General features: G+C 50.3%; 3 protein-coding genes, 1 long non-coding RNA gene and 2 pseudogenes across 5 annotated transcripts in view; all 6 read right to left on the bottom strand.

Moving 5' to 3' along the window:
• TPM4 (tropomyosin 4) overlaps positions 1-2,249 on the bottom strand; it is a 35,083-nt gene extending 32,834 nt beyond the window's left edge. For both annotated transcript variants that reach the window (XM_025368788.1, XM_025368789.1), the window contains exon 1: positions 2,018-2,249. In XM_025368788.1, coding sequence (XP_025224573.1) covers positions 2,018-2,131 — 114 coding nt within the window. In that variant the 5' untranslated portion in view covers positions 2,132-2,249. The remainder of the gene's footprint in view (positions 1-2,017) is intronic.
• Positions 2,250-3,254: 1,005 nt separating this feature from the next.
• LOC112612206 lies at positions 3,255-3,883 on the bottom strand. Its single transcript, XR_003116831.1, has 3 exons — positions 3,815-3,883; positions 3,535-3,702; positions 3,255-3,457 (listed from the first exon to the last, which is right to left on the bottom strand). It is a non-coding gene; the product is annotated as an uncharacterized LOC112612206 (long non-coding RNA).
• A 31,317-nt stretch (positions 3,884-35,200) lies between these two features.
• On the bottom strand, positions 35,201-42,097 carry LOC112612947 (annotated as a pseudogene).
• Positions 42,098-43,868: 1,771 nt separating this feature from the next.
• Positions 43,869-49,342, bottom strand: LOC112613280. The gene is made up of 5 exons (XM_025368635.1): positions 49,205-49,342; positions 48,572-48,646; positions 47,822-48,047; positions 46,688-46,934; positions 43,869-44,320 (listed from the first exon to the last, which is right to left on the bottom strand). Exons 3-5 carry the CDS (start codon positions 47,846-47,848, stop codon positions 44,211-44,213), a joined length of 384 nt encoding a protein of 127 aa, XP_025224420.1. The 5' UTR covers positions 47,849-48,047; positions 48,572-48,646; positions 49,205-49,342; the 3' UTR covers positions 43,869-44,210.
• Positions 49,343-51,124: 1,782 nt separating this feature from the next.
• Positions 51,125-54,136, bottom strand: LOC112612945 (annotated as a pseudogene).
• An 11,368-nt stretch (positions 54,137-65,504) lies between these two features.
• On the bottom strand, positions 65,505-66,455 carry LOC112613514 (olfactory receptor 10H3-like). The gene has a single exon (XM_025369107.1). The coding sequence runs from the start codon at positions 66,453-66,455 to the stop codon at positions 65,505-65,507; it is 951 nt and encodes a 316-aa protein (XP_025224892.1).
• Between the last annotated feature and the right edge of the window lie 4,289 nt (positions 66,456-70,744).

Genomic DNA, 70,744 nt, shown 5'->3' with positions numbered 1-70,744 from the left:
CACACACTCATCCACACACACACAGCCCAATAGAAACACACACACATCCACACACACACACCAATAGAAACACACACTCATCCACACACACCTTGACAGAAACACACACTCATCCACACACACACCAATAGAAACACACACTCATCCACACACAATAGAAACACACACTCATCCACACACACAGTAGAAACACACACTCATCCACACACACACCAAGAGAAACACACACTCATCCACACACACAATAGAAACACACACTCATCCACACACCAATAGAAACACACACTCATCCACACACACACCAAGAGAAACACACACTCATCCACACACACACACCAATAGAAACACACACTCATCCACACACACACCAATAGAAACACACACTCATCCACACACCAATAGAAACACACACTCATCCACACACACACACCAATAGAAACACACACTCATCCATATGCACCTCAATAGAAATACACACATGCACACATGCCAACAACAGAAACACACTCATCCACACACATACACACCCATAGAAACACACACTCATCCACACACCCCAACAGAAACACACACTCATCCATACACATCCCCACACACACCAACAGAAACACACACTCATCTAAACATGCACACACACCCCAACAGAAATACAGTCACCAACACACAAACAGAAACACACATCCAAACGTGCACGTGCACACACAGACACGCCAGCAGAAACCCATCGCCCTGACACACATATGCCAACACAAACATAGCCACATCAACATGTACTTTCAATCACTGTCATGCCAGCATTTGCACAAGCACACACACAGTCAGCCTCTCCCACTACCCTCACAGACCCCCACCATCTACACGCAGACTCACAAACACACCCACACTCTTTCACACCTCCTTTCCAACAGCCGCTTGCAGCGTCCCACACACTCACAGCTCTCCTAGTACACACTCGTTCTCACAGTCACCTTTACCCCTCTGCACTCTCTTCAGCTGAAACATATGCACATGTACAGACAGACACATAAAACAGACACATACAACACATGTGCACACACAGAAATGCTCAAACACACACAGACACACGGAGAACTCACACACACACAAATATGTGTAGACACACAGACGCGCAGAAATGCTTAAACACAGAGACACGCAGACGCACAGACACACGCTCAGACATACACAAATACATGTACACACAGACACATACAAATGCCCAAACATGCGGATACACACACAGACACAGAAATGCTCACACACTCACAGAGAATTGCTCAAACACACACAAATGGCCGGGTGCGGTGGCTCATGCCTGTAGTCCCAGCACTTTGGGAGGCAGACGCCGGTGGATCACCTGAGGTCAGGAGTCGGAGACCAGTCGGGCCAACACGGTGATATCCGTCTCTACTAAAAATACAAAATTAGCCAGGTGTGGTGGTGGGTGCCTGTAATCCCAGCTACTCATGAAGCTGAGTCAGGAGAATCGTTTGAACCCAGGAGGTGGAGGTTGCAGTGAGCCGAGATTGGGCCACTGCACTCCAGCCTGGGCGACAGAGCGAGACTCCGTCTCACACACACACACGTACATACACGTGTACACACACGCAAACACACGTACACACACGCAAGTACACACACGCTCAAACACACGCAAATACACACACACAGCATGTCCCCAACCACCCTCTCTATTACACAACCTCCCAGCTCAAACAACACCTCTACCTCTCTCATGAACGTTTTCACTCTCTTCCTCCCCACACCACCTCTCTGTCAAACTCACTTTGTTCGCACTGGCCCTGCTGGGGAAGGGTTCGATCGTCACCCCCCTTTCAGCACAGGACCCCATCCAAGGAAGGCAATGGTCTCCTCTCGCTCTTCCTCGGCCAAAGCATCAGCTCACTGTCCTCCCCACCGGCAGGTGTCTGCGACCCCCACCTGGGCTCCAGACCCCGGCCTTCCGCACAGAGAGGACGCCCAGCAGCCCAGCGCGACCCAGCGGAGGGCACCTCACCTGCTTGCACTTGTCCTCGGCGGCTTTCTTATCCGCCTCGGCCTGCTCCGCGCGGTCGATGGCATTCTCCTTGTCCAACTTCAGCATCTGCATTTTCTTCTTGATGGCCTCCATGGCTGGGCTCTGGCGCAGGGGGCGTGGGGAGCGCGGCTAGCTCTGTGGGGGCTGCGGCACGCGGGAGCTGCGGCTGCGGGGCCGAGTGAGCCTGGCAGGGTGGAGGAGAGGGCCTTATAGCCTTCCAGGGTGCCCCCGCCCTCCTGCCGGGCGAGTCTTGGAGGAGGCCCAAGCCCAGGCCGGCCGGGCCAGCCGCCACTCGCTTGCTCAGGAGGACTTGGCCAGCTCACCGTGCTCCCGGCAGCCCTCGCCTTATTTGGACCTAGGATTTTCTTAAAGGAAGAAAAAAAAAGATCCTAGCCGTTTCCATTTTTAACCTGGTGACACAGGTCCCGCGTGGGTGTGTGGGCACGGCACAGGCCCAGGAGAAGCTGCCCGGGCAGGACCTAGGGTGGGGGCTGCTCTGGGCTGCCTCAGTTTCCCCATCCGTCGTTGGGAGGAATGAAGAGGGCTGTGGGTGGGTGCGGAGTCCTGGCGCTGCGATGTGGGGAGGCTCCTGTCTTTTCTGCCTTGGTCTTGTCTGTGGCCCCCAGAGTACCTGGTCCCTAAAAAATGGGAAAATACTTGTTAAGTAAAATGAGCAATTCTCCCTACACACACACGCTTTTCTCTGCCTAGGAAATGTTAGGAAACGTCTATTTATCTTTCAAGGCCCAGATCCAATGGTCTCTCCTTCAGGAAGCCGTCCTGGATTCCTAGACAGACTTTTGGACTTCCAGCCCAGCATCAAGCCTCCTCCTCCCCTTTGGGTCCTGCCTCTCCAGTATCAGGGATTAGACCTGCACCCCATTTCCTGCCACCACCCCCAGGGAGCCTTCCTGGATTTCTCCCACCTCTTTCTGCTGTGCCTCTGTCTCTCTTTTGGTGACTGTCCCTGTGTCTCTCTCAGCTCCCCACTTAAGACTCTGCCCCCAACTCTCTCCATACAGGACCCCTGTACCCTAGTTTTCTCACCTCCAGGCCTTTGTGCCGTCTGTCTCCTTGGCCCTACTGTGCCTCCTTTCTCTCCTCCAGCAATCTGGGGCAGGATTCGCTGACTCCAGAAAGCTTTTTCCTTCCTTAGAGAGTAGAGCTAAAAGAATAAAACAAAAAGAAAGTTTTTTTTTTTTTTTTTTTTTTTTTTAAGAGAAAGTTTAATTTATTGGCTCATTCATTCAGGCACTGCATTCCTCTCATGTGCTGTGCCCTAGCAGTGCACACACATGTAACAGTAACAGCATGTGGGAGCTGTTACTGTTATTATTTGAGCATCATTTATGAGATGTGACCTGCTTTGGGGCAGGCCTGGGGCTGGGTCTCGTCTGTGGTTTTCTGAGCACCTGGCCCCTAGAAGATGGGAAAGTATTTGTTAAAATGAACACACACACACACACAGGCACACACACACACGCACATACACACACTTCTCTGCCCAGGAACTTCTGTTTATCCTTCAACGCCCAGATCCAATGACTCCTCCTCAAGGAAGCCTTCCTGGATTCCTAGACAGACTCCTGGACTCCCAGCCAGCATCAAGACTCCTGTGTGGGATGAAGTGGAGGTAGGGAGGCCTCCTCGTTTTCTGCCCAAGGCTATAGAGGAAACAGGATCGTGGGAGAGATGGGTAGTGGTCAGTGCCACTGGGGACTGTAGGTTCAGGCCAAGAGTGTCCAGCTCCCGTCTGCCCCCTCCCAGCTGCCTCACTGTCCATTAAGCCAGCTTCCTTCTCTTTGTCATGGTGAGAACTTCAACCCTGTTGGTGCAGGGGCTGAAAAGGTAGCACATAGAACATTCTAGAACTTCTTTCATGCACTGAAGACGTTGACTTCTCCCTGTGTTCTGGAATTAAGGGAGTCCTTAATTAAGGGAGCCCAGACCCCTCCCCAACTCCATTTTTCATCCTTCCCCCTTATACAACCCCTCCCCCATGCTACACAGGCAGTTTCCTCCTGTGACAAAAGCAGACCAGAATAATTGCATCTCAAGGGACGTCAGTCACGATGAAAGGATCCTGGGTGGATAATGAAGAAATGCCATTCATGGACTAAGCTCAGCAGATGACTCACAGATCCCACTTCACTCTCCCTGAGCCCTAAACCGGGGACTGTTTTTATTCCCTTCGTTTGTTTTTTGGAGACAGAGTCTTGCTCTGTTGCCCGAGCTGGAGTGCACTGGCATGATCTTGACTCACTGCAACCTCTGCCTCCCGAGTTCAAGTGATTCTCCTGTCTCAGCCTCCCGAGTAGCTGGGACTACAGGTGCCTGCCACCACGTCTGGCTAAATTTTTGTATTTTTAGCAGAGACGGGGTTTTGCTATGTTGGCCAGGCTGGACTCCAACTCCCGACGTCAAATGATCCACCCACCTCTGCCTCCCAAAGTGCTGGGATTACAGGCATGAGCCACCATGCATAGCCTTTTATTCCTATTTTTACAGAGGAGGAAGTTGAGGCTGGCCCTCCATGTCAGAGGCCATCTAGCCAGGAGAGGCGGCTGCAACGGAGGCCCCTTTGCCTTTACAACAAACTCCAGGAATGAGCTGCGGTTATGAGCCCCTCCCTGTGCTACAAATGGGGAAACTGAGGCCCAGAGTGGCTCACCCACAGTCACCCAGCTTGTGAGTGGCCCAGTTGACTCTAGGACTGAGACTCCACCTGCCCCGCTCCGCCACAACCAGGCCTCCATGCCCACCATTTCTCATTCTCTTGACTGTCTCAGGCTGAGTCATCAGAGGTCAGTCCTGATGTCCTCTGCACCCCTGCTGTCCCCCGCTGTCCCCAGAGACCCTGGGACCAGCCTCGCCGCAGGTGGTGTGGCTAATTCCAGGCCTGACACCACCAGCCTCGGAAAGAGATCTCTCCCGCAGGAGATGTCTGCATGTTCCATGGCCTTGTAGGGAAGACCCTTGTCCCTGGTTCGGTTTCTTGCAAAGGGAGCTCCCGGAGGTGGAGTCAGATGCGGAGGAGGGGAGAAGCAGGCTAGGAATGGCGTTAGGACTAGCTGCATGACCCCATCAGCATCTTTTTTGTGCCCTCCTCTGCAGGCTTGGTAACGGACATACGTCTGGGTATGTGCTCCAGGGAACACCCCAGGAGGCCTGGTCGGGGCTGGGAGGGTCATTTGGGGTTCCTGGCTGCTGGGGGCCCTGCCTCAGCTGTTCAGGCTGTGTATTCTAGAGCATGAGGCAGGTGGAGGTTGCCATTTATAGCTCAGGCGTGAGCTTCCCTCCGGCACTTCAACCTCTCCAACTGGGGGCTTCTAAGGACGGGGTGGGGGAAAGAGAATGGCCCATCAGCATCCCAGCCACCTCCCAGTCATGAGACCCAGAGTCATTTATCAAGCATCTACTACCATGTGCCGGTTTTTGGAACACTGTGGTGGACATGACTCATCCCAGTGCGGCGAGACAACCGATAACTACAATTATGGAATTAATTACAATAGGGCAAATGACTGTCTTTTGATACAAAAGTTCAAGGAGGTCAGGCAAAATGGCTCACACCTGTAATCCCAGCACTTTGGGAGGCTGAGGTGGAAGAATCACTTGAGGTCAGGAGTTTGAAGCCAGCCTGGGCAGCATAGCAAGATCCTATCTCTACAAAAGATACAAAAACTAGCTGGGCGTGGTGGTCTGTGCCTGTTATCCCAGCTACTCAGGAGACTGAGGTAGGAGAATCACTTCGGCCCTGGAGTTTGAGGCTGCAGTGAGCTTCTCTCTCTCTCTTTCTCCTTCCTTCCTTCTTGGGCCCTGGAGTTTGAGGCTACAGTGAGCTTCTCTCTCTCTCTCTGTCTCTTTCCTTCCTTCCTTCCTCCCTCCCTCCCTCCCTCCCTCCCTCCCTCCCTCCCTCCCTTCTTTCTTTCTTTCTTTCTTTCTTTCTTTCTTTCTTTCTTTCTTTCTTTCTTTCTTTCTTTCTTTCTTTCTTTCTTCTCTCTCTTTCTCTTTCTTTTCTTTCTTTTTTTTCTTTTTTTCTTTCTTTCTCTCTCTCTTTCTTTCTTTCTTCTTTCTTTCTGGAGACAAGGTCTCACTCTGTTGCCCAGGCTGGAGTGCAGTGGCACAATAGTGACTCACTACAGCCTAGATCTCCCAGCTTCAATTGATCCTCCCACCTCAGCCTCCTGACTAGGTAGGACTACAGGCATGTGCAACTATGCCTGGATACTTTTTGTTTTTGTAGAGGTGGCGTCTTGCTATGTTGCCCAGGCTGGTCTTGAACTCCTGGGTTCAAGAGATCTTCCTGCCTTGGCCTCCCAAAGTGTTGGGATTACAGGCATGAGCCGCTGTGCCTGGCCTGCCATGAGCTATTATCGCACCACTGCACTTCAGCCTGCGCATCAGAGACCTCATCTCTTTAAAAATGCAAGGACAAATAGTTTATTTGGGAGGTGACCCAAGGAGATACAAGTAGAGGATGGGAAGTGAAATAGGGAAAAGAAAGCAGCCAGCCATTAAAGCATGCATTGTGAAACCAGTTACTGCCATGGACAAACAGGGTGCAGTCCCACTGAGGGCCTCTGGAGGCAGCAGAGAGGACACTCTTTGGAGTTGTTCCAGCTGAGGGGCGAGGGAGCTGGGGTATTTATCCACCAATTCCATGCTGTCGTTGATTGAAGGCTGCTCTTTGGGGCTGTTGATTCTGCTGACCTGCCGTTGTATGGACCACACCCACTTCAGCAGCTGGAGGAAGACCTCCTTTCTCGCTACCAGAGAGATGAAGCTGCTAGAAGTAGTCCTTGGTGTGGAGAGAAACAAGTAGGAACCTAGTGGATCTGGGCGGGCACCCAGAGTTTGAGCTAAATTTTTTTTTTTTTTTTTTTTGAGATAGTCTTGCTCTGTTGCCCAGGCTGGAGTGCAGTGGTGTGATCTTGGCTCACTGCAACTTCCACCTCCCAGGTTCAAGCAATTCTGGTGCCTCAGCCTCCCAAGTGTCTGGGATTACAGGCACGCACCACCACGCCTGGCTAATTTTTGTATTTTTGCAAAGACAAGGTTTCACCATGTTGGCCTGGCTGGTCTCGAATTCCTGACTTCAGGTGGTCCGCCTGCCTCGGCCTCCCAGAGTGCTGAGATTACAGGCATGAGCCACCACGCCCAGCCTAAAAATGTTAATGAATGCAAAATGCAGGCACCTAATTAGTCTTGGGTGGAAGTTAGGGAAAAGCCTCCCTCAGGAAGTGGCAATTGAGGGAGTTCTGAACAGTGGTGGTGGGGTCTATGCGAAGGTCATAGGAGGAAGGGACTGAGGGCGGGTAAGAGTGTCTGCCGTTGAATGCAGAGGTGAGGAGGTGGTGTGGTGTGGTGGGTAGTGAGGTTGCAGGGATCAAACAACAGAAGAGAGGATGGGGACTGCCCCCAAGCGTGTCTTCTGCAGTTTGAGACATGCGGAGAGACCAAGGCAACAGGTGAGTTTACTGAGTTCTGATAGAAAAGAGCAAAAATATTCTCAGCTTACACTCTATGGAGTTTCGTTTCATGGGGTACAATAGAGTAATAAGATGACAAGGATGACAATAAAAATGACCCCGAAGCTGGGTGTAGTGGCTCACACCTGCAATCCCAGCACTTTGGGAGGCAAAGGTGGGAGAATTGCTTGAGCCCAGGAGTTCAAGATCATCCTGAGCAACAGAGCGAGACCCCATCTCTACAAAAAATTTAAAAATTAACTGGGTGTGGTGGCATGCATCTGTAGTCCAAGCTACTCCAGAGGCTGAGGCAGGAGGATCACTTGAGCCCAGGAGTTTGAGGCTGCAGTGAGCCATGATGGTACCACTGCGCTCCAGCCTGGGCAACAGAGTGAGACCCTATCTCTTAATAAAAAAAAGAGTTTCTAGGCCAGGTGCAGTGGCTCACACCTGTAATCTTGGTACTTTGAGAGGCCAAGGGGTTGGGTCCCTTGAGGCTAGAAGTTCGAGACCAGCCTGGCCAACATGGTGACATCCTGTCCCTACTAAAAATACAAAAAAATTAGCCAGGCATGGTGGTGCACACCTGTAATCTCAGGTACTCGGGAAGCTAACGAGTATTGCTTGAACCTGGTAGGTGGAGGTTGCAATGAGCTGAGATTGCACCATTGCACTCCTGCCTGGGTGACAGAGCAAGATCCTGTTTTAAAAAAAATTATCTGGGAAGGGGCAAACCAGTGGGGGGGGGGGGCAGGGAGAAAAGGGCCCTAAGTCCTCCCCAAAGTCTCTGAGCCGCATTTCGAGGGAACTGTGTGGGTCAAAGAGCTTGGCCATTAATGCCGTAAAACAGGCATGACCACAAGCTTGGCTGCATCGTCACAATAATTAATAATAATTATAGTTAACACTGACATGTCTTTAATGTGTCCATGCTGTTCTCTGTGACTTGCACACATAAACTCACTTAATTTTCACAATAACCTCGTGAGATAAGTGCTATGTCATTTCCATTTTATAAAAGGAGAAATTGAGGCACAGAGAGGTGAAGTAACTTGCTCAAGTTCACACAGCTAAGAAGTGGTGGTGTTGGGAGTTGAACCAAGAGTGTCTGACTCCAGATTCTACACATCGATGCACAAACTATAACCTGAGTGGCCTCCCCTATTCAGTCTCCTACCTGAGTTACCTTCAAGGACAGCCACTGCCCACTGGGTGTCAATGGTGCCATTGGAGAATGATTCTCCACGGGTCTCTTGCATTTCCGCACACCCCAGAATCAGGTGCCCAGACGGCTTTTATTCCAGCTATCTTTTCAAGGATGTTTGTATAGCAAACAGCCTTGGAAGACAGAGTTTCTTCTTGTGGAGCAGAGGGCAGTTTCATTTGCTGTTCATATAATGAAGATAATGTCTCCTGGTATTAAAATAGACCAGGTTTGTTTGCAGTCAACTATAAAAATAGGGATCTTTAAGCTCAGAGTTCCTTGGCTGTGGAACTAACCCAATGTGGGCTAGTGCAAACACAAAGTTCATGCTGCCTGCTGTGCCACAAGTAATAAAGTCCTTTCTCTCTGACACTGAAGTCTCGTGTCTTCTGCCTGCATCCATAAAACTGTAGCAGGTTCAGTTGTCCATTTGCAAGTAGATCCCAGACTCATCACAGTTCTTGACAACTACTTGTGTCTCTGGGATGACAACTGTCACCACGGTGTTTCTCTTGGGATCCTAGACTTGGCCTGGTTAGGTCTCACTTTCACTGCTACCTTTCTTTCTTTTTTTCTTAAAGAGACAGGGTTCTCACTCGGTTGCCCAGGCTGGAGTTCAGTGATGCAATCATAGCGCATTGCAGCTTCCAACTCCTGGCTCAAGCGATCCTCCTGCCTCAGCCTCCCAAGTAGCTAGGACTACAGGTGTGTGCCACCACACCTGGCTAATTTTTATTTCTTTGTCTTTTTTTTTTATATTAGTTTTTACATTTTTGGTAGAGATGGGATCTTGCTATGTTGCCCAGGCTAGTCTTGAACTCCTGGCCCCTCAAACTGTTCTCCCACCTTGGCCTCCCAAGTGCTGGGATTCCAGGTGAGATCCTCCATGCCCAGCTAAATGCAGCTACCATTTATTTGTTTGTTTGTTTATTTATTTATTTTGAGACGGAGTTTTGCTCTTGTCACCCAGGCTGGTGTGCAATGGCATGATCTTGGCTCATTGCAACCTCCGTCTCCTGGGTTCACATGATTCTCCTGCCTCAGCCTCCTGAGTAGTTGGGATTACAGGGGACCACCACCACGTTCGGCTAATTTTTGTATTTTTAGTAGAGATGGAGTTTCACCATGTTGGCCAGGCTGGTCTCAAACTCCTGACCTCAGATGATCCACCCACCTTGGCCTCCCAAAGTGCTAGGATTACAGGCGTGAGCCACTGCACCTGGTTTGCAGCTACCTTTCAAAGTAGGTGCAGAGTGGGACGGCATACCTTAACTCTTTGCTGCCTGAATTTTTTTTTTTTTTTTTTGAGACAGGGTCTTGCTCTGTCACCCAGGCTGGAGTGCAGTACTGCAATCATGGCTCACTGCAGCCTTGACCTCCTGGGCTCAAACAGTCCTCCTGCCTCAGCCTCCTGAGTAGCTACAGGCATGGACTACAGGCATATACCACCATACCCAGCTAAGTTTTTTGATTTTCAGTAGAGTCGGGGTCTTGCCATGTTGCCCAGGCTTGTCTTGAATTCCTGGGCTCAAGCAATCCTCCCACCTCAACCTCCCAAAGTGTTGGGATTACAGGCATGAGCCACCGGGCCCAGCCTCCTGGATTATTCTTTTTTTTTTTTTTGAGATGGAGTCTTGCTCTGTCGCCCAGGCTGGAGTGCAGTGGCGCGATCTCGGCTCACTGCAAGCTCTGCCTCCCGGGTTCAAGCGATTCTCCTGCCTCAGCCTCCCGAGCAGCTGGGACCACAGGCGCCCGCCACCACGCCCAGCTAATTTTTTATATTTTTAGTAGAGACGGGGTTTCACCGTGTTAGCCAGGATGGTCTCGATCTCCTGACCTCGTGATCCTCCCGCCTCGGCCTCCCAAAGTGCTGGGATTACAGGTGTGAGCCACCGCGCCCGGCACCTGGATTATTCTTTACAGCACAAGAGTTTTTCCTGTGCATTAGAGAATGTTAAGCCACATTCCTGGCCTCTACCCATTACATGCCAGTAGTATCCCATCCCCAGTCACCGCAGTCAAAACTTTCTGGACATGGCCAAATGTCCCTGGGGCTGGGAGCGAGTGAAATCATCCCCGTTGTTGATAATCACTCCTTTAAGGAAAGACCAGGATCTTAAGACATCCTTCAAAGCTGCCTCCTTCAGCTTAGGGGGTCTTTTTTAAAATAAGAAATCCCTCTACACTCCCAAATCACAGTCAACCCTCGGTATCCACGGGGGATTGAGTCCATGACCCCCTGAAAATACAAAAATCCCAGGATGGTCAAGTTTCTTTTTCTTTTCTTTTGTTTTTTGAGATGGAGTCTCGCTCTGTTACCCAGGCTGGAGTGCAGTGGCACGATCTCGGCTCACTGCAACTTCCGCCTCCCGGGTTCAGGCGATAGTGACGGTTGCACAGGAAAGTAAGTGTACTTAATGCCACTGACTGAATTGTAAACTTAAAAATAGTTAAATGGTAAATTTTATGTTATGTGTGGTTTCCCAAAATTAAAAAAAGTAACAACAACAATGGTAACAATGAACGACGTTTGTTGAGCACTTACTATGTGCCGGGCACTGAGCAAGTGTTTTAGATGCATTGTCTCAGGGTTGACAAACTTCCATCATTCCCACATCACCTCCAATTTTTGTCCATGTCTCAGTTTGGGTTCCCCCAAAAAGTAGACCTCAAAACAAGGATTTGTGGGAGGTGGTCCCAGGAAGCATGAGGAGTGGGGAAAGGTGATGGCGAGGGAGATGCATTCATGAGTGGGTAACTTGTTCTTGGTTCCACTCAGGATCGTCTGAGTAGCTGAGTAAGAGACTGCAGAGTCATCCTATGGAAGGGTTAGGACGCTGCGAGTAAGTTGCCCACCAATTCATTTATTTTATTTTATTTTTTGAGAAGGAGTCTCACTCTGTCACCCAGGCTGGAGTGCAGTGGTGCGATCTCGGCTCACTGCAATCTCGGCCTCCGGGGTTCAAGCAATTCTCCTGCCTCAGCTTCCCCAGTAGCTGAGATTACAGGTGCTCACCACCACGCCCAGCTAATTTTTCTTATTATTAGTAGAAATGGGGTTTCATCATGTTGGCCAGGATGACCTCGAACTCCTGACCTCAGGTGATCCACCTACCTTTGCCTCTCAAAGTGCTGGGATTATAGGCGTGAACCTCTAGACCCGGTACCCACCAATTCTTGACCCTCATTGGTTGATGGTTACTGATATGGTTTGGATTTGTGTCTCCACTCAAATCTCATGTTGAATTGTAATCCCCAGTGTTGGAGAAGGGCCTTGGTGAGGGGTGATTGGATCATGGGGGTGAATTTCCCTGACCCCTGCTGTTCTCATCAAGTGAAACCCTGTCTCTACTAAAAATACAAAAATTAGCTGGGTATGCCACGGGCAGGGTGAGTGAGTGAGTTCTCATGAGATCTGGTTGTTTAAAAGTGTCTAGCAGCTCCCTTCCCCTCTGTTCCTCCTGCTCCAGCCATATAAGACGTGCCTGCTTCCCCTTCTACCATGATTGAAAGTTTCCTGAGGCCTCCCCAGCCGTGCTTCCTCTACAGCCTGTGGAACCATGAGCCAATCGAACCTGTTTTCTTTATAAATTACTAAATTATCCAGTCACCCAGTCTCAGGTAGTTCTTTTTTAAATTTATTATTATATTTTTGAGACACGGTCTTGCTCTGTTGCCCAGGCTAGAATGCTGCAGCGGTGTGATCTCAGCTCACTGCAACCTCTGCCTCCCAGGTTCAAGCGATTCTTGTGCCTCAGCCTCCTGAGTAGCTGGGATCACAGGTGTTTGCCACCATGGCCTGGCTATTTATTTATTTGTTTTTTGAGACCGAGAATTGCACTGTCACCCAGGCTGGAGTGCAGTGACGCGATCTTGGCTCATCACAACCTCCACCTCCTGGGTTCAAGTGATTCTCCTGCCTTAGCCTCCTGAGTAACTGGGATTACAGGCGCATGCCACCATGCCCGTGGCATACCCAGCTAATTTTTGTATTTTTGGCAGAGACGGGGTTTCACCATATTGGTTAGGCTGACCTCGAACTACTGACCTCATAATCCACCTGCCTTGGCCTCCCAAAGTGCTGGGATTACAGGTGTGAGCCACTACACCTGGCCAGCCTGTCTAATTTTTGTAGTTTTAGTAGAGACGGGATTTCATCATATTGCCCAGGCTGGTCTTGAACTCCTGACTACAGGTGATCCACCTGCCTTAGCCTCTCAAAGTGCTGGGATTACAGGTGTGAGCCACCGTGCGCTACTCAGGTAGTTCTTTATAGCAGTGTGAGAACAGACTAATACAGTTACCTTTTGAGCATTCCACTGGCAGTTTCGGTCTTCCTTGTGCAGGGTCAAGAACATTCTGTGTTGGAAGTCTTTGGTGTGTATGAGAACTGTCTGCAGGTGAGCTATGGGGTGAGCTGAAAGAATATGGAAGGGGTCAGCAACAGCATCTGCTAAGGCTACCTCTGTGTACCAATAGTACTATTATTTCCTTGATGGATAATTTTTGAATTGTTAAGGAAATCTCAAGTAGCTTCTTTAGCCTCATCCTAAGTGTAGGCTTAAGATACTAGTTGTGTTTTTCTTCATACACATTTAAATAAAACATGATTATCCATTTAACGTCTCCAATCATCTTTCTTGCCAGTATACAGGCACCACATTATCTCATTCAATCCTCTTAACATCCCTAACCTGTAGGTAATAGTATCTTTGTTTTACATATGAGAACACTGAGATTCAAAGGGGTGAAATGACTGGCTCACGGGTACATGGGAAGGAAATAGCAGAATCATGCTTTGGAGAATACTAACTGTGTACCCATTCTATTCTCCCATCTTTTGTAGCAGACAGAATTGTGACCTTGCAGGGACATCATATTCTCCAGCCTCCCTTGCAGCGAGGCCATGTGGGTGGCTAAGTTCTCACTGATGGAATATGAATGTAAGTTATGTGTGCACCATCTGAGTGAAGCTTCGAAGACAGTAGACTTACCGCGTCCATGCTCTCTTTTTTCCTTGTTTGCGAGCTGGTATATGGACTTACCTAAGACCCAATCTACAGATGGGGCAAACGCCTTAGGGATTAATGGAGAAATAAAATGAAAGAAATTTGGGTCTGTAGATGGTTGCATGAAGCAGAGTTGCATGTTGAACCAAAACTAGAGAGAGAAATAAACTTCTGTCTATTTAAAATATTGCATTTTGGACTTCTCACTTCTTTTTACTAAAGCTTAGACTTTTGTCATAATAAACACAGTAATTGGTTCCAGAAGTGGGGTGTAGCCATTAGACTAGATGGCATTTGATTAATGGCTGGGTTGTGAGGACACGGATATTTCAGGCTGGAAAGCTGGGTATCCTCCTTAGGCCAAGGCAAAACGTATAATCTTACAGAACTAGGAAGATAGTTAAAATGGTAATTGAACCTGAATTTCTAGATGAAGTGATTAAAAAGTGGCAGAACATGGTTGTGAGTTGGTTGCTTCCTGTTGCTTTTAGCAAAGTGTTATAAGAAAGATGTGGACTTAGTGGTCAAGAACTTGGCCAATATGCAAACAGAGATGGAAGAATCCACAGATAAAAGTCCACAAATGTAGTCCCAGCTACTTGGGAGGCTGAGGCAGGAGAATGGCGTGAACCCGGGAGGCGGAGCTTGCAGTGAGCTGAGATCCGGCCATTGCACTCCAGCCTGGGCGGCAGAGCGAGACTCCGTCTCAAAAAAAGAAAAAAAAAAAAAAAAGTCCACAAAGTGCTGGAGAAGTCATCTGACCCTGATCTCTCCAACAGTGAGTGGTAAATAAGGTTTTTCACTTAAGGTACTTGTTTCAAATGTCCTCAGGCAGCCACCATTATCATGGCAGAGAGACTTGGGTAAACTAAGAAATATGAAAATCCGATGTCTTCAGAAGAACTTTTGGTGTGGTTACTGACTGGGAGCAAATACCTCACTAAGTGTTTCAGAGAATTGTCTTGAAACCATGAGCCCAGCCTGTGTGTCAGCCTTAAGGAAATCCCTAATTTGCACCACAGGAATCAGGAACTGCAGAGTTCCCAAGCAGGGCACCCCCCTCAAAACTCACTCTAGATGTGGTCATGGAAGATAAGTGGACAAGGAAGAAAAACCCAGATAGAAAAACCAGTGAACAACAGACAATGGTGTTTCCTGGAGAGATCCACCAGAGTCTCACCAAATGATTTATTCTACTTTACAAGCAGAGAGTTAAAAAAAATCCTGCCCAGGAAGATTTGATCATTACTCTGTGCTAGCAACTGGTATAATATTGTGTATTCAATGAGGAGAGGGCCAGATAAATTGACTTTTAGTTTACAAATTATTGGATCATGAGAGAAACAGTAAGACCTGCTTGATGAAGAAGACTGTGCTGTGTTTTAGCCAGAGATTTTGGACTCTGAGCTGGATGCATCAATGACATGGGATATTAGATTGCCTTCTTCCAGGAAGGGTATAAAGGTATTCTATGGTGGGAAGAAGCATGTTTTTATATATTTGGTGGCTAGAGGATGGAATGTGGACTGCTAGCACTCCACAAAAATCCATTCTCCCCTACTATAATAACAAAATCACAGCCTAGCAACTTAGTTGACCATGTTTTACCAAATATTTTGCCTTGGCCTAAGGAGGATACTCAGCTTTCCAGCCTGAAATATCTGCGTCCTCACAACCCTATCATTAAGCAAATGCCGTCTATTTTTATGGTGTACCCCACTTCTGGAACCAATTACTGTGTTTGTTAGGACAAAAGTCTAAGCTCCAGTAAAAAGAAGTGAGAGGTCCAAAATTCAATATTTTAAAGTTTACTTTTCTCTCCAGTTTCAGTTCAGCATGCGATTCTGCTTCATGCAATTATTTAGGGGCCAAAGTTCCAATATCATATTTCTTGGCCTCTCTTGCAGCTAGGTGTAATCTAGTGTGGAATGTGAAAAGTAGGTGGCATTTCCAGACAATAGGCTTGCCTCCTCCATGCACTCTGATTATTATTATTTTTTGTAATTCAGAGTTCGAAGCTTTGCTCTTATAGACAAGAACCATGTTGGCCAGGCACGGTGGCTCAAGCCTGTAATCCCAGCACTTTGGGAGGCCGAGACGGGCGGATCATGAGGTCAGGAGATCGAGACCATCCTGGCTAACACAGTGAAACCCCGTCTCTACTAAAAAAATACAGAAAACTAGCCGGGCGTGGTGGCAGGCGCCTGTAGTCCCAGCTACTCGGGAGGCTGAGGCAGGAGAATGGCGTGAACCCGGGAGGCGGAGCTTGCAGTGAGCTGAGATCCGGCCACTGCACTCCAGCCTGGGCGGCAGAGCCAGACTCCGTCTCAAAAAAAAAAAAAAAAAAAGAACCATGTTTAGGAAATGGGTGAGAAACAAGACACAGGAATCTTGGGTCTCTGAGTGACTGAGAGGAGTAGAGCCATGCACTGACCTAGGATTCTGTTATGTGAGAAATAAGCTACTATGTTGCTTCAGCCATGAATCCACTCACTAGAGTATTTTTTTGTTGTTGTTGTTTAAACGGAGTTTTGCTCCTGTTGCTCAGGTTGGAGTACAATGGCACAATCTCGGCTTGCTGCATCCTCCACCTCCTGGGTTCAAGCGATTCTCCTGCCTCAGCCTCCCAAGTAGCTGGGATTACAGGCATGTGCCACCAAGCTTGGCTAATTTTGTATTTTTTTTTAAATAGAGATGGGGTTTCACCATGTTGGTCAGGCTGATCTCTTGAACTCCTGAGCTCAAGAGATCCACCTGCCTTGGCCTCCCAAAGTGCTGGGATTACAGGTGTGAGCCACTGCTCCTGGCTTTTTCTTCTTTTTATTTTTAGCAAATCTTATGAGTTGGATTATGTCTCTTCTCCCAATTCATGTGCTGAAGTCCTAATCCCCAGTATTTCAGAATGTGACCCTATTTAGAAATAGGATTAAGTATAATAACTAAGATGAAGTCATACTGGAGAATGGTGGGCTCCTAATACAGTATAACTGGTGTCCTTATAAAAAGGTGACATTTAAAGACAGATATGCACACAGGGAGAATGCCATGTGAAGATGAATGCAGAGGTCTACAAGCCAAGGGACATCGAAGATTGGCAGCAAACCACAAGAAGCTAGGGAAGAACGTCATACTGAATATGAAAAAACTTGAAGCATTCCCCTTGAGAACTGGAACAAGACAAGGATGCCCACTCTCACCACAACTGTTCAACATAATACTGGAAGTGCTAGTCAAAGCAATTAGGCAAGAGAAACAAATAAAAGTAATCTAAATAGGAAAAGAAGAAGTCAAACGATCTTTTTTTACTGACAATATGATTCCATACTTAGAAAACCCTAAGGACTCCACCAAAAAAGCTATTGGAACGAATAAACAATTTTAGCAAGCTTCAGGGTACAAAATCAGTGTATAAAATTCCATAGCATGTTCTTACACCAACACATCCAAGCTGACAGCCAAACCAAAAACACAATCCCATTTACAGTAACCACACAAAAAAGTACCTAGAAATACATCTAACGAAGGAGGTGAAAGATCTTTACAAGGAGAACTGCAAAACACTGCAAAGAAATCATAAATGACACAAACAGGCTGGGCGCGGTGGCTCAAGCCTGTAATCCCAGCACTTTGGGAGGCCGAGACGGGCGGATCACGAGGTCAGGAGATCGAGACCATCCTGGCTAACACGGTGAAACCCCGTCTCCACTAAAAAAATACAAAAAACTAGCTGGGCGAGGTGGCGGGCGCCTGTAGTCCCAGCTACTCGGGAGGCTGAGGCAGGAGAATGGCGTAAACCCGGGAGGCGGAGCTTGCAGTGAGCTGAGACCCGGCCACTGCACTCCAGCCTGGGCGACAGAGCGAGACTCTGTCTCAAAAAAAAAAAAAAAAAAAAAAAATGACACAAACAAATGGAAAAACATCCCATGCTTATGGATTAGAAGAATCAATAGCATTCAAATGGCCATACTGCCCAAAGCAACCTACAGATTCAATGCTATTCTTATTAAACTACCAAAACCATTTTCCACAAAATTGAAAAAACTATATTAAAATTCATATGGAACCCAAAACAGCTTGAATAGTCAAAGCAATCCTAAGAAAGAAGAAAAAAACTGGAGGCATCACATTATCTGACTTCCAACTATACTATAGGGCTACAGTAACCAAAACAGCATGGTACGGATACAAAAACAGATACACAGACCAATGGAATAGAATAGAGAGCCCAGAAATAAAGTCACACACCTACAACCATCTGATCTTCAACAAAGTTGACAATAACAAGCAATGCAGAAAAGACTTCCTATTCAATAAATGGTGCTGGGATAGCTGGCAAATCATATGCAGAAGAATGAAACTGGACCCCTCCCTTTCACCATATACAAACAGTAACTAAAGACAGATTAAAAATTTAAATTTAAGACCTCACATCATAAGAATCCTAGAAGAAAACCTAGGAAACATGAATTTATGACTAAGTCCTCAAAAGCAATTGCAATGAAAACAAAAATTGACAAATGAGATCTAATCAAATTAAAGAGTTTCTGCACAACAAAAGAAACTACCAACAGAGTAAACAGACAACTTACAGAATGGGAGAAAATATTTGCAAACTGTGCATCTGACAAAGGTCTAATATCCAGAATCTACAAGGAACTTAAACAATTGAACAAGCAAAAAACAAATAACCCCATTAAAAAGTGGGTAAAGGACATTAACAGACACTTCTCAAAAGAAGACATACAAGTGACTAGCAAACATATGAAAGAATGATCACCATCACTGGTCATCAGAGAAATGCAAATCAAAACCACAATGAGACACCATCTCACACCAGTCAGAATGGCTATTCTGAAAAAGTAAAAAAAAAATAAAAAATAAAAAAATAAATTAAAGAGACTGCAGAGAAAATGGAATGTTTATCCTGTACTGATGAAAATGTAAATTAGTTCAGCCACTGTGGAAAGCAGTTTGGAGACTACTCAAAGAACTTAAAACAGAGCTACCTGGCTGAGCGCGGGGGCTCACACCTGTAATCCCAGTACTTTGGGAGGCCGAGGTGGGTGGATTGCCTGATGTCAGGAGTTTGAGACCAGCTGGGCCAACATGGTGAAACCCTGTCTCTACTAAAAATACAAAAATCAGCCAGGCATGGTGGTGGATGCCTATAATCCCAGCTACTTGGGAGGCCGAGGCAGGAGAATCACTTGAACCCAGGAGGCGGAGGTTGCAGTGAGCCAAGATCGCGCCTGCACTCCAGCCTGGGTGACAAGAGTGAAATTCCATCTCAAAAACAAACAACAACAACAAAAAACAACGTAAAAAAGCAGAGCTACCATTTGACCCAGCAGTCCTGTTACTGGGTATATACTCCAAAGAAAACAAAAATCAGTCTATCAAAAAGGCACATGCATGCATGTGTTCATTGCAGCACTATTCACAACAGCAAAGACATTGTGACACAGAGGTGTAAAGTCAGGGGTCAGGGTGCAATGCAACAGGTTCCTTCCATTGAACTGGACACTATAGTGTCCGATGGTGCACAGCTCTAATGTACGTCATATACAGAAACTTGTTTTCCAAACCTTACAGCTCAAAATTATATAAACTTGATAGAATTTTCCCCCAATTTGACAGTCATCCTGAACATTTATTTTTATATTACCCAGTAATAAATTGTGAAGTTCAAGTAATTTTTCCAACAGGCTGGGCATGGTGGCTCATGCCTGTAATCCCAGCACTTTGGGAGGCCAAAGTGGGCTGATCACTTGAGGTCAGGAGTCCAAGACAAGCCTGGTCAACATGGTGAAACCCCATCTCTACTAAAAATACAAAAAAATTTAGCTGGGCATAGTGGTGTGTGCCTGTAGTCCCACTACTTGGGAGACTGAGGCAGGAGAATCGCTTGAACACAGGAGGTGAAGCTTGTAGTGAGCCGAGATCACCCCACTGCACTCCAGCCTGGGTGAAAGAGCGAGACTTTGCCTTTCCCCACCCTCGCCCCCCTCAAAAAGCCCTGGAGGAGCTTGTTTGCCCCTTCCAGCATTCAAAGGCATCATCTATGGGCTCTCACCAGACACTGAATCTGCTGGCACCTTGATCTTAGACTTCCCAGCCTCCAGAACTGTGAGTAATAAACCTCTGCTGTTTATAAATTATTCAGTCTAAAGTATGTTGTTCTAGCAGCTAAAACAAACTAAGACATTGGTACCCAGAGTGGAGTGTTAAATTGTAAGAAATACCCGGAAATGTGGAAGCAACTTTGGAACTGGGTAATGGCTGGAAGAGGGTGCAGGTGTATGCTAGAGAAAGACTACGTTATTGTGAACAAAGACTTAAAAGTGATTCTGGCGAAGGCTCAAAAGAAAAGGAGAGAAAGGCTCAATCTTTTTAAAGTTTACCTAAGTGGCAGTGATGAGAATATTGTAGCAATACGAATGGCAAAGGTCATTCTGAGGAGGTCCCGGATGGAAATGAGGACCATGTTGTTGAAAACTGGAGGAGGCCAGATGTGATGGCTCACACCTGTAATCCCAGCATTTTGGAAGTCTTAGGCAGGCACACTTGAGCCCCAGAGTTTGAGACCAGCCTGGGCAATATGGAGAAACCTCATCTCTACAAAAAATACCAAAAAATTAACTGGGCATGGTGGCACATACCTGTGGTCCCAGCTATGCGGGAGGCTGAGGTGGGAGAATCGTTTGAGCCTGGGGGGTTGAGGCTGCAGTGAACTATGATCATGCCACTGCAGTCCAGCCAGGGTGACAGAGTGAGACCTTGCCTGAACAATAACAACCACCACCACAAAAAAATGGGAGGAAAAGTGATTGTTATTACAAAGTGCTATGCTGGGCCAGGCAACCAGCATAAGGAATCCCTTTGCATCCTGGCATGACATAAGGGATCTCTCTGCATGCCCAGCATCGTGGCGATGGTGGTGGAAGTGAAGCAAGTGACCACGAAGGCCAGGTTGGCAAGGAAAAAGTGCATGAGCATGGAGAGCTGGGTGTCAGTGACAATGGCCGGGATGTTGAGCAGTTTCTTTCTATTTTTGAGCCAGAGTCTTGCTCTGTCACCCAGGCTGGAGTGCAGTGGTGTGATCTTGGCTCACTGCAACCTCCGCCACCTGGGCTCAAGCAATTCGTTGATGAGCAGGTTCTTCAGCCCCGTGACAAAGAACATGCTCAGGAAGAGGATGAGTGTGAGTTCCTCCAAGAGGCCAAAGAGCAGAGACTCAAAGACCCAGGCAAGGTGTTACCAGGTGGAAGGTCTTGACTGTGAGTTGTCCAAGTTCTTGGCATGTTGAACAAAGCAAAGCAACAAAAGAAAGAAGCAACGAAAGACAGACAAGCAACAGAAGAACAGTCATGAAAGCACAGATTTATCAAAGTAAAAGTACATTCCATAGAGTGGAAGTGGGCTCGAGCAAGTGGCTCAAGAGCACCCCCAACTGAGGTTTTTATTAAGCTAGAAGAATTTGGCAACACCCCAGGTGCCCTTTAGAGGCCTCTAATTGGTTACATCCTATGAAGGGTGGCCCTGTGACCAATCAGAGGCTGAAGTGGAGACAGCCCACGACCAATCAGAGGCTGAAGTGGAAACTTCTGTCTTGTTATTATAGGAGGGAGGATGTGGCCTGGATGCTGCCTAATGTTTTGTAGAAGTGGCTGCACCTGCTGCTTTTTTTTTTTTTTTTTTTTTTTGGAGACAGAGTCTCGCTCTGTCACCCAGGCTGGAGTGCAGTGGAGCGATCTCGGCTCCCTGCAAGCTCTGCCTCCCGGGTTTACGCCATTCTCCTGCCTCAGCCTCCTGAGTAGCTGGGACTACAGGCTCCCGCCACCACGCCCGGCTAATTTTTTTTTTTTTTTTGGTGTGTGTGTGTTTTTAGTAGAGACGGGGTTTCATCGTGTTAAGGATGGTCTCGATCTCCTGACCTCGTGATCCGCCCGCCTCGGCCTCCCAAAGTGCTGGGATTATAGGCATGAGCCACCGCGCCCGGCCGCACCTGCTGTTCTTATGCTTGTGCCTTAACTCTTGGTTATCCTAATTCCCTATTCTGCCTCAGACGTTCATCCCTTCCGCAGCTAACCTGGGTCAATTAGAAAGGAAACGGAGGAGCTGTCCACGGTTCTGGCTGAGGCCAGCCCCCGACCCCACTGCATCCCCATCTCATCCCCTCTTTTGGGTTCAGACATTCAGCAATTCTCCCAACTCTTTCCTGCAATAGGATTACCTCCTTCCTATTGGCTCACTTATTCCTTTTTAAAATTTTTTTTGTTTTTGTTTTTGTTTTTTTTTCCAGACGGAGTCTCACTCTGTCGCCCAGGCTGGAGTGCAGTGGCAGGATCTCGGCTCACTGCAACCTCTGCCTTCCGGGTTCAAGCCTTTCTCCTGCCTCAGCCTCCCGAGTAGCTGGGACTACAGGCGCCGCCACCACGCCTGGCTAATTTTTTTTGTATTTTTAGTAGAGACGGGGTTTCACTGTGTTAGCCAGGATGGTCTCGATCTCCTGACCTTGTGATCCGCCCGCCTTGGCCTCCCAAAGTGCTGGGATTACAGGCGTGAGCCACCGCGCTCGGCCTTAAAATTTTTATTTGTAGAGACAGGATCTTGCTGTGTCCTCCAGGCTGGAGTGCAGTGGTGAGATCATAGCTCACTGCAGCAGCCTTAACCTCCTGGGCTCGGGTGATCCTCCTACCTCAGGAGGAGCTGGGACAACAGATGCAGGTCAGCACAGCCAGCTAATTTTGAAAATTGTTTAGAGATGGGGTCTTGCTGTGTTGCCCAAGCTGGTCTCGAACTCCTGGGCTTGAGCAATCCTCTCGCCTTGGCCTCCCAAAATGCTGGGATTACAGGTGTGAATCACCACACCTGGCTTGCTCCTTCATTTTTATCAGCAAACATGCTGAAGCAACACTGTTCCCCCAGCCCATGTGCAGGGTGTCATCTGGGTGGATGGCACCCAGACACACTGACCCTTCACCTCTACCACCAGGTGTCTCTATGCCCGAGGGCTTCATGTGACCACAGGAGCAGGCTCAGCCTGCACATGGGGGTAACGTGGATGTACTGGGAGTTCCCACTCCTAGGGGTGACTCTCGGCTGTTGAGTGACAGGGCTTGTTGAGTGAGTCCCTGGCTTCCTCACTCTTGAGTGGGGCAGTTCAACTACCTCCCACTGAGTCCCTCGCAGCATCAGTTTTATCAGTTTTATCTGTGATTTTTTTTTCTTTTCTTTTTTTTTTTTTTGAGACAGAGTCTCGCTCTGTCGCCCAGGCTGGAGTGCAGTGGCCAGATCTCAGCTCACTGCAAGCTCCGCCTCCCGAGTTCCCGCCATTCTCCTGCCTCAGCCTCCCTAGAAGCTGGGACTACAGGCGCCCGCCACCTCGCCCGGCTAGTTTTTTGTATTTTTTGTAGTAGAGATGGGGTTTCGCCGTGTTAGCTAGGATGGTCTCCATCTCCTGACCTTGTGATCCGCCCATCTCGGCCTCCCAAAGTGCTGGGATTACAGGCTTTAGCCACCGCGCCCGGCCATGTGATTTTTTTTTTTCTTCTTAAATTTGGTAATGAATACAAGCTGTGTTCCAGCTTGATTTATTATCTATGCTTTTTAATTTTTTATTTTATTTTTATTTATTTATTTATTTTTGTAGAGACAAGGTCTCTCTATGTTGCCCAGACTGGTCTCCAACTCCTGGGCTCAAGTGATCCTCCTGCCTTGGCCTCCCAAAGTGCTGGGGTTACAGGCATGAGCCACAATACCTGGCCCCTATCTATGCTATTTATTTATTTATTTATGATACAGTGTCTTGCTTTGTTGCCCAGGCTGATGTGCAATGGCGCAATTGGCTCACTGCAACCTCCATCTCCTGGGTTCAAGCAATTCTCCTGCCTCAGCCTCCCAAGTAGCTGGGATTACAGGTAGGCACACCACACCTGGCTAATTTTTGTAGTTTTAGTAGAGATGGGGTTTCACCACGTTGGCCAGGCTGGTCTGGAACTCCTGGCCTCAGGCGATCCGTCCTCCTCAGCCTCCCAAAGCGCTGGGATTACAGACATGGGCCACTGAGCCTGGCCTACTTTTATTTTTTAATATATAGAGGCAAGGTCTCACCATCTTGTCCAGGCAGTTCTCAAACTCCTAGGCTCAAGTGATCCTCCCACCTTGGCCTCCCAAAGTGCTGGGATTACAGGTGTGTGCTACCATGCCCAGTCTGTCTATGCTTTTTTTTTTTGCCTGAAATATTACATGCACGTGCACACACGTACAAAGGCACACACACACACAATGTGGCTCACACCCTCAAGGAACTACTAGGAGAGGACTGTATGGGTGGGTAAGTAAACTGCAGATTCCATCACCATTCTCATGTCAAGGTCACTGTGTCCTTCGAGCTCCCGTCCTGAGAGTTCGGACACCTCCTGGGTGCCCTTGTTTCCTGGCTGGTCTTGCTTTTGAGCCCACAGACTCTATGTCAAATCAAACCCAGTTCAGCATCTATCCCCATCCCCAGTTCTTTTTTTTTTTTTTTTTTTTTTTGTGAGATGGAGTCTTGCTCTATTCCCCAGGCTGGAGCACAGAGGCGTGATCTCCGCTCATTGCAACCTCCGCTTCCCGGGTTCAAACAATTCTTCTGCCTCAGCCTCTCGAGTAGCTGGGATTATAGGCTTGAGCCACAGCGCCCGGCCCGCCCAGCTAATTTTTTGTATTTTTAGCAGAGACGGGGATTCACCATGTTGGCCAGGCTGGTCTCTCGAACTCAGGTGATCCGCCAGCCTTGGCCTCCCAAAGAGCTGGGATTACAGGTGTGAGCCACTGTTCCCGGCCGACACTTATTTTCTAAGTGAGGTGAGATTCACATAACGTAAAGTTAACCATTTTGTTTTACTTTATATATATATATAAATTATATATATATAATTTTTTTTTTTTGGAGATGGGAGCCTTGCTCTGTTGCCCAGGCTGGAGTGTAGTGACGTGATCTTGGCTCACTAGTAGCTGGGATTACAGGCATGCGCCACCACGCCCGGCTAATTTTTGTATTTTCAGTAGAGACGGGGTTTTGCCATGTTGACCAGGCTGGTCTCGAACTCCTGACCTCGAGTGATTCACCCGCCTGGGCCTCCCAAAGTACTGGGATTACAGGTGTGAGCCACCGTGCCAGGGCAATTTGTCCATTTTTAAGTCAACAGTTCAGTGGTGTTTAGTACATTCCTATTGTTGCGCAGCTGTCGCCTCTCTCCAGTTCCAGAACATCCCATCATGCCTAAAGGAAACCCCGTCCTCGTCAGCAACCACTGTCATCACTTTTGGTTCCCCTTCCCTAGCTCCTGACAGCCACCAATCTACTTCCGGTCTCTCTGGATTTGCCTGTGCTGGAGCTTTTGTAGCAATGAAAGAAAGAAAATGAAGATCATACACTATGTGACCTTTTGTGTCTGGCTTCTTTCACTTACCTTTTTTTTTTTTTTCTTTTTTCTTTTTTCTTTTTTTTTGAGACGGAGTCTCTCTCTATCGCCCAGGCTGGAGTGCAGTGGCGCGATCTCTGCTCACTGTAAGCTCCGCTTCCCGGGTTCACGCCATTCTCCTGCCTCAGCCTCCCGAGTAGCTGGGACTACAGGCGTCCGCCAACACACCCAGCTAATTTTTTTTTTTTTTTTTTTGTATTTTTAGTAGAGGCGGGGTTTCACCGTGTTAGCTAGGATAGTCTGGATCTCCTGACCTCGTAATCTGCCCGCCTTGGCCTCCCAAAAAGTTGGGATTACAGACATGAACCACCGCGCCTGGCCGAGACTTATATTTTTCTATTTAAGTATTTCTATAAGTGTTGAGTCTTCTCTCAACTTCTATTGAACTAAGAGAATGATAATTAAAAGCAAAGTCCTGGTTCTCATAATACTGTCTGAGGTTTTATTTGTTTGTTTGCTTTAGACAGAGTCTCTCGCTCTGTCCCTCAGGCTGGAGTGCAGTGGCTTGATCTTGGCTCACTGCAACCTCTGCCTTTTGGGCTCAAGCAATCCTCCCACCTCACCCTCCTGAGTAGCTGAGATTACAGGCGTGCACCTCCACGCCTGGCTAATTTTTGTATTTTTTGTAGAGATAAGGTTTTGCTGTGATGCCCAGGCTGGTCTCGAACTCCTGGGCTCAAGCGATCTGCCCACCTTGGCCTCTCAAAGTGCTGGGATGACAGGCATGAGTTACTGTGTCTGGCCAGAACTTTATTTCTGTATATTGCTGAGTAATATTCCATTGTCCCAGATGGACATTTGGTTGTTACTACCTTTTTACTATTGTGAATAGAGCTGCTGTGATGCTGGTGTACAAATATCTATTTGCAGTCCTTCAGTTCTTTTGGGTATATCTCTAGGAGCGGAATTGAGGAGGTATGAGGGATTTCTATATTTAGCTTTTTGAGAAACTGCCAGATTGTTTTCCATAGTGGCTGCACCGTTTTGCATTCCCACCAGCAATGTACAAGGATTCCAGTTTCTCCATATACTTGCTGATGTCTGTAGTTATATTGTTGCTTATAGCCACCTCAGTGAGTGTGAAGTGTGAAGTCTCTCTTTCTTCTCTCTCTCTCTCTCTTTTTTTTTTTGAGATAGAGTCTCGCTTTGTTGTTCAGGCTGGAGTGCAGTGGCGCGATCTCAGTTCACTGCAACCTCTGCCTCCTGGGTTCGAGGGATTCTCCTGCCTCAGCCTTCTGGGTAGCTGGGATTACGGCATGAGCCACCACTCCCCACTAATTTTTGTATTTTTAGTAGAGACGGGGTTTTGCCATGTTGGTCAGGCTGGTCTCAAACTCCTGGCCTCAAGTGATCCTCCTGCCTTGGCCTCCCAAAGTGCTGGGATTACAGGTGTGAGCCACCATGCCTGGCCTCATTTTGGTTTTGATTTGCATTTATCTGATGGCTAATCATGTTGAACATCTTTTCATGTTCCAACATTTAAAACAATGTTTTCTTCTTTTTTTTGTAGAGATGGGGTCTCACTGTGTATGTTGCTCAGGCTGGTCTCAAACTCCTGGTCTCAATGGATCCTCCTGCCTTGGCCTCCTAAAGCACTGGGGTTACAGGTGTGGGCCGTTGCGTAACAGTTTTGAACAGGCATCTTGATTTAAAAACTAAATATTGCACCACTGTAGTAGTGTTGTGAACACTATAAAACATGTTTTCCAAACTGAAATTAAAAGGGGAAGCTATTAGCATGCAATAAACTCTTGAGTGTGTCAAACTACCCTAATACTGCTACTAAGAATAGCCAATACTTCGAGGTATCTCTTGGAGCAAAGTTCGTGGTTAAGGGTTGTAGATGGGTCCCTCACAACCTGGCTCCAGTTGTCCTTGCCAGTCTCCTCTGTAGCCATTTCCCGCTCCCTACTTTATCCTGAAACCAGGTTTTCTCAAGCTGCAGGGCCTTTGCCTCTGCAGTTTACTCTGCTTGGAATGTCCCTGTTCCTACAGACGATTTCTCATACCCTGCTCTCCACACCAAGTCCAAGCGCCTTCTATGGGACATATTCCTGTCACTACTCCCCATATCCGGGCCCTTGCTCTGGCCCATTCCTAAACATCTATTCACCCATTCATCCCTTCATCCCTCCTTTCATCCCTTCATCCATCTACTCATTCATCCACCCATCCCTCCATCCCTTCATTCATCCATCCAACCATCCACCCCTGCAGCCACTCATTTATCCCTCTGTCCCTCACTTCATCTCTTCATCCATTCATCCATCTACCCATCATCCCTTCATCCCTCCATTCATTCGTTAATTCATCCATCCTCCACCCATTCATCCCTCCATCCATCCCTTCATCCATCCACCCATCCATCCCTCCCTCCATCCATTCATCTATCTACTCATTCATCCATCCATCCATCTCTCCATCTCTCCATTCCTCCATCCATCCGTCCACCCATCCACCCCTCCAGTCCTCCTTCCCTCCATTCATCCATCGACCTATTCATCCTTCCATCCCTCCATCCATTTGTTTATTCATCCATCCTCCACCCATTCATCCATCCATCCATCCATCCATCCGCCCATCCACCCCTCCATTCCTCCCTCCCTCCAATCATCCATCTACCCATCATCCCTTCATCCCTCCATTCATTTGTTTATTCATCCATCCTCCATCCATTCATCCCTCCATCCCTTCATATATCCACTCATCCATCCCTCCATACATCCACCCATCCATCCCTTCATATATCCACTCATCCATCCCTCCATACATCCACCCATCCATCCCTCCATTTCTCCCTCCATCCATTCATCCATCTACCCATTCATCCATCCATCCCTCCATCCCTTCATCCATCCACCCACCCACCCATTTATCCTGGCCACCCTCCTTCCCTTCCTCCCTTCATTGAACACACAGGAGAGGGACTTCTGTGTCTGGCTCTGTGCTCCAACCCCAGAGAGGAGCTTCTCAAGAGCAGGGTTTGGGGTTGAGCTTTCTCTGCTGCCCCGACATGGCTCAGCACAGCGCTGGCACAGAGGGCCAGCAGGAAGAGAGGAGCTCTTGTTGAATGTGCCTGATTTTGCAGGATGACTTTGTGAGCCAGTATTCATATTTTTGCAGTGAGGTCATATGTATTTTGAGTTGCATGGGAAGGCCTTACAAGGACAAACCTTTCATGCTTACGCACCTGTGTTCATTCATTCATTCATTCATTCATTCATTCATTCATTCATTCGCTATTGAGCACTTAGGATATTCCAGGTGAAGAAAAACTATCTTGTCCCTTGGGACCAGGGAAGGTTTCCCTGAGGTGGTAACACTGAGCTAAAATATGAAGGATGAATGGGAGGTAAATTGGCTGATGTGGGAAGGGAAGGGTGATGGAGGCCAAAGGGAACAGCGTAGGTGAGGGCAGAGGGCTGTGTGGCGCATCCCTGGATACCTGCACTCGTGGGGGACTTGTTTAATATCAAACATTAAAAGGCACTCACATTGAATGTATTTCTTTGTGTTTAAAACAAGAAGAAGCTGGGTGCAGTGGCTAACACCTATAATCCCAGCACTTTGGAAGGTTGAGGCAGGAGGATCACTTGAGCCCAGGAGTTCGAGACCAGCCCTAGCAACATAGTGAGACTCCGACTCTAAAAAAAATTTAAAAAGTAGCCAGGCCTGGTGGTGTGCACCCTCCCAGCTACTTGGGAGGCTGAAGTGGGAGGATTGCTTGAGTCCAGGAGTTTGAGGCTGCAGTGAGCTGTGACTGCGCCACTGTGCTCCAGCCTGGGCAACAGAGCAAGACGCTGTTACACACATAAAAAAAAGTTAAAAAAGTAGAAAGGATCGTTATCTTTTTGCTTTTGAAATTATTGGGGTCCCATTAAACTCATATGCTTCTTGTGCATGTACAGGCAGTCTTGCCAACAGAGAACAGCTAACCCACAAGTAACTTTCCAACGTGATGACACCGTGGGGGAAATTCTGGAACCAACCGTGAATCCACGTGACACCATGTCTAGCTAAGTAGACATTTCCTTCAAGCGTTTGATTTTGATTTCGTAGCCTTGCTTCTACGTTGTCAAATATCAAAGTGTGTGGTTTTACAGTTTTTTTTTTCCTTCCAGGTCTTGAATGTTTTCAGCGGCCTCTGGAAAACCTACAGGCACGGCCCTGGGAGGCTCTGGGTCCCTAGGAGCTCCCCTCCTGGGGTCATTCCGCGGTGTCCGGGGAATGACCCTTGCGGGGCTCGCGAGGTACTCGCGCCCCCCAGCGTCTGGATTGAGAAACACACCCTGTGAAGATGGAGAACCAGCCCAGCCCCAAAGTGAGGTGGCAGAAAAACGAACCCGTGGCCAAGGACTGGCTTAGTTAGCAGTAATTGTTTAAGTGTGTTTTGTCTTGCTGGGCTGCCCCCTCTCCTGGTCGTTTGGCTAGGGAGAACAGGATTTTGTTTGGGCTTTTTCTTTTGCTTTTTTTGACTGTGCCCGTTGGCGTTTGCAGGTTGCCAGCTTCTTCAGGTCCAAGTCTGGGCTGTACAGCTAAAAACAAAACAAAACAAACCACCAAAGAATTCACTTTTGTGTCATTCCTTGGGTCCTGAAATCCCCAGCTTGTCTGCCTTCTCTCCACCATTCAGAGTCTTGTATTTTTCTGTTATGATGCAATTTCCCAATCACTTTTTATTAATTTTAATTGACAAAATTGTAAATATGATGCATAGAACATGTTTTGACATAGGTATACAGTGTAAACTATCTAAATCAAGCTAATTTAACATATCCTTGACATACCCGTGACCATACATCCATGCTTATCTCTTTTTCTGTGATAAGAACACTTAATATCTGCTCAGCAATTAAGTTTTTTATATTAAAAAAAAAAGAGATGAACTGTCGTGTCGCCCAGGCTGGTCTCAAACTCCTGGCCTCAGGTGATCCCCCTCAGTCTCCCAGCATGCTAGGATTACAGGTGTGAGCCACTGTGCCCAGCCTACTCAGCATTTTTCAAGAATAAAATACATTGACCATGTTGAGTCACCATGTTGAACAATTCCTCTTGCGCCCTTTGACCAACATCTGTTCAGTTCCTCCTCCCTCCCTCAGCCCCTAGAGCCACCATTCTACATGGGAGTTCAGCTTTTTAGATTCCACAAGTGAGATAGGAAGTATTTGTCTTTCTGTGCCTGACTTATTTCACTGAACATGTCTTCCAAGTTCATCCATGTTGTAAACACAAGCTTTCTTGTTTTTAAAGGCTGAATCATATTCAGAGTCTCATGTTTTTATGTATGATGTCTAGTCCAGGGTTTTAGTTGTGCTTCATGGGAGGAATGGGGAAAATTACGTGTTCTTTGTCCATTTGAATTTAAGAAATGTACATGATTACACGATCACGTTTTGATCATGTGCATAGAATCACTACGTATTTTGGTCATCAACTGCTTATTTCCTTTGTTCTCCCTTCCTCCCTCTCCTCCTCCATGTCCAATTCTCTCCATTTTTCAAATTCAGGCTCACTCTTTCTCCCACAGATTACTCCCAATTTTCCCCCCTTTTTCTCTCTGTTGGTCATGTCTGGACTTGAAATAAACCCTTTCTGTCCACATGGGCCCTGTCTGCCTCCTCACACTCCTGGCCTCAGTGTCATTCATTCATCGAACACTAAGCATCTCATTTTGGGGACACCCCTGAACCTGTGATCACTCGGAGTTGACCGGGCAAGAATATCTCCTTACGAAGCAGAGAGAGCAAGTGGTGGGGGGGGTGTAAGTTGGGGGGGACCCAAGTGGCACAGAATTAAAATACAAGGGCACCCAACGTCACCAGTCATGAGGAACAAGAAGCCACAGGGAGGGATTTCAAACCCAACACCCAAGGTAAGTGAAAAAAGTCTGTCAACACCAACAGTTTTGGAGGTAGGTAGAAACCCTCAGTGGTGGGAGACACATTGGTAAAATCACTGTGAAGAATGTGGAAATACCTGGAAATGTTGAAAACGTCCAGATTCTGAAGCTTAGCCTATCCCCACTTGGCTTTATACCCTAGTGAGCTCCATGGAACTTAAGAAAATGGGTTTGGTCTGGGGCCAAACCCATTTTCTTAGATGGGTTAACTTAAGATGAGCCCTGGTCTGTGGGTAGATGGTCACGGGGGACCAGGTCAGTGGTGGCTTGGTCACTGCGGGGCCTGATCAGTGGGACCCAGTCTACAGGGCTTGGTCAGCAGAACACGATCTGGCTTAGTCAACAGGACCTGGTGAGTGGTGACCTGGTGAGTGGGGGTCTGGCAGTGGGGGCCTGGTTAGTGGGGACCTAGTCAGTAAGGACCAGGTCAGTTGGCTGCTGGGTGACCTCAGGCAGGGGGTTTGTCCTAGAAGCCTCCTTTCTTCCATTTGCAGGGAAGATGAAATCAACTGCACCCCAGAGAGCTACTGGGAGGAGAAGTGCATTGAATATGGCCCTGCTATGCAGATTTAGCACTGTACATACTGAGTTCCCCGCAAGGGAGGAGGTTTCACCCACTGCCCTGCCCTGCCTGCATCCCCAGGACCACCCTGCCTGAAGGCAGAGGCTGGGTTGCACCCGCGGATGCTCTGATGCTGACCATAGGCCCTGGGGTGACAGTGATGAGGACATGGGGGCACACGTGATTGGGCAAGCCAGGGCCGGAAGGAGGAGAGACACACGCACACACGTGCCCGCCCATATCCACCTGCACTCAAGTGCACAGACGCATTGCACGCACACATGTCGACAGTTCAGGGGGCAGAGGATGCCGTCTCTGGGCCCTGCTGACCCGTGCAGGGCCCCATGGTGATGGGTGCCATGAGCCCACAATGCACCATTACCCAGTGCCCGAGTACCCGCCCGACTCTGTGTCGTAGAGCAGTTGGAGACACAGTGTGAGTGGTTGTGCCCACAGGACACTTTCTAGGTGAGAGGCTCATCTCTGCACAGCTGCTTGATCAGACTTAGGAGAGCGTGACATGCTCTCTTCCCTCCCTGCTGACTCGGGGACAGTTGCTACTGGGTGGGTGGCAGCTGCCCGAGGAGGGTCATCCTCGAGTGCTCACTGGGTGCCCGTTCTGTGCTGACCGGGCAGACGGTCATCCTGTTCATCCTCACGGTGACTCCGTTCCAGGAACATGCCAGGAAGATCTCCAGTCCCGCTCCCCAGGACAGACCCGGACTGGCCCAAGGACAGCACCCTCACACTGTTCCCACGACCCTCTGCTTCAGTCTGGAGGGCCAGGCTGGGCCTGTTGTGCTGAGCAGGACACTGAGTCCTCCCAGACTTGGAGCCCACCTTGACAAGACCCAGATCAAAGGCAGGAGTGTGGTGGGCACCTCCCCACCCAGGCCTCCCCCTGGCCATGGCCTCCTGCGGACAGCTGGAAGCCAGGGGTGGCTGCAAAAGGACTCAGTACCTCCCCGTGGGAGGTAGCCGTGGGGGAAACTGGGTGTGGGCACTGACCCCTTCCATGCTGCCCCCCTGTACCTAGAGTGCCTCATGAACCTGTCCCAGTCTGGCCTATAAGGATTGGTTCAGGAGCCGTTCTCCCAGGCCTGGGCCCTGGAGGACGATGCAGTTCTCACACACTTTCGGGTCTGCATGAGGGAACTATGAGGAGACACTGGGACCTGCCACCCCTAGGGAGGCTCCAGCATCAGGTCTCCGTCTGAGTCACCCTCTGGGGCAGTCGATAGTGGAGGGGGCCTGGGTCCCTGCAACCTCACTACCTGGATCTTCCTCCCAGACCTCTTCCTCCTCTACAGAGAAACTCCCACAGACAGACCTGCCGGTTTTAAGGGGATGTGCTGAGTGCGCATGTACTGGACATGCTGCTCAAGACAGGCGGGGGTGCCCCCTGCACCTTTTACACTGTCTCCGGTCTGTGCCAGCTCCCTGCCCTGCCTGTGAGCATCAACAGACGCCAGGAGGATCAGGGTCCCCTCACTCCAGAGCGCCCCTTCAGGGATGCCAGGTGAACAGGAGAATCAGTGTTTCTGGCCCAGAGGATCTGGGGAGAGGACACGGGCAGGAGCCCTGGCCCAGGGCCAGAACCGAGAGTTCAGCCAGGCGTGGGAATGGTCCAGTCCTGGCATGGAGTGGACGACTCCAGAGAGCGGCTGTCCGGGGCCGTCTCACCCACTGTGGAGACAGGCCCCCGTGTGAGGTGGCAAGACGGCCAGGTGACAGTGAGAGCTTCTTCCCACCCGAGCTCCGAATCAGGACTGCATCCCAGGCTGCCTAGCCCTGGGATGAGGACGTGAGGCAGGAAGCCCCAAGCCAGCCCGAACCCTGTGTTACCTGTCCCATGGGGGATACCCAGGCGGCTGCACACACCCCTTGCTCTGGGATCTGCGACCTGCAGGGGTGTCCTCAGTGTCAGGCTAGGGTGGAGGACAGAGGGACCCCAAGGACTCCAGAGACCCAAATGTGCAGAACCCGGCCCTGCGAGGACATCTGATGGGGTTGGTGGAGAAGCTGGGTTCGTCTGCATTCTCTTCAGCCAAACCTGAGGGAGGGACCCCAGCACCCCGGACTCTTCGGGTATTTCCTGGCATTGAACCTCTCTACAATGGGGATGGGCTGACCCTCCCTGGTCCACCTGCCCAGCTCCAGCAGCCCATGTAGGCGACTCCTCTGGAATGGGAGCCTGATCCTCCCCTCCCCTGGCCTGGCCAGGCTGTCCCCGAGGCCGAGGCCCAGTGACATGTAAAGGGGGCTTCTGCAGCGCCCAAGGCAGAAGGTTGCTCTCTGGGAATCTCCAGGGCTCAGGGTGTGGCCATGCCGTCCCCAGCTCAGGGCAGACCTTGGGTTAACTGGCGGTACCTCTGGTGGAATTCCATGCCAAAGCTTCCAATGGAGCCGGATGGCGTTGGGGGCTTGTGGTTCCTGTGGTATGACCTTGAACAGGGATGCTGAGCTCCTGTCACTTCCACATCTGCCCCGGATAGGCTCAACAGCTTCATCAGGGCCCTGACACCAGAAACTACTGTGCCCCGTGATAACCAAGAGGCAGGTCCAGAGACATTTCTCTACACAATGGCACCTGCATCTGACTCCTCTGGGCGGGCGGTGACCAGCCCGGTGTGGAAGGAGTTAAGGCAGCACCCGGCTAGCTGCTCCACAGCCCTAGATGGCTCTTGGGCCTTGGGAAGTCACCTTCAATAAGAACGCTGTTCACTCTAAGACTTCCCCAGAGGGGTGAGTGTGGCACCCCTGCAGCCCCAGCCGTCAGTAGCGTGCCTTGCGGCCTCTGACTCAACCTACAAGACAGAGCCCCGTCCTCAAGGCACAGTTCCCAGGACCAGAGGGGCCTGGCCTCAACCTGAGCCCTGAGAGGGGAGGGGAGTTAGAGGTGTCACGTGCCTCCACAGTGGCCAGGATGACCACGCAGGGGACCCATGGCACTGTGGATTCAGTTGCTGTACCACTTGATGGCGGAGAATTTGAGAGTGATCTATGAGAACATGAAGTACTGAGCCCGTATAGCGAGTAGGACATCAAGGGCTGACTTGCAGGGGCTCATGGCCGCAGCAACCCTGGCCTTATATCTGCGGTGCAAGTGGTCTGCACCCCTGGACTGGCCCAGCGCACCATGGCTGCCCCTGTGCCTTGACCCACTGTGCCATGGCCATCGTACCACTCAGAGGCTTTGAGGCCCTGCCAGGTGCACTGCCTGCCTCCTTGAAGTTGCCTCTTAGCGCTTTCCAGCTGCTACTGCAGCTGCAGCAGATGCCACCACAGAGTGCCTTCCAGCAGCCAATGCAGGCTTTCCAGGCGGTAGGGGTGCCCTGCAGCCATAGCCTCAGCAGCTCCTCGGTGGCAACTAGGCCAGCCAGGGCAGTGATGATGACGGGAACGACAAGTGGGATGGCAGCTCCATGATGGTGGACGAGCCAGGTGCATTGGGCAGGTGCATTCCTGGAACTCGACAGCTGCCTGTGTCCCCATGTGGGCAGGAGCTCGGTCACTGTGAGCCACAACCTCAACCACTACTCTGCCTTTTCAAGTCGGGAAGGGAGGTCTTTGTGCTTGGCGAGGCATTGGGCTCTGTGAAGGACAGGGACATGCTGTGTGCATGGTGCTGTGGGTGCTGTGGCTCCATGGCCCCAAGTGGCAGGAGAAGCCCTACCCCTGCCCGTGCACCACCGGCGACACCACTCAGTAGAACAAGTTCAAGGGCATAAAGAGCTACCTCTCCTCCAAGCTGGTGCATGGCTCGACAAGTCCTTGGACTGGCTGGATGCATGTCTAGTGAAATTCCCAGTCGTCTCCATGCTCCACCTGCCTGAGAATCGGGCCATGGGTTGCCTGCAGGAGGACTCCATCTCCACGCACAGGAAGAGCCTGATCTGCGGGATGAGCCACACGGCTGGCCGCCTGGTGCTGGCGCAGTGCCATGTCCTCCAGCACTTCCTGACGTGCCCCAGCAGCACTGCGAGGAGGCCTGGAAACAGGACAAGAGGAAGGCTGAGAAGGGTGGCGTGGTGGGTGTCAGCTCCTTCCTGACCCTGAGCACTACTCCCACCACTGCCCTCGACCTGCAGGAGGTGGAACACAAGATGGATGGCTGGAGATGCTTCCCCAGGAAGGTGGACCACAGCGCTGCTGCTCAGCCACAGGGCATGGAGCCCATGGCCAGGAGGTGAGGGGCTTCAAGAAGGAGCATCAGCAGGTGGCCAGCCCTTCTGTGACCTCAGCCAGGCCTTGGAGTGGGCCCAGTGGGCCTCTGGGTGGTCCTGAACCAAGCCATCCCCTTCCCCGAGGTGCCTGTGATGCCACTGGCAAGCTCTTCCGGATTGGCCCAGGCAGGACCTGGACCCCATCTTGCACCTGTTAGTGCCAGGCCCAGGGGCACGGGGCCAACTTCCCAGACATCCTCCACGTTCACAGAGGAGCTCTTACCAGTGTCACGGGGAGCAGGCGACTCATGGGAGGAGGGAAGATGGAGGTGCGGGGCTGATGGCTTTCAGGAGAGCGCTCTGACTGAAATTCACCATCTCTATCCAATTCCAGTAGAGACTTGAGACCACAGATGCAGCACGTTTTACCACAACAGATATTTTTTCCAAAAAGCGACCCAGAATTCGGAACCAGCTCTTCACAAAGATGAGAGTGTTGAGTGACTGGACGCTGGGTTGGGGATTTTTTTTTCCGATTCAAGGATAATTTCTACGGCAGAATAAAAATGCCTATCAAAGAGCCATGGCCAGCTATTCGTGGTGGTACAAGGATGGTTTTGTGCTCAACTGAGGCCAGTCGAATAGAGAATTACGTAGGAAACAAAGAGGGAACACGGCGATGGAGTAGAAACAGCACCACGTGTTGTAATTTCGTAGGCGTCGGTGCTGTGGAAGTTCCTTCCTTCCTTCTCTCCTTCCTGCTGTCTGAGCCTCCTCCCAGCTTCGGGCAACCCCACGTCCTGGGCCTGTGCTGGGAGAGACACAAAGGACACAGTTGGCTGCGGTCCAGGGACTGGCACGGTCAGGGGAGCCTGGTGAAGTCAGAGTGGCCCCTGAGGACCAGTCCTGGGATGACCGGGTCTAACTGACCAGGCCCCTCCTGACCAGGGCCCCATCCACTGGGCCTTCCACGACCTGGCCTTCACTGAATGGGCCCCGATGACCAGGTCTCCACCGGCCCGGTCTCCCACTGACCAATCCCCAGTATCCAGGCCACACTGACCAACACTGCTAACTAAGTTTTCATTGACCAGGCCCCCGATGACCAGGCCTTACTGATTGGGCTCCTCCTGACTAGGAGCCCGCTGACCAGGATATCATTGCCCAGGCCCCACTGACAGCCGCCCCCCACCCCGCCCCCACCTCTGCCAGGCCCCCATGGATTAGGTCCAATGATCAGGCAGCCACTGGCCAGGGTTGCACTGACCAGGTTCCTACTGATCAATCACCTGCTGACCAGGCCCCTGAAGACCAGGTTCACACTCACCAGGTACAAGGCCCCACTGACTAGGCCCCCACTCACCAAGCCCTCACTGACTCGCTGACTAAGTCCCCCGATGAGGCCTTCACCGTCTGGACCCCACTAACTAGGCCTCATCAATGAGACTTTCACAGACCAGACCCCACTACCCAGGACCCCAGTGACCAGGCCTCACTATCCAGGACCCACTGATGGCTTAGGCCTCCATTGACCAAACCCTCACTGACTGGGCCCAACTGACCAGGTCCTTAACTGACAAGGTTCTGACTGGCCAGGTCCTTAACTGACAAGATTCTGACTGGCCAGGTCCTTAACTGACAAGATTCTGACTGGCCAGGTCCTTAACTGACAAGGTTCTGACTGGCCAGGTCCTTAACTGACAAGGTTCTGACTGGCCAGGTCCTTAATGATCAGAACTTTATTAAGCCCCATTACCCAGGAATCCCACTGACTGGGTCCAACTCACAAGGCCCCCACAGACCAGGTCCCCACTAACCATGTCCCTACTGACCAGGCCCCCTTTGACTGGACCCAACTGACAAGGCCTCCACAGACCAGGCCCCCACTGACCAGGTCCCTACTAACCATGTCCCTACAGACCATGTCCCTACTGACCAGGCCCCCACTGACTGGGCCCAACTGACAAGGTTCCAACTGACTAGGTCCTTAACTGACAAGGTTCTGACTGACCAGGTCCTCAATGAGTAGACCTTTACTAACCAGGCCCCGCTACCCAGGAATCCAGTGACCAGACCTCCCACTGACCAGTTCCCCACTGACAGGCCCCATCTTTCCAGGACCCCAGTGGCCAGGTTTCACAAAGTAGGCCCCACTGACCAGGTTCCCACTGACAAGCACATCTTGACCAGGTCCCCACTGACTAGCCCCCAGCTGACAAGGCCCCAGCTTACTAGGACACCACTGACCAGACCTCCACTGACCAGGCTTAACTGACAAGGCCCCCACTCAGCAGTCCCCCACTGACCAGGCCCCAGCTGACAAGGTTCCGACTGACCAGGTCCTTACTGAACAGACCTTTAATGACCGGACCCCACTAACCAGGATCCCAGTGACCAGGCCCCCACTAACCAGACTTCCAGTGGCCAGGCCTCACTATCCAGGACCCACTGATGAGGTCTCCACTGTCCAGGCCCCCACTGACTGGGCCCAATTGATGAGGCCCCCACTGATGAGGTGCCCACTGACTGGGTCCTAACTGACAACGTTATGACTGGCCAGGTCCTTAACTGACAAGATTCTGACTGGCCAGGTCCTTAACTGACAAGGTTCTGACTGGCCAGGTCCTCAGTGACCAGACCTTTACTGACCAGGCCCCACTACCTAGGACCCCAATGACCCAGACTTTTAATGAATAGGCCTCACTAACCAGGACCCCAGTGACCCAGGCCTTTACTGAATAGGCCCCACTCTCCAGGGCCTCAATGACCAGGCCCCTACTGACCAGGTCTCTCTGAATAGACCCTTACTGACTAGACCCCACAAACCAGGACCTCAGTGACCAAGATCCCATTAACCAGGTCCCACTGGCCAGGCCCCAGGTCTCCAGGCTCCCAGTGGCCAGGTTTCACTACCTAGGCCTCACTGACCAGGCTCCTTCTAACAAGGGCCTCCTGACCAGGTCCCATTGACAAGTCCCCACTGACCAGGTCCCCATTGATGAGGCCCCAACTTACCAGGACCCCACTGACCAAACCTCCACTGACCAGGCCTCACTAGCCAGGCCCCACTGATGAGACTCCCTCTGACTGGGTACAACTGACAAGACCCTCTCAGATCAGGTCCCACTGACTGGGCCCAAAGTGACAAGGTTTCAACTGACCAGGTCCTTAATGACCAGACCTTTACTGACTAGACCCCACTACCCAGGACTCCAGTGACCAGGTGCCTGCAGACCAAGTCCCACTGACCAGGCCCTGGCTGCCCAGGTCCCCACTGACTGGGCCCCAGCTAACAAAATTCCAACTGACCAAGTCCTTACTGAACAGACCTTTACTGACTAGGCCCCACTAGCCAAGAGCCCAATGACCAGGCCCCTACTGTTAGGCTTCCACCGACCACGTTTCTATTGAACAGGCCCCAGTGACCAGGCTTCCCCTGACTAGGTCCCCACAGACCACAGCCCCAATAATCAGCTCACACTGACCCAGCTCCCGCTGACCAGGATCCCACTGACCAGGTCCCCACTGACGAGGTGCCAAGTGACTAGGTCCTGAACTTGAGGACCCGTGACCAGTCCCCTCTGACCAGGCCACAGCTGACCAGGCCTCCCACAGACCAGATCCTCACTAAGCAGACCCACACTGACAACATCCCCATTCACTAGGTGTTTCCTGACTATGTCCCCAATGTGTCCCCTTTCACAAGGCCTCCATTGACCGGGTCCCCCACTGACTAGGACACAGTGTTTAGGTCCCACTGACCGGGCCCCCGCTGAGCAGGCCACAATGTCCAGGTCCCCACTGATCAGGCCCCCACTGACCAGGCCACAATGTCCAGGTCCTTACTGACCAGGCCCCCACTGGCCAGGCCACAATGTCCAGGTCCCACTGACCAGGCCCCCGCTGAGCAGGCCACAATGTCCAGGTCCCACTGACCGGGCCCCCGCTAAGCAGGCCACAATGTCCAGGTCCCACTGACCGGGCCCCCGCTGAGCAGGCCACAATGTCCAGGTCCCACTGACCAGGCCTCCCCTGACTAAGGCACAAGGTCCAGGTTCCCACTGACTAGGCCCCTCAGCCGTGGTGCTCAATGTCCCCTACCTATGGCTCCCACTCAGCCCACAGACTCTCCCCTCCCCACATCTGCAGCCACAGGCCAGGCCCCTGGGGGTCTTTTTGGGATGGGGCCCCTCCTCCAGGACACAGGGGGGGACAGCTGGCCTCAGGCTCCAGGCGCCCAGCTTCACACTCGCCCCCCACAAGGCACTCTGGGCTCATCTCAAAGGGGACAGTGAATAGGCAAAGTACCATCTGGACCTTTCGCTGAGCTGCAGTCCAGGGAACGGAGGGATGTTTGTCACACCAGGCACCTTTTGTGCCAGGCTTCCCAAGCCCTGCCTGTGGAGTCTGGATCTAGAGACACAGCGCGGAGGTGGTGAGGTGACCAGCCCAGGACCCTCGAGGCTGAGCTGAGGAACACATGAGGACTGTCCCCAGATGTGGACGAAGGATTACCTAGGTGCCGAGGCAAGAGACTGAAGGCACAAACTGTTTCAGTATAATAAAGAAAATAGAATAGTCAAAATACAAATTAGATATAGAGATGATCATGGACCATTATCAATCGTTATTATAAACATTATTAATCATTAGCTTTTAATATTACTCTTTGTTGCATTTATAATATAACCTGGGAATAACCGGTGGGTAGAGGGTCAGGTGCTGAAGGGACATTGTGAGAAGTGACCTAGAAGGCAAGAGGTGAGCCCTCTGTCATGCCCGCATAAGGGCTGCTTGAGGGCTCCTTGGTCAAGCGGTAATGCCAGTGTCTGGGAAGACACCCGTTACTTAGCAGACCGGGAAAGGGAGTCTCCTTTCCTTGGAGGAGTCAGGGAGCACTCTGCTCCACCAGCTTCTTGTGGGAGGCTGGATATTATCCAGGCCCGCCCGCAGTCATCCGGAGGCCTAAACCCCTCCCCGTGGCGCTGTGCTTCAGCGGTCACGCTCCTTGTCCACTTTCATGTTCCTCCTGTACTCCTGGTTCCTCTTTGAAGTTTGTAGTAGATAGCGGTAGAAGGAATACTGAAAGTCTTAAAGTCTTTGATCTTTCCTACAAGTGCATAGAAGAAAACGTATGCTGCCTTCTGTCTCTGCTTCGGCTACCTAAGAGGGAAGAGCCCCCTGTCCTGTGATCACGTGACTCGCTTCACCTTGTCAATCACTTAGCAGATTCACCCTCTTTACCCTGCCCCTCTTTGTCTTGTATGCAATAAACATGAGTGTGCCCAGCCATTCGGGGCCACTACTGGTCTCCGCGTCTTGGTGGTAGTGGTTCCCCGGGCCCAGCTGTTTTCTCTTTATCTCTTTGTCTTGTGTCTTTATTTCTTATGATCTCTTGTCTCCGCACATGGGGAGAACACCCGCTAAGCCTGGTAGGGCTGGAACCTACATCCAGACAGCCAGAAGATTGCTAGTTTCTTAGTCAATCCTTCCTTCCTTCCTTCCTTCCTTCCTTCCTTCCTTCCTTCCTTCCTTCCTTCCTTCCTTCCTTCCTTCCTTCCTTCCTTCCTTCCCTCCTTCCTTCCTTCCTTCCTTTTTTTTTTTTTTCCTCACTATGTTGCTGGTCTTGCACTTCTGGACTCAAGCGAACCACCTGCCTTGGTCTCCCAAAGTGCTGGGATTACAGGGGTGCGCCACCACGCCTGGCCTCAGTATGTCATTTCTTAGCAGTTACCTTCCTCCACCAAGAACCTCCTAGATGCCAAGTCAGTGAGAAGAGGAAGACGGTCAAAGAATCCATGGAAAGAAAGTGACACAGGCTTAGGACGTGGGAGTGCCACATGCTGGGAGGAGGTGCAGGCCAAAGGAAGGATGGACAGAAGGAATGAAGGGCTGCTGGAGCCAAGCCACCCTGGGACAGAGGTGACCACGGACCCTCCTAGGAATGCTTTGCACGGACTATCGTGAATGTTCCAGATGTCACCGGAACCCCGGCCCTCTGCTCCTGTCCCAGGCTCCCCTGTGGCCTGTGGGAGGTGGAAGCTGAGAGAGGTCGGGTGGAGCCTGGGTTGTGCTGCCCTCTCCCCCTGCCTGCCCCAGGGTGTCCGGGGCTTCCTGCAGAGAGCTCTGGGTTTAAGTGATCCACCCACCTTAGCCTCCCAAAATGCTGGGATTACAAGCATGAGCCACTGCACTCGGCCTCTTTAATCGTTTTGACTCACCAATATTTCAGACTGACTTCCTTCTCTATGACCATTTCAGTCAAAAACAGGCAGGTCATAGCGATGGAGAAGTGACTGTGTTTTAACCAATGAGGGTGGGGACTTGAGGCCAAGGAGGGGATCCTTGCTTCTGAGAGGGAGGCCTTCAAAGGGGTGAAGGCATTGGTACTGGCAGCCCTGGTTCCCCCACCACCCCTGACTTTGGAGCTTGGAGCCTCCCTGCAGTGTGTGAGACCGCCTTTCCTGAGTTTTTCTTTTCTTCTTCTTTTTTTTTTTTTGGATGGAGTCTTGCTCTGTCGCCCAGGCTGGAGTGCAGTAGCATGATCTCGGCTCACTGCAACCTCCGCCTCCTGAGTTCAAACGATTCTCCTGCCTCAGCCCCGCAAGTAGAGGGATTACAGGCATGCATCACCACGCCCAGTTAATTTTTGCATTTTTAGTAGAGACAGGGTTTCCCCATGTTGGCCAGGCTGGTCTTGAACTCCAGACCTCAGGTGATCCACCCGCCTCGGCCTCCCAAAGTGCTGGGATTACAGGCATGAGCTGTACTATTTCCTGAGTTTTTCTAACTATTTCCTGAGTTTTTCTAACCATGAAATGCAGCTGCCAAGGATGGCAGCTGTAGGGACCTAGGCTCCTGGGCCCTCCTTTGCCCAATTTTCTTCAGTCCTAGTAACTGAATCAGGTTTTTTTTTTGTTGTTGTTTTTTAAAAACAGAACAATATATTTGGCTACAGTTCCACGTATCTGTAGTCAAGACAAAGCCACATTAAAAATCAGGCTCTAAGTCACCTAGGTATAAAATACAGACAAAATATCAAAATTGTGATCATCTGACCTTAAAAATTCAGCCCATATGAATTTTTTTTTTTTTTTTGAGACAGAGTCTCACTCTGTTGCCCAGGTGGAGTGCAGTGGCGCGATCTCGGCTCACTGCAACCTCCACCTCCTGGGTTCAAGTGATCTCTTGGTTCAGCGTCCAAAGTAGCTGGGATTATAGGCTTGTGCCACCATGCCTGGCTAATTTTTGTATTTTTAGTAGAGATGGGGTTTTGCCATGTTGGCCAGGCTGGTCTCGAACTCCTGACCTCAGGTGATCCACCCCACCCACCCCTCGACCTCCCAAAGTGTGAGCCAGCGCACCCAGCCTGAAATTACTTTTAAGAGACTAAATGTGCTGTTGGGCATTATTTCACTTTTCTTTTTAAATAAACAGACCCATTTTTTAAATTTTTTTTTTTTTTGGAGGCAGTCTGGCTGTGTCGCCCAGGCTGGAGTGCAGTGGTGCCATCTCGGCTCACTGCAGCCCTGACTTCCCAGGCTCAGGCCATCCCCCAACCTCAGCCCCCTAGCTGGAACTATACAAGCGCGCGCCACTAGGTCTGGATAAATTTGTTTTGTATTTTTTTTTGTAGCGACAGGGTTTTGCCATGTCGCGCTGGTTGGTCTCAAACTCCTGGACTCAAGCAGTCCGCTATCTCAGCCTCCCAAAGTCCTGGGATTACAAGCATGAGCCTGGCCTCTTTAATCATTTTGACTCACTGGCATTTCAAACTGACTTCCTTAGCTCTGTGTGACCATTTCGGTACCCAGGGATTTCTGAGGCAGCGTTAAGTTCGACTTCACAAAAACAGCAGATACTTTAACCTTTCAGTGACAGATTTAGAAAGTGTTAATAACCATATGGTTTAGCTCAGTAACTATAAAAATGTGGAAAGTTTGGCATTGCAAGCCAGAATCCCTTCCTGCTCTTTCAATTAAGCAGCTTTCGAATCTCTGTGGCATTTTCTAGTCATTTGTACTTCTCTTACAATAATAAGAGCTTAAAAATGACTTTTAAGGTTTAATGTCCTGGGGGACTTATCAGTCGTACTTTTATTTAAAACACAGTATAAACCAATTATGCTTGCCTTCAGTATTTGAAATAGTAGAAATTATTGCAACCAACAGATCCACCCACACCTGTTTTCATGACATATGACACTGAAATTTACAGATGTCCTTGAGAAGTTTTTAAGTAAACCAGTGAATCTCAACCGAGTCTCAGTTAACAGTGTAGATCCATTAAAAACAAATCTTCTCCAAAAAAAAAAAAAAAAAAAAAAACAAAATAAAAACCAAAACTTTCCTAAGAACTGAAGCCGGGTGTGTGTTGTCACTGCCTCAATATTTTTAATCCTGATGGACTGACTCCCTCTTCTCCTTGCTGTAAGACACGTTTGCTGAAATCTTCAAACTGAGTTTCAAGACACTTGCTTGACGAGGCGATGCTACAGCCGCCTCTAAGGGAACAGACATCGTATCAGAGATGAGCGTTGCGTCTGCCTCCTCCGCATGCGCCAGCATCCATCCTATCATCCACTTGGCCGTGCCGATTGATGGCAGCTGCTCCTCCCGCCCCTCCCACTGCCAGTATGTGATCCTGAGTTAATCATTCCGTATGTTAGCCTTGCACCCTTTCAATCAGAAAAGTTGCGGCTTACTGGAAGAAGGGAGCGGGGAGAAACGCAAAACCAAGATTCTAAAGGCACAAAGCTGCAAGGCTGCTCTGTGAGAGTTTGCAAACAGACTACAGGTGGAATGTAAATCACCCTGGTCTATGAAAGTAAAAAGGCATCCACAGCAGGCTCCATCCAGCCAGCTTCTTTGAGACCCTTCATGGATTTTTAGGTCTACCAAGTGTGCATAAAAATACTCGTACTTCAAAAAGCAAGAAGGCAAATGGTATAATCTCATGATCTCAAATTTACAATGATGGTACAGGCCCAGCGAGCCTTTGAGGGCCGGGCGCGCACCCAGCCTGTCCACCAGTGTGGAGCTGTTTGCTCACGCATCATCCTAGTCATAGTTGCTGCCCTGGTTGGCCTGGCTGCCACCAAAGAGCTGCTGAGGCGACCGCTGCTGGGCGCCCCCACTGTCTGGAAAGCCTGCACTGGCCGTGGCACCTGTTGCGGCTGTGGCAGTGGCTGGCAGGCGTCAGGAGGCAGCTTCCAGGTGGTGGGAGGCACAGCGGGCAGGGCCTCGAAGCCTCTGGGCAGCACATCGGCCTGGCGGGCTGGGGGGCCCGGGCTGCTGCTTGCTGGACTGGGCTTAGGAGCGGGTGTGGATCACTTGCGCTGCAGAGATGGGGCTGGGAGGAGGCAGCAGTGGCCATGGCTCTGTAGACCCCTTCGTGCCAGCCCCAGATGAGTGCTGTTTGCTGCACAGGCTCAGGACCTCATGCACCTGCTTCAAGATCTTGCCTGGATTCGCCAATGAAAAGTACAGTGCCCAGGTGTGCAGCGCCACGGTCCCCTATATGGTCATCCTGGTGCCCCTCCCCTCACAGGGCTCCGGTTGAGGGTGGGCCCCATGTCTTGGGAAGTGAGCCCTGGGATCAGAGCTCTGTCTCATAGGTTGAGTCAGAGGCCACAGGACATGCCGCTGGCTGGTCTGGGCTGCAGGAATGCCTTGCTCACTCTTCCCTCTGGCAGCCTCTGAGGGAGCAGGTTTCCCCGTAGAAAGTAGAAAAAGAGGTCCAGAGACACTGGGACCATCTGGGGCTACGGGGCAGCTGGCCAGGTGCTGCCCCGGCTGCCCCCACACCATGCCAGTCACTGCCTACTGAGAAGTCGGATGCAGGTGCCATTGGGCAAAGTGGATGTCTCTGGACTTGTCTCTTGGTTCTTATCACAGTGCCTGGCAGGGCCGGGTTTCAGATCCCTGATGGGCTTGCTGGGCGTGTCCCACTGGGTCCCACCCACGATTCTGGGGTTGTCTTGGGCACCCGCGCAAGGTCCAGAATCCCTATTCAAAGTTGAACCACAGGCCCCTGACGTCCAGGTCCATGGCGAAGCTTGGGCAGGAAGTTCCAGAGGAGGTACCCTGGGGCAGCCCATGGTCTGTCCTGAGTTGGGGACAGCCTGGCCACACCCTGATCCCCCCGGGGTCCCAAGAGAACAGTCTGCTCCCTTGGGCTCTACAGATGTCCTCTTGTGTCTCTGGGCCTCGGGCTCAGGGACAGCCTGGGGGATGGGGGCAGGGTGGCGGAGAACCAGGCTTTTGTTCTGGAGGGGCCGCCTGCAAGCCTGCTGGAGCTGGACAGCCTGGGGTAGCCCAGCCCATCTCCCTTGCAGAAGAACTTGACGTTGGGAGATGCTTGCAGAGGCCTGGGTGTCAGGGACTCTAGCTCCAGTTTCGCCGAAAGGGAAGCAGACATGTGTGGTCCGCTTCTCCACCGAGCCCATTAGGTCCTCACAGGGCCGGGCCCCCCCAGACCTGGGTCTTTGGAGTCCCTGGGGGTCCCTGTGTGGCTCCTTGAGTCTGATGCTGCGGACACTCCTGCAGGTATCTGATCCTGGAGTGACAGTTGTGTGTGGGCTGTGGCGGGGGAGCCGTCGGGACACCTCAGGTTGCTCCTAGGCCGGCCCCCGAGGGTTTGGGCTGGCTCAAGGCTTCCTGCCTCTCTCTCTCACCCCAGGGCTGTGCTGGCTGGGATGCAGCCCTGATTCAGAACTTAGATGGGAGGGGCCTTTGCTGTCACCTGGCCCCCTTGCCACCTCACTCGGGGGCCTGTCTCTACAGTGGGTGAGATGGATGGCCCCAGGCATGGGGTCCCCTCTGCCCTCCGGGGCCATCCACTCCATGCCAGGACTGGACCATTTCCACACCTGGCTGGACGCTTGGTTCTGGCTCTGGGCCAGGGCTCTTGCGCGTGTCCTCTCCTCGAATCCTTCCTGGGCCAGGCATACTGATTCTCTTGTCTCCAAGGCTCAAGGTTTGCTGTCCTGATGCTCTTGGCGGGGGTTCAGGGGTAAGCAGCCCCTGCTGCTCTCTGAGGCTGTGGATGCTGCAGGTAGGGCTGTGGGCTCGCACAGATGGGTCCTCTGCAGGGACCTTCGAGGGCAAAGCAGGACACTGTGGAAGGTGGCAATGGTGGGGCTCGGAAGAGTCTTTCCCCTGGTCCCCCCGCCTGATCTGCAGCACGTCCAGCACACACGTGCTCAGCACCTGCCCTGAGGACCTGCGGGCTCATTTCCAGAAGCTTCTTTTTTTTTTTTTTTGGACGGAGTTTCACTCTTGTTGCCCAGGCTGGGGTGCAATGGTGTGATCTCGGCTCACTGCAACCTCCGCCTCTCGGGTTCAAGAGATTCTCCTGCCTCAGCCTTCCAAGTAGCTGGGATAGCAGGTGCCCGCCACCACGTCCAGCTAATTTTTTTTTGTATTTTTAGTAGAGATGGGGTTTCACCATGTTGGCCAGGCTGGTCTCGAACTCCTGACCTCAAGTGATCCTCCCATCTCGGCCTCCCAAAGTGTTGGGATTACAGGCGTGAACCACCCTGCCTGGCCTCCAGAAGCCTCCGGAAGTGCAGGAGGAAGGCCCAGGTAGTGAGGCTGTCGGGGCCCAGGCCCTCTCCACGATTGACTGCCCCAGAGGGTGACTTGGGAGGGGACCTGCTACTGGGGCCCACCTGGAGGTAGCAGGACCCACCACCTCCTCATCAGTAACCCCATGGAGACATGAAGGCGCCTGAACGCCATGGCATCCTCCAGGGCCCAGGCCCAGAAGAAGTGGTCCTGGGTGAGCTCCCTGAGGGTGGACTGGGACAGCTTCATGAGATGCTTTAGGGGCAGAGTGGGCATCAGGCCGGGAGGGGTCCCTGGGAGAGGTTGGTGTTCACACGCTGTTTCCACCATGGCCCCCTCCCACTGGGCAGTGCTGGGTCTTTTTCAGGCCACCCCTGGGGTCCAGCTGTGCATAGGAGGCCACGGCCAGGGGGAGGCGCGGGCAGGGAGGGGCTCACCACACTCCTGCCTTTCATCCGGGTCATGTCGAGGGTGGGCTCTGTGTCTGAGAGGTCTCATGGTGTCCTGTCCCTCAGACTGGAGCAGAGGGTCATGGGGACGGTCTGAGGGTTCTGTCTGTCCCGCGTATTCCCCTGGATAGCCTTGGGCACGCCAGGACTTGACTCTGTCAACTTTGGAAGTTGTGTGCCGTGAGGACACGCTAGCCCTCCAGAACGTAGCTGCCTGGCAAGCCCAAAGAGAGTCTTTGGGGACAACAGGTGTGGGAAGACCTGGCCCTTCTTAGCTGGGGGCTGGTGGCTTGGGCAGGGCCCATTGGGGTTTCAGTGCCCTGGAGCACCAGGGACCCCTCCCCATGGGATGAGAGCCCCCACCCCACTCCCCTGTGAGGCTGGATCAGAAGAGGTCCTGTAGCTCCTCATGCGGGAGACTCATTTCAGTGGGGATGTGGCTCCTGGAAGGAGAGGCTCCCCACGGGCTTGGGGCTTCCCTGGGCTCTCCCAAGTTGAGTCCCGGCCCTGTCTGCCCATGAGGCTGGGCTGAGCCCCGGCCTCTGCTGTGGGATGCTCCCTCTGTGTATTGCTTGGCCTGTGTGCCCTGCAGGGACATGCCTGCGCCTCCTGCCAGGTCGGGGTGAGCCCGTTCCTCCCGGGGAGCCAGATCCCTGGGCTGGGGGATCCAGGCAGTGTGGGGCAGGAGGGTCCCTGGGCTGGGGGCTCCCTGCTTCCTTCACTGATGTATGAATGTACCTGCCTACTTCATTGATGAGGCACTGGAGGAGTCAGCGTAAACGTGGAATTCTGGGTACCCAGCTCATCCTTGTCCTAATGGGAGCAACAGAGATCCTTGGGGCCCCTGGGCCTGCCCCCAAACCTCCCTATTCCAGGCCCCTCTGCAGACCCTTCCCGGAGAGACAGAATAGCAGGTGGTGGCTGGGGCACCCCTGACACCTGCCCCCTGCACGGACCCCCAGGACACACTTCCCTTAGCCCTGCTCAGCCGAAGCTCGGCCCGGGTAGAGTGCGTCTGCCTGCTCCAGGGCAGGAGAAGGAAACTCAGCTCCGGAGCCATGGAGAGCTCCATGTCCCTGGCTGGGACTCAGCCTCTTGCCAGCCCCACCAGGGGCTCGAGCCGCCCCTCTACCCTTGGCCCATGGGACCCAGGGCCTCTGGGAAGGAGCCGAGGGGACTGTCCGTTCACCAAGTGCCGAGGATCTTTGGGAATGACGTTCATAACATGTGCTCCTCGCGGGCTGGCACAATTTGGGCTGCAGAATCCTGAGAAGCCCCCGACCCATCTCGAAATCCTCCCAAGACGCGGAGCCGTCCGCCGCCTGGAAGGGCTCTGACGGGGTTTGGGTGGAGGGGAAATTGGGCCCCGGCCCATTTTGTGATGAGAAGAGGGCTTCTCGGATCCAAACTCATTTCATGACAAGAGCCGCGTCCATCAGGCACTTCAGCAACTTGTTCAAAATGTTTCCTGGGACGACCGTCCGGGGACACCGCCAAGCTCTGGGGGGCTTTGGGGCAAGTCTGGGAGGAGGGCGTCATTACTTGCTCTGTGAAATGGTGGTCAGGCTCAGGTCAGACCAGGGGTCTGGGCCTTGACCTCTTTCCATCTTACTTTGACACCTTTGAGACCCTGCTCCTCCTGCTTGGATGTCCAAGCCAGTAGCGAGCTTGAGTCCCAACTACTGTGTCTTGGTGGGTCGCAAATGCTGATTTTTTTTTTTTTTTTTGAGACAGAGTCTTGCTCTGTCGCCCAGGCTGGATTGCAGTGGCATGATCTTGGCTCACTGCAATCTCTGCCTCCGGGTTCAAGCAATTCTCCTGCCTCAGCCTCCCGAGTAGCTGGGATTACAGATGCCCACCACCACGCCCAGCTAATTTTTGTATTTTTAGTAGAGATGGGGTTTCACCATGGTGGCCAGGCTGGCCTCGAACTTCTGACCTCAGGTGATCTGCCTGCCTTGGCCTCTCAAAGTCCTGGGATTACAGGCTTGAGCCACCGCGCCCGGCTGCAAATGCTGAATTTTAAAGAAGCAATGACACGCCCCACCCAAGACGCCTATGCCTGTGAATATGGGAGTGTGGCCCGGGAATCTCGTTGCCTGGGAATACTCACGGGGTTAGATGCAGAATACGCCACCGGGACCTGAAAGAAATCCTGCTGCTTAGGAAAGAGAGAAAAGATCGTTTTGCTTCAGGCAGATGCTGTTTTGTTTTGTCTACAAGCCCCGATGACAAATCCAACTCAAGGTTGAGATGATCCGCCGAATAAGCAGTGACCTTTTCAGGGCATCTGATTATTTTGGGAAATTTCTGGGTCAAATCCTCTTTCAGTGAAATGCAAATATCTCAGGTGTGCAATCACTCTGGTTGATTATTTTTCTCCCCTTTTTGGCACAGAGTGAAAGCTCAGTCTTTGGGATATGCAGTCCCACGTTTCTGAACCAGGGTGCCGAGTCTCCCACCCACCACTCCAGCACCTCCCAGAGCAGCTCCTTCGTCCTCCAAGTCCCCAGGGTGTCCCCTCTGCAGCCGATCTCTCCCACTCCATCAGCCCTTGGCCATCCTGATCTGTTATCCATCCCTATGGTTTAGCCTTTTCCAGAATGGCCCGTGAGTTGGAATCCTACAGTGGTCGACTGTTAGGCCTGGCTTCTTTCCCTCAGCGAAATGCGTCTAAGATTCACCCACATTGCTACGGGGGTCAGGGTTTTGCTCCCTTTTCTCACTGAGTGGTGTTTTCTTCGAAGGGCGGATGCCCCCTTCCTCCCCTAATCCCACATCGAAGGTTTTCTTGGTGGCCTCCGGCTACGAGTGATGATGAATCAAGCCGTGAACGTGGCACACGGGTTTTACGTGGACGTCAGTTTTCAAATCACTGGGGTCAATCTCCGAGACTCTTCTGGGATGTGTGGTACGAGTCCACTGACCTTCATGAGCAGCCGCCCAACGGGCTTCCAAAGTGGCTGTGCCCTGTCCCATTCCCACCTGGCAGGGACGAGGGTCCCCGGGGCTCCACATCCTCCCGGTGTTCGGTGTTGCCAGTGTTGCTTGGGAAGGCTCCTGAGCCCCCTCATCCTGCCGCCCTCTTGTGGGTCCCTACCCTGGTCTCCAGAGGCACACAGAGCACTTTCCACCATTCCGCATGATTTTGTTTGCTGCTGTCCATCTCCTTGGGAGCCGCCTGGATTCTGGCCCCATGTGTCCCAGCCAGGCACAGGGCTTGGAGCCCAAGAGGCACTGAGTCCACGGTGCTGCATGCCTCCTGGGCCAGGAGAGCGCTTGGCCAGTCTGTCACTCTTCCAGGGTGACTCCTGCCTCTGCTCTGGGGAAGCCCCCATCCCTCCGGATCACCCCATCTTCCCAGGGACCCTCCAACCTCCATATCTGGTGGAAGTTCCCAGGGGACCTCTTGCCCTTGTTCTTCATGACCTGCAGGGCAGGGTCAAGAGGAGGAAGCAGCCTCCAAACAGACTGAAGACTCGCTGCCCCACACGGCCGTCATCCACAGTCCATGCTTCTGAAAGGAAGGAAGGAAGAAAAGAAGGAAGGAAAGAAGGAAGAAAGGAAGGAAGGAAGGCAGGCGGGAAGGCAGGCTTCCTTCTGCAGAAAGCTCCTTCTTTGGCCTGTTTTCCAACAAGCCAAAGGGTCACCAGGAAGGTCGCTGGAGCCCAGCTCACCTGTGGTGCCGGCGTCACCGTCTGTGCCCAGGACGTGCATCTGATCCTCCATCTGGAGGCCTGGGCTCCCGACATGGCCTGGCCTGTTTGTCCGGCTCTGGCTGAGTGTGGAAGTGTGGTACCTGGCATTTTCCCAGGTTCTCAGCCTTCACTTTCTCGACATTCAGCAAGAGTGACCACACTTGGCCCCACATCTGCAGACGGATTCCCTTGTAGACCCCGACAGACAGCTATGGACAGAGGAACGCTCCAGTGAGACATGGGGTGATCCTGGGGAGGACAGGACCCTGAGGATTCCGGATATCTCCAGCCTTTGGCTCCTCAGTTCCTTGGGAGAGGTGGGGTCTACCTAGGACTGGGTCTCTCCTCCCATGATTCAAAGAATGAAGAAGCACTCAGGGTCATGAACTCTGATCTTTTTATTTTTATTTATTTATTTTTTTGAGATCAAGTCTCACTTTTCACCCAGGCTGGAGTGTGGTGGCACGATCTCAGCTCACTGCAACCTCCGCCTCGTGAGTTTAAGTGGGTCTCCTACCTCAGCCTTTTGAGCAGCTCGGATTACAGGAGCCTGCTACCACAGCCGGCTTATTTTTGTATTTTTAGTATAGACGGGGTTTCACCATGTTGGCCAGGCTGGTCTTGAACTCCTGACCTCGGGGGATTCGCCCGTCTTGGCCTCCCAAAGTGCTGGGATTACAGGCGTGAGCTACTACGCCTGGTCATGAACTCTGATCTTGACCTATTCCTTCCTTCGGGTCACCAGGGGGTGTCCCTACCCCTGAGCTAGGACTGACCCAGGCCCTGGCATCAGACTCTCTCCTGGCAAGATGAGGTTTGCAGGGAAGAACAGAAAAGCTGGTGTCCCAGTGTGGTGTCCATCCTCTGAGAGGCCGGCAGTGCCAGGACACAGCCCTGGGAGCCCGTCCCCCTGACTCTGTAGAAAGTGGTCACGGGGCCCTTCCCTCCCCATGTCACCTCCTTGCCACTCCTATATCACTGCCAGTCGAGAAGCACCTGGAGCCATTTTTCTCTCTCTCTCATCTCCTGACGTCTTCTCTGTCAAATAACATGAAGTTAGCGGAGCTGCCGGGATGCCCCTTGGATGCTGGGTCCTGGGCTCCAGGGTCCCGACAGGATCAAACTGGAAGGAGCCAGGAAAGGGCCGGCCCTGGGGAACTGAGACCCTCTGACTGAATGGGCCCCGGTGTCCTGGCCTCATGACTTGGGACATGCCGTCCTCAGGCCACAGGCACCCCGGGCGTTGGTGGGGTCCCAACATCCAGGTGGGGTCTTGGCACAAGTGGGCAGTGACTGCTCAGCCACGACTGCGGTTCTCAGTTTGGGGTTTGGTCAAACCACCACGGGGACAGAGTCTTGAAGTCAGGTCCTGCAGGAACTGCCACCCCTCCCAGGGACAGCCTGTCACTCCCACTCATCACCGCTTGGGTCCACGGGCTGCTGACCACCCACCGAGTCTCCCTGTCCCTGGACCAGCCTCTCACACGGCAGGGTCAGGCTCTTACCTTTACTTCCAGGGCACTGATGGGTAGCAGCCACGTCTCACTGTAAGGCAACCCAGGCAGAGCTGAGGACCTCTGCCGGGCCGGGAGCTGTCCTCCTCCTCCCCTCGTGGGCCCCAGGGAAGAACAAGCCCTGTCCCCCAGCCCCGCCCCAGGTCTCAGTCCAGGGGACGCACAGGGAAGGGAGGACGGGTGCTTCCCTGCCAGCTGGTGCCTGGAAGGGGTTGGGGCCTGGGAGAAGAGGGAACGTAGGGCCCACCCAATGGGGGCTGCTTGGGGCTTGTGGAGGGCGAGGCTTGGGTTGCACGACGGGGCTGCCCCTCCTGGGCTAGGCAGCACCCTCTGCGGGAGCTGAGAAAGTCCAGGCCTGAGGCGGGATGGGTGTGACCCAGGGTGGGTGGTCGGGCCCCAACAGCAGTTCGCGAAGGAGTGACCACATCATTGGTCCGAGGCCTGCTCAGGGCACGGAGGGTGCACCTGGGCCCTGTCCCACTTGACGCCCGCAAGGGCTCTCGTGGGGCCTGACTTTCCAGTGTACACCTGCCTCTCCCTGCACCCCGGCTGCAGACTCTGCCTGTTCCTTGACTTTGCCTGTCCTGTCCAGCCCAGAGACTGTCTTTGTGGACAGCCTGGCCCTTCTTCCACCCTCATTTGTCAGAACCCTTGAGCGAGGGCCCTGGATCCATCCACACGCCCGCCTCGACTGCTCTCTCACTGGGCTGCTAAGTGCCACGGGGGAGATGCCAGAGGTGACGAGGGTGAGCGAGGGCTCCGCAGGCGGCCGGGATGGCCCCACAGCCCCGTCTCCAGCCTCAGCTGGCTCTCGGGGCTATCATCCATCCATCAGTCCTTGCCCTCCTCTGAGCCACTGTGGCAGCCACACACTAGGCCCCTGGCTGTTCCCCCGCTGTCCTGCCTGCCCCGACTCGGCCTTCCTGATCCTCCCTCTGCCTTTGTGCTGATGGATCCAGCGGGGAGCCAGGGTCTCTGGAGGGCCATGCAGAGCCCTGGGGACTGACCGAGCCCCCTCTGCTAAGGAGTCCCAGGTGAGCCGCTACCCCCGGCCCCACCATGTGTTGTTTACCCCAGGCCATCAGCTCCATCCTAGGCTGGCTCCATTCAGGTGCGTCCCAGAAGTGGCACTTCCCGTGGGATCGTCCCCACCCAGCCTCCCCCAGGCTCCTCCCTCTCTCTATCCTGTGACCCCTGAGGGGCAGGCTCCAGGCTGGGCTCCCCTTCCCAGGACCCAGGCCCCCTCTCAGCACCAAGGCAGGTTGCCTTCAGCTGCAAGCTCATCCCTAGCCTCACCCTGACATGCCCTGGCTGACATCCTGCCCGTCTTCCCCTCCACCCTCCCAGGGCCACAGCCCTCACTGCCCCCCATGCCCCTCCCCATAGGGTGGCTCAGTTGGGCCCCCTGAGTCCTCAGAGACCTGCTGGACAACTGCCCACAGGCTGGGCCAGGCACCCCCATGCCCTGTGGCTACACCTGTGGGTCTCACTGGGGCAGAGCCCAAGGGGACAGGACCAGACCCTCAGGTTGCCCTCTACTCTCATACTGTCTTTGAGACCGTTCTGCTGAGAACGTCTCCATCCCCACCTGCTCCCCCAAGATCCCTAGATGCGCCTCGCAGCTCTGGCCTGCCGCCGACCACCGGCAGGGTAGCCAGCTGGAGTTCCTACACCGGAAAGGAGGCTGGACCAAGCCGGGAAGACGTGTCCTGCCTCGAGAGACTTTTCTAAAAACAAAAGTTATCCCCTGAGGTGAGTTTGGTGGTGGTCGGGCAGCAGGGACAGAGGACTCACTGCATAATCCTGAGGCAATCGGTAACTTTGTAAGCTTTCCACATCCTTGGGCCCTGTCAGCGTCCCTGGGACCCAGAGGGGTCCAGAGTGAGGGGGTTGAGGTGAAGGGCTGTGGAGGCGCAAACGCATGGGCAACCCGCTCCCGCCCTGCTTCCCAGGGGAGCCCAGGACCCTTCTACCAGGGCACAGTGGGAGAGGCGAGGCCCCACCTCCCTCAAGGGAGCAGCCCGACCTGTACCTGCTCACGCTGGGCGATGATGCCCCTGCTCCTGCGCAAGTAGGGTAGCTGCGTCTTCCTCCACGTCCATCCTGTGAGACAACATCGCCCAAAGGCTACCCTGCACCTGACCGCTTCAGGGAACGCCTGGACCGCTCCTGGGGGCTCTGAGACCCTGCTGGCTGGTTGAGCCCCATGCCACCACTGCCCTGGGTGAAAAGGGGCCAGACCCAGTGGCCCCACGCCTGCTGGGGTCTCTGGAGTCTCTGCCCCTGACCAGAGGTGGACTCCTTCCTGAGGACTTGAGAACAGGGGGACCTGGACACAAGGGCCTGCTGTCGCCAATCGCCCCGGATGAAATGCATCCACCTGCCGAGGGTGAGGGGCCCCTGATGTGCTATCCTGGGCACCTAGAGGCAGACTGGGGTCAGGGACCAGAGAGCTCCATATGCTCCCCCTCCCGGATCGCTCAGGGACCACCAAGAGGCCCACTTTCCTATAGGGAACAAGACACCTTGTGACTGCTCCATGTCACCCCCATCTCCACTCCCTCTGGTCAGTGAAGCCACGTCAAGAATAATACTGTGTGAAGAATAATACCAGCCAAACGGGAGGGTGCCTGGTTTGGGCCAAAGCAGCCTCTGTGCTCACGGAGATGCCTCAGCTGGAGGGATCGTGGATCCCACAATTCTCAGCTGTCATTACAGGAAGGGGCCTTGTGTTTCCGGGTCACCAAGAAAGAATGAGAGAACTCTGGGGACTTGGCTCTGGAGAACCCCAGAGGGACCCCTCCCATGAACAGTCAGGGCAAAGAAAGGGCGAGGCCTCTAGGGGACCAGAGAGAGAAAAGGCCACGTGGGGAAGAGCCCCAGACCCGGCAATCTGCCCCTGCGGGGACCTACCTTAGAGCGCAGACTTGGATGGAGGACCACCCTCCACCCCACCCACAGGGGCTCTGTCCTGAGGGCTCTTCCAGGGCGAGGCTCAGCCCCACTGGGGTCAGAAACCCCAGGCAGACGTGCAATCCAGAACAGGGAGGTCACAGAGGTCAAGGCTGGAGTTCAGCATGGCCCAGGGCAGGGCTGAGAGCATGGCCCACGGCCGCTTCTGGGTCTCTGAGCCAGTTACTGCCCCTCTGACCTCTGGCATTTCACCTGTTCAGTGGGTACATTAGGGGATAGCACCTCTCCACCCCCCGTGGAGTTGCCGTGAGGATGAAGGAGACAACTGTCTACATGGTCAGCATAGAACGGGCACCCGGTGAGTGCTCAGGGACGACCCTCCTCGGGTAGCTGCCACCCACCTGGTTGTGACTGTCCCCAAGTCAGCAGGGGAGAAGAGAGCAGGTCACACTTTCCTGAGTCTGATCAAGCAGCGGTGCTGAGATGTGCCTCTCACCCAGAAAAGAGTCCTAGGTGCACAACCACTTACAGCACCACTGTGTCTCCAACTGCTCCATGGCACGGAGGTAGGTTGGCGGCCCTTGGCACAGCGACAGCATCGTGGGTTCACAGCTCCTATCAGACGGGGCCCTGCCTGGCTCAGCAGGGCCCAGAGTCAGCGTCCTCCGCCCCCTGAGTGGTTAACATGTATGCGTGCTGTTTGTCTGTGTATGTGAAGGTGCACGTGTGTGGGTGAACGTGTCTCTCCTTCAGCTGGGCCTGGCTGCTCCAGTCACATGTGCTCCTGGATCCCTGTCATTGTCACCCCTGGGCCTGTGGCCAGCATCAGAGCACCCACAGGTGCTCCCCAGCCTCTGCCCTTTCCATGCTGGGTGGTCCTCGGGATGCAGATGGGGCAGGGGCATAGCGCCGAGGGCAGAAGGCAGGCTCCCCCCTCGGGGTGACTTGGGTAGTGTGTAAAGTGCCAGGTCTGTGTGGCAGGGCTAGATCCAATGCACCTTCTCACCTCCTCCTCCCAGAAGCCCACTGGGGTGCTGTGACTCACTCCCCACCCCACAGATGGAGGCAATCAAGGAGGCTTCAAGGACAAACCCCTGGCCTGAGATCACCCAGGATCCCACTGGCCAGGGCCTACTGACCAGGCCTCCAATGGTTAAGCTCCCACTGAACAGGTCCTAGCTGACCACCCCTACAATGACCAGGTCCCACTGACCAGCTGTGGACTGACCAGGTCCTGCTGACTGGGCCCCACAGACCAGGCCCTGGCTCACCAGACACCACTGACAAAGGCCACAATGACAAGGCCACAAAATGACAAGGCCCTCACTGACTAGGCCCCAACTGATGGACCCCACCAAATAAATCTCACTAATCAGATCCCAGCTGAACAGGCCCCAGCTGTCAGACCCCCACTGACCAGGCCCTAACAACTGCTGGACTACACTGACCGGGCGCTAACTGCCAGACCCCACTGACTGGGTCCCAACTGCTGGACCCCTGCTGGCCAGGCCCCAACTGCTGGACCCCTGCTGGCCAGGCCCCAACTGCTGGACCCCTGCTGGCCAGGCCCCAAAAGCTGAACCCCACTGACTGGGCCCCAAAGGCTGGACCCCTGCTGACCAGTCCCCAAATATGGGACCCCTGCCGACCAGTCCCCAACTATGGGACCCCTGCCAACCAGGCCCCAAATGGTGGACTCCACTGACCAGGTCCCAACTACCGGACCCCCACTGACCAGGCCCTAACAACTGCTGGACTGCACTCATCAAGCCCAAACTGCCAGACCCCACTGACGGGGCCTCACCTCCTGGACCCCTCCTGACAGAGCCCCAACTGCCAGACCCTTGCTAACCAGGCCTCTTCTTATGAGAACCCTGCTCACCAGACCCCCACTGCTGGATCCCCTCTGTCTAGGTCCCAACTGCTGGGTTCCCACTTACCAGACCCCAACTTCCACACCTCACTGACTAGGCCCCAACTCTGGACCCCCGCTGACCAGGCCCCAAATGCCAGACCCCGCTGACCAGGCCCCAACTGCCGGAGCCCTGCTGACCAGGTTCCAACTGCTGGATCCCCTCTGACCAGGCCCCAACTGTTGGACCCCCGCCAACCAGGTCCCAACTGCCGGATTCCACCAACCAGGCCCCAACTAGTAGACTCCTGCTGACCAGGCCCCAACTGTGAGACCCACGCTGATTAAGGCCCAGTGTCCAGACCTCACTGACTAGACCACACTGATCTGATCCTCACTGACCAGGCCCCAACTGCCAGACCCCACCGACCAGGCCCCAACTGCTGCATCCCTGCCAAATAGCCCCCAGCTGCCGTATCCCCAGGCCCCAACTGCTGGACCCCCTCCAACCAGGCCCCAGCTATGAGACCCCACTGACCAGGCCCCAACTGCCAGACCCCCATGGATGAGGCTGCAACTGCCAGATCTCTGCTCACCAGGCCCCAACTATGGGACCAGCTGTGGGCCAGACCCCAACTATGAGATCCCCACCAACGAGGCCCCAACTGCCAGACCCCCGCCAAACAGGCCCCAACTACTGGGACCTAGTCAGTCAGTGAGACCTGACTAGGTCTCACTGATCAGATCCCCTCTGACCTTGCCCCAGCTACAGACCCCTGTCGACTGGGCGGAGGATTACCCAGGTGCTGAGGCAAGAGACTGAAGGCACAAACTGTTTCAGTATAACAAAGAAAATACTTAGAATAAGAATAGTCATAATACAAATTAGATATACAGATAATCATGGACAATTATCAATCATTATTATTATTATTTTTTTTTTGAGACGGAGTCTCACTCTGTCGCCCAGGCTGGAGTGCAGTGGCACAATCTGGGCTCACTGCAAGCTCCGCCTCCCAGGTTCACACCATTCTCCTGCCTCAGCCTCCGAGTAGCTGGGACTACAGGCGCGCACCACCACGCCTGGCTAATTTTTTGTATTTTTTTTTTTAGTAGAGATGGGGTTTCACTGTGTTAGCCAGGATGGTCTCGATCTCCTGACCTCGTGATCCGCCTGCTTCGGCCTCCCAAAGTGCTGGGATTACAGGCATGAGCCACCGCGCCCGGCCTATCAATCATTATTATAAACATTATTAATCATTAGCTTTTAATATTACTCTGTTGCATTTATAATATAACCTAGGAATAACCGGAGGGTAGAGGGTCAGGTGCTGAAGGGACATTGTGAGAAGTGACCTAGAAGACAAGAGGTGAGCCCTCTGTCATGACCGCATAAGGGCCATTTGAGGGCTCCTTGGTCAAGCGGTAATGCCAGTGTCTGGGAAGACACCCGTTACTTAGCAGACCGGGAAAGGGAGTCTCCTTTCCTTGGAGGAGTCAGGGAGCACTCTGCTCCACCAGCTTCTTGTGGGAGGCTGGATATTATCCAGGCCCGCCCGCAGTCATCCGGAGGCCTAAACCCCTCCCCGTGGCGCTGTGCTTCAGCGGTCACGCTCCTTGTCCACTTTCATGTTCCTCCCGTACTCCTGGTTCCTCTTTGAAGTTTGTAGTAGATAGCGGTAGAAGGAACAATGAAAGTCTTAAAGTCTTTGATCTTTCTTACAAGTGTGTAGAAGAAAACGCTCATGTATGCTGCCTTCTCTCTCTCTGCTCCGGCTACCTAAGAGGGAAGGGTCCCCGTCCTGTGATCACGTGACTCGCTTCACCTTGTCAATCACTTAGAAGACTCACCCTCCTTACCCTGCCCCCCTTGTCTTGTATGCACCAAATATCAGCGTGCCCAGCCGTTCGGGGCCACTACCGGTCTCTGCGTCTTGGTGACAGTGGTCCCCTGGGCCCAGCTGTTTTCTCTTTATCCCTTTGTCTTGTGTCTTTATTTCTGGGGAGAACACCCACTAAGCCCTGTAGGGCTGGACCCTACAATTGACCAGGCCCCAACTGCTGGACCCCACTGACCAGGCGCCAGGAACTGCCGGCCCCCTGCTGACCAGGCCCCACTGGTCCGATCCCCACTGAACAGTCCCCTGCTAACCAAACTCCACTGACCAGATCTTCCATGACCTGACCCTCATTGAATGGATCCCATTAAACTGACCACAATGACCACGCCCTCATTGACCAACACCCCCATGCGTAGGCCCCCACCGACTAGGCTTCTGATGACCAGGCCCACACTGCCAGGGCCCCACTGACCAGGCCACAATGACATGGCCCCACAGACCAGGCCTGCAGTACCACAAGCCCACTGACCAGGCCCCACTGACCCAAACCCTGCTGACTGGTCCCAACTGGCCAGGAGCTCAATGACAAGGTCACTGCCAACAGTGCCCCTTACAACCAGGCCTCCAGTGACCAGGGCCCCACTGAGTAGGCCCCATTGGGGAATCTTTTTTTTTTTTTTTTTTTTGAGACGGAGTCTCGCTGTGTCTCCCAGGCTGGAGTGCAGTGGCGTGATCTCCTCACTGCAAGCTCCGCCTCCCGGGTTCACGCCATTCTCCCGCCTCAGCCTCCCAAGTAGCTGAGACTACAGGCGCCCGCCACCACGCCCGGCTAGTTTTTTGTATTTTTAGTAGAGACGGGGTTTCACCATGTTAGCCAGGATAGTCTCGATCTCCTGACCTCGTGATCCACCCGCCTCGGCCTCCCAAAGTGCTGGGATTACAGGCTTGAGCCACCGCGCCCGGCCCCCATTGGGGAATCTTTCAGTGGCCCCGCATTAGCTGACCACACCCTGACAACTAGGCCTCTGCTGACATAGTCCCCACAGAACACATCCCCATTTGACCAGGTCAAGCACAGAGGTGCTTATGTCATTGCATCCTCAAGTCCTGGAGGCTTAGAACAGAGAGAGAGCAGCTATGTTTGTTTCTGAGAAAGTAAGGGGAAAAAATAAGTGCCTCTGTCTGGTAATCCAGAGGATTCCTTCAAATGTTATCCGAGACCATCGAGGTGGTACCTTTATGAGTCTGCAAGAACCACAGTGTTATTGAGCTTGGGGTGTCCCCTAATGCAGATACAGCATATTTTACAACACCTGAGTCTCTGAATATCTGGAAGCCTTCCTAAGAAAGATGGGTACAAACAAACCCAGACTGAGAAGATTACAACAGACACCTAACTCTTCAATGACCAGACACAGATGAGTATCCAGAAGCATCAAGACCATCCAGGAAAACGTGACCTCACCAAAGGAACGAAATAAGTCACCAGGCACCAATCCTGGAGATACAGAGATAGGTGACCTTTCAGCAGAGAATTCAAAATAGCTGTTTTCAGAAAACTCAAAGAAATTCAAGATAACACAGAAAAAGAATTCACATTTCTATTAGATACATTTAACAAAGAGACTGAAATAATTGAAAAGAATCAAGCAGAAATTCTGGCATTGAAAAATGCAATTGACACACTGAAGAATACACGAGTCTCTTAGTAGAAGAATTGATCGAGGACAAGAAAGAATTAGTGAGCTTGAAGAAAGGCTGTTTGAAAATACACAGCCAGAGGACACAAAAGAAAAAAAATTAAAAAATGAAGCATGCCTACAGGATCTAGAAAACAGCCTCAAAAGGGCAAATCTAAGAGTTATTGATCTTAAAGAGAAGGTAGAGGGAGAGAGAGAGAGAAGGTAGAGAGAGTGAGGTAGAATGTTTACTCAAAGGGGTAATAACACAGAACTTCCCAGACCTAAAGAAAGATATCAATATCCAAGTACAACAAGGTTACAGAACAGCCAGCACATTTAACCCAAAGTAGACAACCACAAGGCATTTAATAAGCAAACTCTAAAAGGTTAAGGATGAAGAAAGGATCCTGAAAGCTGCAAGGGAAAAGAAACAACATAAAATAGAGCTCCAACACATCTGGCCAGTGGACTTTTCAGTGGAAACTTTACAGGCCAGAAGAGAGAGACACAACATATTTAAAGTGCTGAATCTTTTACCCTAGAATAGTAAATTCAGTGAAAATGTTCTTCGAAGATGAAGGAGAAATAAAGCCTTTCCAAGATAGTCCTTACTTACCAATCATAGCATGGAATGTAAATAAACTAGACTCTTCAATCAAAACACGTAGAGTGGCTCCGTGGATTACAAAAAAAAAAAAAAAAAAAAAAGACCCAATGATTTGTTACCTTCAAGAAGCACATTTCACCTGTAAAAACATACATAGTCCAAAAATGATGGGATAGAAAAAGGCACTTCATGTCAATAGAAGTTTAAAAAGCACAGGAGTGGCTGTATTTATATCATACAATATAGATGCCAAGACAAAAAAGAGACAAGAAGGTTATTGTCTTTTGGACCTAACTGATATTTACAGGACATTTCCTCCAATGGCTGCAGAATATACATTCTTTTCCTCAGCACATAGATCATTCTCAAGGAAACACCAGATGCTTGATCACAAAACATGTCTGAAAACATTCAAAAACCTGAAATAAAATCAAGTATGTTCTCTGATCACAGTGGCCTAAGCAATAATAAGAGAAAATTTGGAAACTCTACAAACACATGGGAATTAAACAAAATGCTCCACAATGACCAGTTGGTCCACAAAGAAACTGAGAAGGAAATTGAAAAATTTTATTAAGCAAATGATAATGGAATCCCAATATACCAAAACCTATGGGATACAGTGAGAGCTATAAACGTTCCTCTTATTGCTGCTCTCACTGTATCCCGTTGGTTTTGGCAAGCCAGGCACAGAAAGGCAAACATCATATGTTCTCAAATATTTGTGGGATCTAAAAATCAAAATAGTTGAACTCATGAGGTTGCCAGAGGTTGGGAAGGGTAGTGATGGGTGATTGGGGGAAGCAAGAGGGATGGTTAATGAGTACAAAAAGTAGTTAGAATGAATAACATTTGGTGTTTGATAGCACAACAGGGTGACTATATTCAATAATAATTTAATTGTACATTTTAAAATAACTAAAAGAGTGTAACAGGATTGATTTTAACACAAAGGATACAAACTTGAGGGGGTGGGTACCCCATTTTGCATGGTATGATTATTATTTATTGCATTCCTGTATCAAATTTCTCAAGTGCCCCATAAATATATACACATACCATACACACACACACACACACACAAAATACATTTTTTAAAGTGGCAAAAGATACAGTCATTAGTCAGAAGATGACACAGAAAAAGCAAACAAACATATTAAAATAGCCTGAACATCATTGATTTAGCAGATAAATGAAAATCAAAACTACAATTAGAAATCATCTCACCCCATTAAAAATGGCTTCTATCCAAAAGACAGGAAATAACACACGCTGGTGAGGATGAGGAGAAAAGGAAACCCTTGTACACTGTTGTTGGGGATGTAAGTTAGTACCATCACCATGGAGAACAGTTTGGAGATTCCTCAAAAAACGAAGAATACAGCTACCATACCATCTGGTAATCCCACTGCTAGGTATCTACCCCAAAGAAAAGACATCAGTATATCAAAGAGATACCTGCCATCCTATGTTTATTCCAGGACTATTCACAATAGCCAAGATTTGGAAGCAATCAAAGTGTCCATCAACGGTTGAATGGATAAAGAAGATGTGGTACGTATACATGATGGAGTACTATTCAGTGATAAAAAGAATGAGATTCTGTCATTTGTAACCACATGGATGGAACTTGAGGACAATATATTAAATAAAATAAGCCAGACACAGAAAGACAAACTTTGCATGTTTTCACTTATTTGTGGAAGCTAAGAATTAAAACAATTGAACTCACAAAGATAGAAAGTAGAAGAATCGTTACCAGAGGCTGTTAAGGGTAGTTGGGGCTTCCGGTGGGGAGTGGGAATGGTTAATGGGTACTAAAAAATAGTAGGAATGAATGAATAAGACCTAGTAGTTGCTAGCATAACAAAGTGACTATAGTAAGAAATAGTAAGAAATGATTTAGTTAATTATTAATTAAAATACATCAAATAAAATACAGAGATTGTCAGAGTGGGTAAAAAAAATAAGACTCAGATATAAGTGTTTTTTTTTTTTTGAACAAGAAAATCACTGTAAATATAAAGGCATACATAAAGTGAAAAGTAAATGGATGGAGAAAGATATACCATAGCAACACTACTCAAAAGAAAGTAGAAGAAAAAGGTAACAAATTGGTTAACACTCACAACACCTTGGCTCTTGGAAAAAATTTTGATTTATTTGTATAGAAAGTTCTGCTTCTGTAGCAGTTTCATAGGATGCATTTAATGCCATTTCCATCATCAACTATGTCACTTCATCATCTGTGACCATATTCCCAGAGGGTCTCTCACTGGTTGCCATGGTGCTTCATTGATGATAAGCACACATGCAAGTGTTGTCCAGAGTACGCAGGATAAGGCAAAGGATAGTTTGTTTTTGTTAGGAATTTTATAGCATAAACAGGATAAAAATTCTCCCAACCATGTCACCTTTTGACTTTTTAAGGCCATCATGTCTACTTTTCTAGAATGAAATCTCTTTCAGTGTTGACCTTCACATTCCAGCACCAGCAGGAAGCACAGGTGAGGACACTATGAGTAGCATTAGAAGAGCAGTCACACTGTAAAAATAATATTCATTCCTCAGCTGGTGGAACCAATGGCCAGAATCAGAAAACCAGAAAACTGATGCATCCATTGGAGGCAAGGGAGTACATATCCTAGAATGACCCATGGAGATTGCGGAGCAACTGTGTCAAAAATGCTTGGAAGATACACGTGGCTATCTTATTAGGATATATTACAGCCCTATTATTTGGACATATTAAAGCCCTATTTCCAAGCTCCTTTTTTCTATTTTGCCCCATATTCTTAGTTATTACATTTTCTGTTCAGATAAAAAAATTTAAAGAACTCCCTTTTTACTTGACACGTGCTTTCTCTCTCTCCCTCTCTCTCTCTGTCTTTTGCTCTTTCTTCTGTCTCTGTATCTCTCTTTCTTTCTTCTGTCTCTGTCTCTGTATCTCTCTCTCTCTCTCTCCTTGCCCTCTCTACACTATTGCATTCTGACATCCTTCACTCAACTCAACATACTAATATCCACACACAAACTTAGGGTATATCTCTCCCAAAGACAGTGAGGAACTTTAAATAAGAAACCAGTTTATCTGAGGCAAATAGTTTATTTTCCTTTGTACATTTCTTCTAATTAAAAGGATAATATTTATAAAACACTGGACAGAATGCCAATACATAGAAAAAGCTCAGTGCTGGTTGGCATTTATGACTATCATGTTATTCTTGCTTTTTCTTACACTAGGGGAAAATAAAATCTTTTTTGCCTGTCCATTCAGGAAGAACTATGTTCACAAGTGCCCAGACACATCCACGTGATGATCCCCACTTGTCCATGGACAGAATATACATTACTAGGCACAGATAATGGGATAAAGATAATCACAATGGCTCATAAACAAGAGATTATGATCACATGAGCCTACGCAAAAAGGGAAGGGAAAACAATAGCTAGTATGTATCAAACACATATTTTCACATACCTGAACCCTTACAACAGCCCTATGGAAATATACATTATTATCCTCAGCCCTTCGGTTATATTTTATCACCACCAAACTGGCGCTCAGGAGCTTAGAGTACAGAATTTTCTGTAAAAGTTTTTATTTATGGCATTCTTCAGCTCCTTGTTCCTTAGGCTAAAAATGATTGGACTAAGGAAGGGGGTGAAGACAGTATAGGTGGTGGCCATCAAGGCATCACTGTACATAGAATGGAAGCCCTTGGGCTTGAGGTAGATAAGGGAGGCAAAACTATAGTGCACGACCACCACAGTGAGGTGGGATACACATGTGGAGAAAGTCTTGTGCCGGCCCTCAGCAGAGGGAATCCTCAAGATGGCAGCCACAATGAAGACATAGGAGAGGATGATGAGGAATAAACAGCCTATCAGGGCTGTGACACACACCAGCATCACACCCATCATGACAGATGATGTCTTGTTCCCACAGGCCAACTTCAAGAGGGAAAGCACATGACAAGCAAAATGGTGGATCACGTTAGACCCACAGAAACTGAGGTGGAAAACTATCATTGTCACCATCATCCCCATGACTGAGCCACCAGCCCAGGTCCAGGCCACAAGACGGGCACAGTCATGGGGGCTCATTAGCACATTGTAATGCAGTGGGTGGCAGATGGCCACATAGCGATCATAGCCCATGACCATGAGAAGGAAGGAGTGAGTGAAGCCAAACATGAAGGAGAAGAACATCTGACTGGCACAAGACACAAAGGTGATGGAACGATGGGTGGAGAGCAGATCAGCCAGCATGCGAGGAGTGATGGCAACAGTGAACAGAATCTCCGAGACAGAGAGGGCACATAAGAAGAGGTACATGGGTGTGTGGAGTCTGTGTTCAATCCAGATTGTGGCCATGATGAGAAGGTTGCCCAGCAATGTGAACAGGAACATCAGGAGGTACAGCAGGAACAAGACGGGCAGGAGCTGCTGGGGGAAGGCTGAGAAGCCAAAGAGGATAAATTCAGATATGGTGCTGTAGTTCTGATCAGGCATGGATACTGTATCTGGTGAGATCAGAAACAAAATTAAGTGACAGTTGTTAAAACATAGACTCTAGCACACACCAAGTGACGACTCAACAGCTCTATGCTATTCAACAACTGGCAGAATTTTCTGCGTCTCACATTCCTCATCTGTAAAATGGAATAAATAATAATAGTTCTTAACATTCAGCAATATGACAAAGATCAAATGAGATCAACATATTAGATGATCAAGTCAGATTTTGGCTACTTACTGGGTTTCTATTAACACCGACTGACATAAAGGAAAGGTTCGATACTTGGAGCCATTAGAGACAGGCATAGATGATCAGGGTCAGAGTCTCTTGATAACGTGCCAGTTCTAGAAGACATGTATTTTGATCTTGAGGTTTAAAATTTTTTCCCTGGGAATATTTGTCTTTTAATTGTTTATTTAACCTATTTACATTTATTTTAATACCGTTTTATTGGTACTTGTTTATGCCATCTTGTTTCAAATGGTACATTTACTATTCTAAAAAAATTGAACAGAAAATTTGAAAAGAAAAGGCTGGATACATACATGTCAGACAAATATGCACCAAATGAAAGCTGAGGTTGCAATCTTAATAATAATAAAAGGTGGAATTTAAGGAAACAGTGATCACAATGTCTCTAATACCATATGCCACTCCAGGGAACCAGAGTTCCTTGAGACACGGCAGATCTGTGGTCTGGACATGGAAGAAAGCCTTGGACATCTTGTACCAGTGTGAAATGAAACTTTCACTAAGTAATGGGATAATATTAAAAGCCTGCAGGTACCAGATTGAAAAGATGCCCACTAGTCAAAAAGAATAATCATTGTACAGAAGATGGAGGAATAAGCTAAATGACACTGTGAGGAAGCTTTCAGAAAAATGTGTAAGGTGGATAATTCCATAGAGCAATTGGTCTGCCCTCATGGATAAAGCCTCATTCAAAGGAGAGATTCGAGGACATAAACTGGATGCAACATAGGGGACTAGTTGAATATTGATTTACATAACCAGCTGTCAGTATTTTTAAGGCAATAGAGAACATTTTGATTATAGTATGAATGAATGATTAGGTATGAGTAATATCAAAGCATTATTATTGATCTAATTACTAATTATTTAGAGATAGGTCTTGCTCTGTCCACCAGGTTAGAGTAAGATCATGACTCACTGCATCCTGGAACTCCTGGGCTAAAGCAATTCTCTGCTCAGCCTCCTAAATAGCTGGGACTACAGGTGTGTGTCACCTCACCTGTCTAATTAAAATTTTTTTTCCCATAGAAACAGGGCCTCACATTCTTGCCCAAACTAGTCTTGAACTCCTGGCCTCAAGTGATCTTCTTATCTCATCCTCCCAAAGTGCTGGGATTATAGGCACGAGCCACCATGCCCAACTAATTATTTTTTAAGAGTGCAATCTGGTTATTTTGGCTATGAAGAAAAATGTTTAGTTTCTTGATGCATGCTAAAATGTTTAAACCACACACACTAAAGGACAGAGAATAATATTTATAGCATTTAAAAGAACATTGTAGCCACCAGCATAAATATAGTAAGTCTACATTACCATATATCCTGGAATATTAAGTAATAAATAATATAACTTCAGTGAGATAGATATAAATAACTAAATCAATGACCGATAGATAGATATTATAGTTAGAAAGTTTAACAGAGTTCAGAAATGTAATTTATTAATTATTAATTACAATACAATTAATAATATTCAGACATTAGCTATTATATATTAGACCCTTCACCAAACAGAGAATAAATATTTTTTCAAGCACATACTTTTACAAAAACTGACATTTCATTAACATATAAAAAATTATTTAATTCTAAAGTATAAATGTCATATAGATTATAATGCATTAACATTAAAAATTAATAGAGAAGAAATAGCTTTTCAAATCTCACATGTTTGGAAGCTAACTACATAATTGAATAATCTTTGGGTTCAACAGTAAATTATGAAAATTAAGAAATCTTTAGAATTAAGTAATTATTCAAATACTGAGTGTCAACATTTTAACCTAAAATAGTACTTTGAGGGAAATATACAGCACTAAATAGATTTATCATAGGCCGGGCGCGGTGGCTCACGCCTGTAATCCCAGCACTTTGGGAGGCCGAGGCGGGCGGATCACAAGGTCAGGAGATCGAGACCACAGTGAAACCCCGTCTCTACTAAAAATACAAAAAATTAGCCGGGCGCGGTGGTGGGCGCCTGTAGTCCCAGCTACTCAGGAGGCTGAGGCAGGAGAATGGCGTGAACCCGGTAGGCGGAGCTTGCAGTGAGCCGAGATCGCGCCACTGCACTCCAGCCTGGGCGACAGCGCGAGACTCCGTCTCAAAAAAAAAAAAAAAAAAAAAAAAAAAAAAGATTTATCAAGAAAGTTCCTCAAGAAAAATTCATGCTTAATAAAACCAAAATCAAGCATTAGAAAAGACTGAGAAAATAGAGGGAAACAAGGAGAAGGTGCCAATAACAAAACCCAAAATTAAAAATGGTAAATAATTACAGAGACAATGGATATGTTTAAATTAATAAAAAGTTTTTAAAGATAATAAATTTGCATTGTAGATGAAATGACCAAATACTTAGAAAAATATAAAATTCTAAAACTGGTTCAAGAAAAATGGGGACCTTGTATGCTCAAATAAGCTTTAAAGAAATTGAAATGGTAGTCAAAGATTGTCTCTCTCTAAAATCTTTGCCTCAGTGGGTTTTATTAAAGTGTAGTAATTATTATTAAACTGTTAAGAAACGATTAGTAGCTTATACATGCACTTCAAAAGCAGAAAAGTGTTAAGAAATCTGACCAGCACATCTCATCAGGTTAATGCAGTCTTGGCCTAAACTCAGGTAAGAATATTTTCTGAAAAAAGAGACAATTAGCCAGGTGTGGTGGCTCACGCCTGTAATCCCAGCAGTTTGGGAGGCCGAGGTGGGTGGATCACCTGAGGTCGGGAGTTAGCGACCAGCCTGAACAACATGGAGAAATCCCATCTGTACTAAAAAACACAATTAGCCAGGCGTGGTGCCACATGCCTGTAATCCCAGCTACTCAGGAGGCTGAAGCAGGAGAATCACTTCAATCCGGGAGGCGGAGGTTGCAGTGAGCTGAGATTGTGCCATTGCATTCCAGCCTGGGCAGCAAGAGTGAAACTCCATCTCAAAAGAAAAAAAAGAAAGAAAAAAGAAAAAGAGACAATTACAGGCCTGCTTCATCTATCCATGCAGATTTTAAATTCCAGAATAAAACCATAACCTAGTCAAATTTAGTGTTGTATTAAAAATGGTTTACCATAACAAAGTGGTATAAGTTTATTTCATAAATGACAAGGATGGCTAATATCAGAAAACCTATCATATGATTTATCATAGGAATTTATTAAAAAAGAAAAATCATGATTATTTCAATCAAGACATAAATATATTTTTCTTAAACTCTACTCCTATTTATGATTTTTAAAGAACACTTCACAACACAAAATTCAAGGAGACTTTCTTAGCTAGATATAGAATATATAGCACAAAATTAGCAAATACTACACTAAATGAAGAAACTTTTTGATGCATTACTTCAGGATCAAGGAAAAGCCAAGGATACTCACTATCTCTGCTGTTCTTTAACATGGAGCTAAAAGTCGTGAGTGATGGTATAAGGCAAGAAAAAGAAATAAGATATCTAAGGACTGGAAGGGAAGAGATGAGATCATCTACCTAGAAAAGATAAAAGAATGATGACATCATCTATTAGATCAATAACAGAGCCCAGTGATACAGAAGGCAAGGTCAGCTGGCAAAAATCCTGGTGATCCTCCTAGTATCACACCAGTAACAAGCATTCAAGAAATAGAAGTTGAATACAGAGAAAAAGAACATTCCCAATAGCAACACAAACTATTAGGTTGGTGCAAAAGTAATTGCAGTCTTTGCCATTATCTTTACATTTAATAGAATAAAGTGTAGGATAATAATTTTATAATCTAGGTATGAGGAAAGACTTCCTAAGCACAATTTCAAATGCACAAAATATAACAACAAATATAAAGAAACATGTCTCAGGATTCCTTTACACCCCAAAACTACTGAGTACTCTAAAGGCCTTTTGTTTATGTGGTTTAGAACTATCATTTTTTACCATATTGGAAACGAAAATTGAAAATCATTTAACATATTAGTTATTAGTACACTTAAAAGAGCAATAATGAACCTATTGCATGCTAATATTGACCAAGCAGGAGCATCACTCTCTTGGACAAGCCCCTCATT

Source organism: Theropithecus gelada, chromosome 19 (assembly GCF_003255815.1).
Source record: "Theropithecus gelada isolate Dixy chromosome 19, Tgel_1.0, whole genome shotgun sequence".
NCBI lineage: Eukaryota > Metazoa > Chordata > Mammalia > Primates > Cercopithecidae > Theropithecus > Theropithecus gelada.
This window is presented reverse-complemented; position numbering and strand designations above follow the sequence as displayed.

Bases quoted from the DNA above. Each gene is read 5' to 3' on its own strand.
- LOC112613280 (XM_025368635.1), bottom strand. From the start codon at position 47,848: ATGACCCGGATGAAAGGCAGGAGTGTG. The intron at 46,935-47,821 runs GTGAGCCCCTCC...CACCTTCCACAG, and splicing joins GGATGAAAGGCAGGAGTGTG to TGTCCTGCTTTGCCCTCGAA. The intron at 44,321-46,687 runs GTGTGGAAATGG...CTGTTCCCTTAG, and splicing joins AGAACCAAGCGTCCAGCCAG to AGGCGGCTGTAGCATCGCCT.
- LOC112613514 (XM_025369107.1), bottom strand. From the start codon at position 66,455: ATGCCTGATCAGAACTACAGCACCATATCTGAATTTATCCTCTTTGGC.